The sequence below is a fragment of the Salvelinus namaycush genome, chromosome 25 (genome assembly GCF_016432855.1).
Source record: "Salvelinus namaycush isolate Seneca chromosome 25, SaNama_1.0, whole genome shotgun sequence".
Classification (NCBI taxonomy): Eukaryota; Metazoa; Chordata; class Actinopteri; order Salmoniformes; family Salmonidae; genus Salvelinus; species Salvelinus namaycush.
This window is the reverse complement of record NC_052331.1, coordinates 11,113,436-11,185,524: the sequence shown is the minus strand read 5'-3', so window position 1 is coordinate 11,185,524 and position 72,089 is coordinate 11,113,436. Positions and strand designations below refer to the sequence as shown.

Below are 72,089 nucleotides of genomic sequence, written 5' to 3'. Positions count from 1 at the left end.
TGTTTTCACCAGGCCTGCGGCAGCCTAATTCAAGTTTTAACTATGTTTTGAAGCTATACCGTGTTTGTTTACATTTGCAATGTTTACAAACATTGGAGTAAAACAAGTTTATATTTTGGGTTCTGACTGGGTGTGACAGTTGAACTAACCTCATGAGGCATTTAGAAAACATGTTCTTCAAGAATCAATGGGTATATCATTCATTTTCAAAAATGGATGTAGAATATAAGGGGCGGCGGGTAATCTAGTGGTTAAGAGTGTTGGGCCAGTAACCCAAAAGTTGCTGGTTCGAATCCCTGAGCTGACAATTCTGTCAATGTGCTCCTGAGCCAGACACTTACTCCTAATTGTTCCTGTAAGTCACTCTGGATAAGAGCGTCTAGTAAATGTAAAACATTGTTGTAATAGTTTGTGAGTAAGTTTTTTTGTCCAGAATTGGGGTGAGCTGTTTTAACTTCTCAAGGGTTATGTTCTGCTCTGTGTTGGACTGTGATATTATGTATTTCATAGACTCCTGTTATCTCTGCACCCTAACACAAGGCCATTGTGTTCTGGAACTGTTGCTTGTATAAAATAACTGTTGTGTAAACAATATGATTGTATTATCACCTCCCACTATGTAAGGGACATTGAAGGGGTTAAACCAAGGCCTTATACCTTTTAAAGGGTTAATAAATTGTGTTATGATAAACTGTAAGGTCTCCTCTTTAGGAGACCTCTGTGTGTGTGTGTGTGTGTGTGTGTGTGTGTGTGTGTGTGTGTGTGTGTGTGTGTGTGTGTGTGTGTGTGTGTGTGTGTGTGTGTGTGTGTGTGTGTGCTCACGTCCACCGTTTGTTAAACACATCCACCCTGAGTCTTCCCGTCACTCTGTCTGCACCATAAACCCTCAAACTTTACATAGTCAGTTAGCCACACACCTGCCACCCTCTGCCAGAGAGCCACTGCTGTCAGGAGCCTGAAGGGAAAAGGTGAGATCCTTGGCCCTGTGAGGAGACCACACTCAGGCACTGGCTACAGCCAGGCCTTGGAGACGGCTTGTGGTGTTCCGTGAAACCATCAGTGCTTTCAGGGGTGAAAAGAGTCTTTGACCACCATGACAGTGCTAAGCTCGGAAGACTTTCGGAAAATAATTGTGGAACCTTCAACCAACAGGTTCCCGTGACAGTTGGGAATCTCCATAGAGATCCATTTATCCATCCCGGCCCAGTTGTTCTCAAACTTGTCACAGGCAGCACACCCACAATCAGCTAATGATATTGAGCTGGGATGCAAAACCATACCGATTGACAGAAAATATCCCTGTATAAAAATATAACCAATTAGCTAACAGAGCATATTTCTGTCTGGAGTCTGGACTGAGCAACTCCTCCACTAAGACATACAGATTTTAGATTCATAGTCATCCAGTGAGAGCTGGGAAGTTTAATTTAAAGGCAGCTGGCTGGAGGAGTTTGCCTCTCACTCAAATAACTTTAAAATGTGGTATGATATTTCAGTGAGACGTGAAACACAGGAGCCTTTGCCAAGGCTCAATTACATTTATTTTAACAGCACACAAGAGCAAATCCAAGCACAGAAAACGTATCCAAGGACAACAAATAAAAGAGAGCCTTGAGCCATGAAAAGAGCGTTACTCGTCTCTTCAAGCCAAGTTTCGGCTGCCGTTTAGAAGGTATTTAGTCTATTAGACGTCTATTAGCTGTCCTTCAAGGCATATCAGTTGTCAGCAAGAGCTTCCCACAGTCCCTATACTTAAACAGATATATTATGTTTGTTTTCTCAACAGCCAGAGCATGGCATGCAATTGTAGATGATGATAGATACAACAACACATTTTCATATATTATTTAAACAAAATGTTATTCCCCAAACCATGAAACCCGGAGAACATAAATAGTTTAAACAGAAGTTTGATCTTGATTCAGTTGGGCAGACAGCTTTGTCACTTGGCAGTGGCCTATGTGTCAGCTTGCTCCTAATGTGACTCCTTACTGTGTGACATAATAAGAATCACATTTGGGGCTTGATGCCTGTATGTCTGTCTGGCCCCTGGTAATAGAGCCAATACTGCCCTCCTGCTTATTGCTCAGCTGTTTTTATGGCCTAGCTAAGTCCAAACAGCTGAAGTAATGGTCATGAAGAATGTATAAACAGTACTCTACCGATAATATTTTCCCTGAAGCCAGTGGCCCCTCCTTGTGGCAAAACTAGTTACTTGCCTTCTTCAAAAACATTACATAGGCCTACATCAGATAGGCTACTGAGCAAATGGTACTAAATCCCAATGAATAAATAATTCAGCATTCTATTATCGAATGCAAATAAAACGACAATCTGTAATGTTGTAGGACAGGAAATGATTTGTGTATCCCACCTGCTTTGAAGTGAAGTTGCCATTGGATGACGTTTGACTTCTGCTGACCTATTACTAAGCGGTAAGACAGCTCGTGGTGGATCTACTCCTGCCACTGTATCAACACTCAACAGTCATTTGATTATCAGTATATACTTTGTAACTGAATTCTACTTCTGTCAACAGACGGGAAATGAACAGAATATTCATGTGCATATCCAAGACAAAAGACACTCTTGCAATTAAAAACGGTGAGTGAGTTATTACCCCCACCAAAATCAATGACGTATTACCATACTGTCCCTGTCAATAGTACATTAGCAAGCGCCTTGCTTTTGTCCGCTTTGTTAAAGACATCTGTAGGATTAGAATGTGATTTAGAAAGGAATATAAATGCGCCTTGTCTGTTGTGGTTAATGTCACAGATCCTATGGCACCCACTCTGTCACTGTGTGACTATGAATGATGCACACGTTGTTATGCCTTGAGTAAAAAGTCAATCTGAGGTGACCGTACAGCATTTACTGCGATGCAGTCTCCGCAGACGTCAGGGCTTTCATAGTTCTTGCGCTCAGTGGGGCAGAGCCGAGATATTGTGAAGGAAGTTGTCAAGGAAGTGAGATTGTGTTTATACAGGATGTACTGCCCCAACCTACCGTCAACGAATCATGTCAATGCGGAACTACGGGGCTCTGCATTGTTACAAAATCTGAGAGGTGCGCGGTGATGCTGTACAGAGCTCGATTTGGCCTCTGCATGCATCCAGAGGCTCCACAGCATATAGCAGCATATAGCACCACGTTCGATTATGCATCAAGAATTCAGCATAGCAAGTTTGTATGAAGGTCTGGTTATTAAATGGGTAAATAGTTTAATCCATTCTCTGTTTAATTAATTTATACACAGGTAAGTAGTAAAACGCTCTAAACCACTCTGGTGACAAATAAACTTTGTTGCCCTGTCTCCAATCATCCACATGGCTGGGATAACCTTTTATTATTATTATTATTTTTAATTAGGGGATAGATCAGCTTAATAGGTCATATAGATTGTAGATTCCATCAACGTAATTGTCTGCATAATTTCCAATCCCCCATATATATTTTTGTATATATATACAGTTGAAGTCAGAAGTTTACATGCACTTACATACACTTAAAACTTGTTTTCGCTATATCCTTCCTGTTTGGCCCTATCCGGGGGTATCATCGGATGGGGCCACAGTGTCTCGTGACCCCTCCTGTCTCAGCCTCCAGTATTTATGCTGCAGTAGTTTGTGTCGGGGGGCTAGGGTCAGTCTGTTATATCTGGAGTACTTCTCCTGTCTTATCCGGTGTCCTGTGTGAATTTAAGTATGCTCTCTCTAATTCTCTCTTTCTCTCTTTCTTTATCTCTCTCGGAGGACCTGAGCCCTAGGACCATGCCTCAGGACTACCTGGCATGATGACTCCTTGCTGTCCACCTTCCCGTGCTGCTGCTCCAGTTTCAACTGTTCTGCCTGCGGCTATGGAACCCTGACCTGTTCACCGGACGTGCTACCTGTCGCAGACCTGCTGTTTTCAACTCTCTAGAGACAGCTGGAGCGGTAGAGATACTCTTAATGATCGGCTATGAAAAGCCAACTGACATTTACTCCTGAGGTGCTGACTTGCTGCACCCTCGACAACTACTGTGATTATTATTCTTTGACCATGCTGGTCATTTATGAACATTTGAACATCTTGGCCATGTTCTGTTATAATCTCCACCCGGCACAGCCAGAAGAGGACTGGCCACCCCTCATAGCCTGGTTCCTCTAGGTTTCTTCATAGGTTTTGGCCTTTCTATGGAGTTTTTCCTAGCCACCGTGCTTCTACACCTGCATTGCTTGCTGTTTGGGGTTTTAGGCTGGGTTTCTGTACAGCACTTTGAGATATCAGTTGATGTAAGAAGGGCTATATAAATAAATTTGATTTGACTAGGTGAGGCCACACACAGATTCCTGTTGAACACTGTCTCTTTAACTACCGTATTTTCTCAATAACAGTCTCCCTCACTTCTTCCCTCTCCCCCCTTCTCCCTAAATCCTCTAGGTTATATCAGCTGTGTCAATGAACCGCTTCTGAACTGCCTGAAATGGAGTGCACAGCATGATCAGAGGTGAGAGGTCACTTGGTCGGGTCAACAGGAAGTATTATTAAAGAGATGCTTTACATTGAAATGTAGATGTAGTAGTCCCAGAGTTAATGATCCAAGGTCAGTTTTGTATTTCACCCCCTGATGACTATGATGACTGACATAGTGTTAGAATTAAAAAGGCACAAGGTTTAATCATGCCATCTCTCTCGTCTGCAGGTATGTTTTGATGTGAGAGAGGATGCCAACCCCCAGTACCGCCATCGCCCCCTCGAAGATAACCCTCGGCCCAATTTAGGACCCAAGGCTGGTTAGAAGACATGGCTAGGGACACTATATAATTGTGATGACCTGAGAGAAGGGTTGATCCCAATTAGTTGATTGGTTGGTCGTTAGACAATCTCGGTCGACCAACAGTCTAAGTCGAGCAGAAACAAAAGTGTGTGTATATATATATATATATAATCAGTCAAAAGTTTAGACACACCTGCTCATTTTCTTTATTTTTACAATTTTCTATATTGTAGAATAATAGTAGAGACATCAAAACTATGAAATAACACAAATGGAATCATGTAGTTCCCACATATGCTGAGCACTTGTTGGCTGCTTTTCCTTCACTCTGCGGTCCAACTCATCCCAAACCATCTCAATTGGGTTGAGGTCAGGTGATTGTGGAGGCCAGGTCATCTGATGTAGCACTCCATCACTCTCCTTCTTGGACAAATAGCCATTATACAGCCTGGAGGTGAGTTGTGTCATTGTCCTGTTGAAAAACAAATGATAGTCCCATGTATTAAGCGCAAACCAGATGGGATGGCATATCGCTGCAGAACGCTGTGGTAGCCATGCCGGTTAAGTGTGCCTTGAATTCTAAATAAATCCCAGACCGTGTCACCAGCAAATTACCATTACACCACCTCCTCCATGCTTCATGGTGGGAACCACACATGCAGAGATCAACCGTTCAACTACTCTGCGTCTCACAAAGACACGGCGGATGGATCCAAAAATCTCACATTTGGACTCAGACCAAAGGACAGATTTCCACCGGTCTAATGTCCATTGCTCGTGTTTCTTGGCCCAAGCAAGTCTCTTCTTTATTATTGGTGTCCTTTAGTGGTTTCTTTGCAGCAATTTGACCATGAAGACCTGATTCACACAGTCTCCTCTGAACAGTTGATGTTGAGATATGTCTGTTACTTGAACTCTGCGAAGCATTTATTTGGGCTGCAATTTCTGAGGCTGGTAACTAATGAACTTATCCTCTGCAGCAGAGGTAACTCTGGGTCTTCCATTCCTGAGAGCCAGTTTCATCATAGCGCTTGATACCACCCCTACCACTTTCAAAGTTCTTGACATTTTCCGCATTGACTTACCTTTAAGTAATGATGGACTGTTTCTCTTTGCTTATTTGAGATGTTCTTGCCATAATATGGACTTGGTCTTTTACCAAATAGCAGTATCTTCTGTATACCACCCCTACCCCTACCACCCCCACCCCTACCACCCCTGTATACCACCCCTACCTGTATACCACCCCTACCGTCTGAAGTTTGCCAATGACCATCTGGATGATCCAGAGGAGGAATGGGAGAAGGTCATGTGGTCTGATGAGACAAAAATAGAGCTTTTTGGTCTAAACTCCACTCGCCGTGTTTGGAGGAAGAAGAAGGATGAGTACAACCCCAAGAACACCATCCCAACCGTGATATCCATATAGGTGTATTATTTCATCAAATGAGACTTAATGTTTTTTCAATATAGTTTTATTAGATTTTAGAAATTTATTCGGGACGTTAGGCGTGTTGCGTTGTGTGCCTTTGTTCAGGAAGGAGAGCTTCGCGCCACTTGGCTAGTGCGCTTGCTAATTCAAGAGGGAAAAAGGACGTTCTAAATCCAAACAAAGATTGTTCTTGACAAAGGACCTCTTGTACAACATTCTGATGAAAGACCAGCAAAAGTAGGACCCATTTTATGATGCTATTTCATATATCTGTCGAACTGTGTACTATTAGTTTTGCGCCCAGGTTTTGGGCACTCGGTCGCCATAACGTAAGCCTTATGTCGTAATGAAGTTATTTTTAGAATTCTAACACGGCGATTGCATTAAGAACTAGTGTATCTATCATTTCCTATACAACATGTCTTTTTTAGTTATGTTTATGAATAGCTATTTGGTCAGAATATGTGTGTCAGAAAAAGTGTCAGAAAAATATCCGGACGTTGTGGGAAAAAGTAGCTACGTTAGCACAATGTATAACCACTGATTTCAGCTCTAAATATGCACATTTTCGAACAAAACATAAGTGTATGTATAACCTGATGTTATAGGACTGTCATCTGATGAAGCATATCAAGGTTAGTCAAAAATTATATATCTTTTACTGGTTTGTTACGATCGCTAACTTTTGCTGCTGGGAAATGGCTTGTGTTTCTGGCTATTGTGGTAAGCTAATATAACGCTATATTGTGTTTTCGCTGTAAAACACTTAAGAAATCAGAAATATTGTCTGGAATCACAAGATGCCTGTCTTTCATTTGCTGTACACTATGTATTTTTCAGAAATGTTTTATGATGAGTATTTAGGTATTTGGCGTTGGTGTCTGTAATTATTCTGCTTTCGGTGCAATTTCTGATTGTAGCTGCAATGTAAACTATGATTTATACCTGAAATATGCACATTTTTCGAACAAAACATAGATTTATTGAATAACATGTTATAAGACTGTCATCTGATGAAGTTGTTTCTTGGTTAGTTTGGTTGGTTCTTGGTTAGTTAGGTTGGCTTTGTGCATGCTACCTGTGCTGTGAAAAATGTCTGTCCTTTTTTTGTATTTGGTGGTGAGCTAACATAAATATACGTGCTGTTTTCGCTATAAAACATTTTAAAAATCGGACATGTTGGCTGGATTCACAAGATGTGTACCTTTCATTTGCTGTATTGGACTTGTTAATGTGTGAAAGTTAAATATTTCTAAAAAATATATTTTGAATTTCGCGCCCTGCACTTGAAGTGGCTGTTGTCATATTGATCCCGACTTAGGGCTTGCAGCCAGAAGAAGTTTTAAAGTTATATTATATTCTACTTAATCCAGAGCCTTCATTGATGCCATATAAAGTGTCTTGAAGTCAATACAACCGGCTATGATAGCTGAGGTTCATAGCTAGGATCAAAGCTAGCTAGCTAATATTGACATTGTTATGTAATTTTCTGCAATTTCTTGGGGATTCATGATTAACTGGTGCAAATAATTAAAACCACTGCTCTGAACTAATATTCATACCAAACGCTTCAAACGGTCCATATACAGATCGTCTACATAGCTAGCTACACATCCATAGGCATACAAGGATTTTTATCCTCCACTACATAATAAGCAAGAAGAGTTAGATAGCTAAGTTACTTCAGCTGCATTGCATGGCAAATATCGGCAAGGTAAGCTTACAAAACTGTACATTCAAATTTGCAGTAAATGCTTTAGCTAGCTAGATTCGTTAAAACTAATGTTTCACAAGATGACAGCCTGGTTTGATGGTTTTCTCAGGAATCCCTAAAATATTAAACACACTAATTAAAATGTCAAACTCATGTCAAAACGCCCATAAAGCTACTCAGCTAGCTTGCTAAATTAACTTTATGACAAAAAGTCACTCCGCTCCTCACCTCGTTCCTTACATTGAAAATGAATGGGAAGCAGTGTGTCACCGCGCGATGCCGCCCGCTAATGTACATTGCTTACCAGTTGTACAAGTTTTGTGTCATCAATAAAGGAAAACGTTTATTCCAGGCTGCCTGCGCATAAAATGCTCATGTCCCTGCTGCAATGAAATTACACATACCAAGTGTGCATTCATGTCAAATGAGGTTGCATCAGCTGCAATGTCATGCACTGCAGAACCAAAGCCAGCTGTGTGTCTGACTGCAGGCTGAGGAGTCCTGTCTCGTGGCCCTGTCGGAAGCTTTGTCTGGCCCAGGTGTGTCACAGCCTGGACTCCTTCTGCAGCATGCAACCAGATGTGTCCCGGAGGCTCAGCTGGGCCCCACCGCTCCCACAGGAGATGGCTGATCAGATACTGCACAAGATGGATGCCCAGGGTGAGTAGGAGGGAGGGAGGGAGGGAGGGCGCCAGAGAACGTTCAACAGACACACACAAATGGAATTAAATAAATGTAATGGTTAACAAACATTCTATGGGTTTAAAAAATCTAATTTCTATTCAATAGGTTGCTTTTAGGTCATTTTTAGAAATAGATCTTGCTGCTTAAAGCTAGGTCTGCATCCTGGTCATCACCGTTCTCATCCACATTTCAGCTTTACCTTACAACGACCGAATGGTCTGCCACTTCCGCAGCTGTGAACAACTCCGTCTGCGCCGAGGGTGTATCCACTCCAACCCCCTCTTTCAGGTGGCCTTCTGCCTGGCCCTCTGCCCTCACCGGCAGCAGGAGCTGTACGCTTCCTGGGTCCCTGGGGTCCTCATTGGTGCCCACATCCTATCAGGCCTGGCCTCCAAATCGGAGTGCAGAGTCAGCCTGCAGAGGCTCACTCTGGGTGGGGACCAGATGGGCTGGGAGTCCCTGGAGGTTTAGGAAGGGGCCCAGTTGGGCTTCAGCTCTCTGCTGGGCCTGAGGACACTAAACCTGGCATACACAGACCTCACAGACCCCTTCCTGGAGGACCTCTGTACTCTCCCACAGCCACAGTTCTGGGATTCTCCCACTGCTTGTGTCTCTGGATGTTTCTGGAAGGAAGAGGGTGACTGAAGGGGCAGCCAAGGTCTTCGAGGAGGAGTGGGCTGGTGTTTTTGGGGCTGCTGGCTACTGTTGTTGGCTCCTGTAACGTTCTGTCTGGGAAGGACAACTTAAAGGTGAGGTGACTTATTATATATTACAAAACATTGTCTCATCCTTTCTGCTGTCATTGATTGCCTTGGTGGATCTGAGACATCTGTGACGATGTAAAGCAGTAGCTCCACCTGGTTTCAGCCATATTGCTTACACCAATGACCTATCCAGTCCTATCAGATCTGTTCAGAGGAGTGAGTGAGGGATAATGTTCTTGTGTTCCAGGTAACCGGCGAGGCCAATAAGAGGCAGATATGTGAGTTTCTGAGGAGGTACAGAGAGGTACAGAGAGGTACAGAGAGGTACAGAGAGAGAGAGAGAGAGAGAGAGAGAGAGAGAGAGAGAGAGAGAGAGAGAGAGAGAGAGAGAGAGAGAGAGACAGAGAGAGAGAGAGAGAGAGAGAGAGAGAGAGAGAGAGAGAGAGAGAGAGAGAGAGAGAGAGAGAGAATGCCCACCCCAAATCACACCCTGACCAAACCAAATAGAGACCTAAAAAGGCTCACTAAGGTCAGGGCGTGACAGTACCCCCCCCCCCCCCCGAAGGTGCGGACTCCGGCCGCAAAACCTGAACCTATAGGGGAGGGTCTGGGTGGGCATCTATTCCGCGGTGGCGGCTCAGGTGCGGGACGTAGACCCCGCTCCACCACTGGCTCACCCCACTTTGGTGGCACCTCTGATTTGATCTAAAGAAAAACGATTTAAATAATTATAATATCTAAAATGTATTTGTTAAGGGACAGGTAATATTAAAACATTCTAAACCAACACATTTCTGCAGCATTGAAGTTCCCCAAGAACACAGTGGCCTATATCATTCTTAAACGGAAGAAGTTTGGAACCACCAAGACTCTTCCTAGAGCTGGCCGCCCAGCGAAACTGAGCAATCGGGGGAGAAGGGCATTGGTCAGGGAGTTGACCAAGAACCCGATGGTCACTCTGACAGAGCTCCGACGTTCCTCTGTGGAGATGGGAGAACCTTCCAGAAGGACAACCGTCTCTGCAGCATTCCACCAATCAGGCCTTTATGGCAGAGTGGCCAGACAGAAGCCACTCCTCAGTTAATGTGTTGTGAAATCTGTTTTGATTGTATTGTAATGTTTTTAAAATTATATAACTACCTTAATTTTGCTGGACCCCAGGCAGAGTAACTGCTGCATTGGCAGCATCTAATGGGGATCCGTAATAAATACACAAATACAAATAAACACATGATAGCCAGCTTTGAGTTTGCCAAAGGGCACCTAAAGAACTCTCACACCATGAGAAACAAGATTCTCTGGTCTGATGAAACCAAGGTTGAATTCTTTGGTCTGAATGCCAATCGTCACGTCTGGAGGAAACCTGGCACCATCCCTACGGTGAAGCATGCTAGTGGCAGCATCATGCTGTGGGGATTTTTATTTTCAGCAGCAGGGACTGGGAGACTAGTCAGCATCGAGGGAAAGATGAACAGAGCAAAGTACAGAGAGATCCTTGATGAAAACCTTCTCCAGAGCACTCAGGACCTCAGACTGGGGCAAAGGTTCACCTTCCAACAGGACAATGACCCTAAGCACACAGCCAAGACAACGCAGGAGTGGCTTCGGGATAAGTCTCTGAATGTCCTTGAGTGGCCCAGCCAGAGCCCGGACTTAAACCCGATCGAACATCTCTGGAGAGACCTGAAAATAGCTGTGCAGCGACACTCGCCATCCAACCTGACAGAGCTTGGGAGGATCTGCAGAGAAGAATGTAAGATACTCTCCAAATACAGGTGTGCTAAGCTTGTAGCGTCATATCCAAGAAGACTCATGGCTGTAATCAATGCCAAAGGTGCTTCAACAAAGTACTGAGTAAATGGTCTGAATACTTATGTAAATGTAATATTTCCATTGTTATATTTAATAAATGTGTAGAAAATTCAAAAACCTGTTTTCGCTTTGTCATTATTGGGCATTGTTTGTATATTAATAAAGAAAATGTATTTTTTTTAAAAATCCATTTTAGAATATGGCTGTAATGTGGGGTCCGAATAGCCATCCTACTCAACCATTGCTGTATACAGTATATACTATTTTATCCTACGAATTCTACAGACAAACTAAATATTATATCCACTTACTCTCTATAATGTCTATACATCCCATCACATATATATATATATATATACAGTGGGGAGAACAAGTATTTGATACACTGCCGATTTTGCAGTTTTCCTACTTACAAAGCATGTAGAGGTCTGTAATTTTTTATCATAGGTACATTTCAACTGTGAGAGACGGAATCTAAAAAAATCCAGAAGATCACATTGTATGATTTTTAAGTAATTAATTTGCATTTTATTGCATAACATAAGTATTTGATCACCTACCAACCAGTAAGAATTCCGGCTCTCACAGACCTGTTAGTTTTTCTTTAAGAAGCCCTCCTGGTTCTCCACTCATTACCTGTATTAACTGCACCTGTTTGAACTCGTTACCTGTATAAAAGACACCTGTCCACACACTCAATCAAACAGACTCCAACCTCTCCACAATGGCCAAGACCAGAGAGCTGTGTAAGGACATCAGGGATAAAATTGTAGACCTGCACAAGGCTGGGATGGGCTACAGGACAATAGGCAAGCAGCTTGGTGAGAAGGCAACAACTGTTGGCGCAATTATTAGAAAATGGAAGAAGTTCAAGATGACGGTCAATCACCCTCGGTCTGGGGCTCCATGCAAGATCTCACCTCGTGGAGCATCAATGATCATGAGGAAGGTGAGGGATCAGCCCATAACTACACGGCAGGACCTGGTCAATGACCTGAAGAGAGCTGGGACCACAGTCTCAAAGAAAACCATTAGTAACACACTCCGCCGTCATGGATTAAAATCCTGCAGCGCACGCAAGGTCCCCCTGCTCAAGCCAGCACATGTCCAGGCCCGTCTGAAGTTTGCCAATGACCATCTGGATGATCCAGAGGAGGAATGGGAGAAGGTCATGTGGTCTGATGAGACAAAAATAGAGCTTTTTGGTCTAAACTCCACTCGCCGTGTTTGGAGGAAGAAGAAGGATGAGTACAACCCCAAGAACACCATCCCAACCGTGAAGCATGGAAGTGGAAACATCATTCTTTGGGGATGCTTTTCTGCAAAGGGGACAGGACGACTGCACCGTATTGAGGGGGGATGGATGGGGCCATGTATCGCGAGATCTTGGCCAACAACCTCCTTCCCTCAGTAAGAGCATTGAAGATGGGTCGTGGCTGGGTCTTCCACCATGACAACGACCCGAAACACACAGCCAGGGCAACTAAGGAGTGGCTCCGTAAGAAGCAGCTCAAGGTCCTGGAGTGGCTTAGCCAGTCTCCAGACCTGAACACAATAGGAAAATCTTTGGAGGGAGCTGAAAGTCCGTATTGCCCAGCGACAGCCCCGAAACCTGAAGGATCTGGAGAAGGTCTGTATGGAGGAGTGGGCCAAAATCCCTGCTGCAGTGTGTGCAAACCTGGTCAAGAACTACAGGAAACGTATGATCTCTGTAATTGCAAACAAAGGTTTCTGTACCAAATATTAAGTTCTGCTTTTCTGATGTATCAAATACTTATGTCATGCAATAAAATGCAAATTAATTACTTAAAAATCATACAATGTGATTTTCTGGATTTTTGTTTTAGATTCCGTCTCTCACAGTTGAAGTGTACCTATGATAAAATATTACAGACCTCTACATGCTTTGTAAGTAGGAAAACCTGCAAAATCGGCAGTGTATCAAATACTTCTTCTCCCCACTGTATATATATATTTGTGCTCCGGACTCCGACATTTCTCGTCCTAATATTTATAGATTTCTTAATTCCATAATTTTTATTTTAGATCTGTGTGTATTGTTGTGAATTGTTAGATACTACTGCACTGATGGAGCTAGGAACACAAGCATTTCGCTACACCCGCATTAACATCTGCTAAATATGTGTATGCGATCAATAAAATTTGATTTTTGTTTGAAAATCTGTTCTCTACGAGTAGAACAGAGACTGTGCGCAACGTTGAGAATCACGCACATGCGTGGAAGCTTCAGGACCTTTAGCTGTCAGAAAGAGGGTCCAGAAAAGTCTGATTCGCAGCCACTTCATTTGTTGAAACGGTTTGTCTCTCTGCAGCTGTCCACAGAGCAGACCACACAGCTGGGGGCTGATATCTTTATTATGAAGGTAGGATATCCATATCCCTCCATTTTCTTATCACTCTCTCTCTCTCTTCATTCCTCCTTACACTCTACACTCTATTCTTCTGTTCCTCTCTATCACTCCATCCCTAACCTCACCTCTATCTCTCCTCATCTCTCCCTCTCACCCTCCTCCTCTCCCTCTCACCTCTCTTCTATCTCCTCCTCTCTCTCTCTCTCCCCTCACCTCATATCTCCCTCTTCACCCCCCCACCTCATCTCTCTATTCCTCTCTCCTCCCTTTCACCTCCCTCTCAACCCTATCCTCTCCTCCCTCACCTCACCTTTCCTCTCTCCCCCCTAACAAAAGCTGCTGGGTATAATGCAGCAGAAGGCAATGGCAGGAGTAGTGGACTTCACTCTGAAGTTTGCCCTGAGTGCTCTGTGGAACCTGACTCATGAGACACCCACTGCCCTGCGTAACTTCCTCCAGTGTCAGGGCATGCAGCTGTACGAGGAAGTGCTGGAGGTAGGAGAAGAAACACACACTTATAGTTCATGCCTGTCCATACTATAACCCCACCGCCATCATGGGGCACTCTCTTTACAATGTTGACATCAGCAATCCACTTGCCCACACGACGCCATACACATGGTATGCGGTTGTGAGGCCACTTGGACGTACAGACAATTCTCTGAAATGACATTGGAACCAGCTTATGGTAGAGAAATTAGCATTCAAATCTCTGGCATGAGCTCTGGTGGACATTCCTGCAGTCAGCATACCAAGTCCATGCTCCCTCAAAATTTGAGACATCTGTGGCATTGTATTGTGTTACAAAACTGCACATTTTAGAGTGACCTTTTATTGTCCCCAGCACAAGGTACACCTGTGTAATGGTCATGCTGTTTAATCAGCTTCTTGATATGCCACACCTATCAGGTGGATGGATTATCTTGGCAAAGGAGAAATGCTCACTAACAGGGATGCAAACAAATTTGTTTTTATTTCAGCTCATGAAACATGGGACAAACACTTTTACATGTTGCGTTTATATTTTTGTTCAGTGTAGTTGAACCATTCAATGAATCTTTTATACAGCAGAAACTTCTAAGTCTTCTGCTGGGTCTTTCTGTTTCAACATGTTGTAGATGTGAGTGTGTTCTTTGTTTGAGCCAGTAAACATAAACCTGGGCAATATTCAATTGAACATGTGTACACAACCACAACCATAAATCATCAATTTATCGATTGATGATGCATGGTGTTCTGTGGTCTGAGGAGGCGTTCTCTTACTAGTTAATTGTGTGTATATTATTGAGGTGTTTTATGTTTTGTAAATCAAGGGTGATTCTATTTGATCTCACGTGTGCAGTACTGCCGTATACTCCAGGAGGAGGGGGCAGTGGACCTCCTGAAGACCTTGACCTCTGACCTTGACAACCACAGCGACGTCAGGGGGATGGCAGAGAGCATCCTGGGTATGTTGGAGCGCCAACAGACCACAAGCGACCCATAAAAACACACCCAGAACAGGGGCATCATGGGAGGTCATGATGGATCTGTGACCCTTGACCACTTAGTCACAGGTGGGAGGAGGATTATTCAAAAATTAAATAAATGTTGTTTTAGAAAACGGTGTGTTTAAATATAAAGAGGATTTTCATTTATATTAGTTTTGTTGGTGGGACTTAGGTTAATAAATAAATACATGTTTCAAAATATATTTCATTATTGCACAGAAATACTTTTTTTTTAACGTCAGACTTATCAATACCTAGCTGTAGAAATCACACAGGGTACAGACGTCAATTCAATGTCTATTCCACGTTGATTCAACGTAATTTCATTGAAATGACATGGAAACAACATTGATTCAACCAGTGTGTGCCCAGTGGGATTCCAGAAATAAGTGACCTAGATAACACAGTTGCTGCTGTTAAAAAGAAAAGCAGATATAGTTTTAGCTGAGGCAATGAAAACAATTTTCAAAGAGACTAGGATAATGAGCATTCCTAATTCAAAAGGAATGCAACAACAAACATTCTACTGTGTGTCTGGGGATTAAATCCAAACATCATCACCAGAGGGCTCTGAGGTGCTGCATCTATACCAGTCTCCACTCAGAATTGTATTTATTTAACCTTTATTTAAGTAGGCAAGTCAGTTAAGAACAAATTCTTATTTACAATGACAGCCTACCTCAGCCAAACCCAGACGACGCTGGGCCAATTGTGCGCCACGTTATGGGACTCCCAATCACAGCCGGTTGTGATACAGCCTTGAATCGAACCAGGGTCTGTAGTGACACGTGTCGTGTCTTTGCTATCATTAAATTGAAGACTTAGTTTTTATCAAAGATTCCTGTAATTAGGGATTACGCGATCAACTGATTAATAACGTAACTAATTAACTATGAATTTGGGGCACCAGGGAAAGTGTTCAGATTACAAAGTTATAATTTCCCAATATAACCTTTCAGATATTTTCATATCTGATCAATAGTCTTCTGATTAATGATTTATTTATTTTTACCTCACGTTAGTCTCATTCCAAACGTCGTAAATTGTTGGTTATCTGCACGAACCCAGTCTTCACTATGAGTCATCCATACATCAATTGTCTTAAATCATTTATTTATTACTAACTAAGTAATTCACAGAAATGCATAAACAAACAAACAAACTTAAAATGGTTACATGAAATGATAGGAGAAATATGCCCTAGTGGGCTGAACCGGCGTGGCGGCTTGTTAGACAAAGGGAAAATTGGGGGTCGACTAAGAAGTCACTACAGAGTTCATAATTATAACAATTGACATGCTAATCCTTTACACATGAACGCTCACTCATTCGGGAACAATTGCAATCAATATATATATATTTACGCTCAGTGTGTCGTCTTGATCGCTGGTGAAAAGTTAGTTTCTGTTGGAGAGTTTCGTCCGTCTTTCTCTGTCTTGGTTATTGTGGATCGTTCAGAGTGACATTCGTTATAGAATGGATGTTTCGGCGGTTGTCGTTCTTCGCGTTCAATGATACCGAATTCCTAGCTGCAGACTAGTAGTCAATATCAAAGACTTGTTCTTATTCGTCTAAGAGTTTAACCACGTGGTATGGTTAACAGATTCAGCAATGGTACACAACCTTCGTTCTCCTCCTAATGGAGAAAAAACATGGTCTAGTGATAATTTCTCAGAGTTGGGTTTTTATTAGGATTGCAGAAAGGGGCTGTCCCAGGATGTCTGACCCAACTGGGCTCAGGGGCGGGTCCTCGGATTTAGTTCAAATCAAAAGGAATTGTATTTTTCTTAATTAAACAGTCCAACATCATATTACACAATTATACAAACAGTATCATACTCACTCATTCATTTTATACAACAATTAGATGTAAACCTCATATCTGAGGCTATTATATAAACAGTGGTATGGTAATATAGCCACACAGTCTCCCATGAGTTTCCCAAGTTGTGACAAACGGACCAGTTAATAGCTGGAATCTTCACCGATCTTTTATACTTTTTCCGGAACATGAAATCTGTTCGTACCTCAAGTTCTGTGAGGTGGAAGAAATCCCTTTGTCCTGAAAGTTTACCCTCTCTCTAATACTGTTTGGCCATGAGGAGATTCTCAGGAATTTACGACGTCTCTCTGTGACCACAGCATGGGTTGAAGGAGGAAAGGGGGAGGCAGGGAGTGGCAGGGAGAGGGGGATGGGGCTTGATGTACCCAAACAGGCAACGTCATGACACACATCTAGCACTGAGATGCAGTGCCTTAGACCGCTGCGCCACTCAGGAGCCTTACTTAAATTTGTTATATGGAACTTTGACAAGCTAAGCAGGTAATTTGTTATATCCCAGTTCATACTTGCATTATATATAAGCTAAATTACTTTCTTACCTCATTAAGCCACAAAATCTTTCCTTGAATATACTCATGTACTGTACCACACACACACTCTTCCTTCAATTAGGAAAGCTACATTGTAAATGTATTCCGGCTTTACATAGCCCAACCTGCAAGAGAGACTGCCGTTTATTCCAAGATGGTCTATTAATAATTCATTGAGTAAAAAGTAGATTAAAATAGATCACATTAATATTGGAAATGTCTCGCTGGGTTCAGAACTAAAAGTTTAAATTCCCTTGATGCCGCTTAGTGGAAAAAAATGGATCGGAATATACAGTACCTTGAAATGTGACCTTCTGGAGTAGTGTAGTATAGAGTTAACGTGCCAAGAGGTCATCGGGACCCTGGTGTGACAGTCTTGTGGGGTCAAAGGTCATGTTCCCAGGGAGGGAGAGAGAAAAACAGAAGGGCGGTAAAGAGGAGGACAGTAAGTGAGGGAACTTACTGATAGACGTGGGAGCAAGATACACAAGGACATATGGTGAGAGAGCAAGAGAGAGAGACATAAAAAGTAAGGAGGGAAAGTGACAGGTGAAAAAGCGGTGTCGGTGGCCCCGAGCCAGAAAAATCACAAAAAGAGAAAGGAGTAAAGAGAGTGAGAACGATAAAGGAGAGAGACAGATTGGAGATAAACTGGGACAGACAGAACAGACAAAGTGCGGAAAAAGAGTTGAAAGACTACGCAAATATGTTTCAGGCCCTCGACCAGCCATAACACACAGAAATACCACAGAGCAATTTGCAGATTGCCTGTCTGTTCGAGTCTGCAATATCATTGTCCTGCTCGCTCCTCTGTGGGAGCTTAGCATCTCGTTATCTCACTCTCCCAGACAACACTATTGGATTAACATAATTGTGGATCAGTCTGGACACCCAGAATACTCTATCCAATATTCCATAATACACTGACAGAGAGGGATAGAGAGTGTGTATATGTGTGTTTGTGTGCATGCGTATGTGTATGTGTATACCCTGGGTCAAAGATGTGTGTAAGTTATTTAGATGTTAATGAAGCTGCCAGTGTCCCTCTACAGAGGACAGTCAGAGAGACAGATACAGTGGGAGTTACAGAAAGAAGACAGAGGACACACAAGACAAAGCAGGACGCCTCTCCGGGCTGTTCTGTGATGCACAAAAGGACACCACAACTCCTCTCGGATCCAATGACCTTTTATTGCTTTGGAAGGGTACAGAGTTGGCAAGCCCTCTCAGGCTGTTGTGCAGTTAAACCACACAGAGGAGCCAACCAATCAGTCATACTGTACATAAGTCATTCATTTAATTTGATTCATCAACCTGTGCTTCTCAGATTCCCATTGTTTTGTGCTGTCAGAATAAATAGGTTAGTTAGCAACGACAAAAACAACTTCAGAAAGGTACAAAACAGGTACAGAACACTCAATATATACCGTCGTATATGTTTACAATTGTAGAAAAAAAAAAAAAGCACTAGAGATGTTCACTTAATATAAGCTACAGTAGTTTTCTTATGTCTCGACCCCAGTTTACGGTAAAACTATAGTAAAGTGTGACTTAATTCTATCCAAGGACTTGGTACGATGAAATGATTGTATAGTAAGTACCCAATACTTAGTTGGTTAGTCTGTATGGGTGTCTGTGTGTGTGTGGTGGGGGGGGGGGGGGGGCAGTGTAAAGGTGACTCTTGGACCTTGCTGGCCCCATATAAGAACACAAACACGTGCGTTTGTGTCATACCGCCTGTCATACCGTCGCAGCCCATGTGACTAGCTAGCTCAGAGAGACAGCTGTGACTGTGTCTAACTAACCCAGGTCAGCCTGCTCCTTCCTGGATCACATGCTGCCCAACTCCTCACCCACCCAATCAATGAAGTCACAAACAGGACCCATCTTTAATGTGAGAGCAATATTCAGAGCCAACATAAACTTACCTCGAAGCTATCTTGGAAGAGTCACAAATACCTGTCCAATGAATGGTAAAGATAGTATGTAGCTGGATTGGGGTCGGAGAGTGTGTGTGGGTGTTTGTGTGCGTGTTAAAGGGAAAGTGGTTAAAAGGGGAGCGGGGTCGTTCCCGTGGTTCATTAAGACAGGGACAGACATGTGGTCATTCCTTGACATTCCTGCTGGGTCGCCGTGGAGACATGAGTTAGGGTTAGAGAAAGGTATCCTGTTGCAGCACCCCGCCCTACCCTTCCCCTCTCCAGAGCACCTCGTGCCTAGGCGCCCTATTGCCTAACCAGATACCTTACCAGAATGTGATGTACTCATACTGTGGTGAGTATCTGGGATATACTGACTGGTATGTGGTTTAACCTGTTTGGGGTGCAGCCCGACACCGGTACACTTATGACAACATCCAGCTCAAGTGCAGGGCGCGAAATTCTAAAGATATTTTTTTTAAATATTTAACTTTCACACATTAACAAGTCCAATACAGCACATGAAAGGTACACATCTTGTGAATCAAGCCAACATGTCCGATTTTTAAAATGTTTTACAGGGAAGACAAAATATGTAAATCTATTAGCTAACCACGTTAGCAAAAGACACCACTTTTCTTACTCCATCAGTTTTTTACTCCATCAGTAGCTATCACAAATTCGACCAAATAAAGATATAAATAGCCACTAACCAAGAAACAACTTCATCAGATGACAGTCTGATAACATATTTATTGTATAGCATATGTTTTGTTCGAAAAATTTGCATATTTCAGGTATAAATCATAGTTTACATTTCAGCTACAATCAGAAATTGCACCGAAAGCAGCCATAATATTTACAGACACCAACGTCAAATACCTAATTACTCATCATAAAACATTTCTGAAAAATACATAGTGTACAGCAATTGAAAGACAGGCATCTTGTGATTCCAGACAATATTTCCGATTTATTAAATGTTTTACAGCGAAAACAAAATGTAGCGTTATATTAGCGTAGCCACAATAGCCAGAAACACTTGGGCGCCCACGACCAGTTCACATGCACGACAGATATTAGAAATAGCATCATAAAATGTTTCTTACTTTTGGTGATCTTCCGTCAGAATGTTGGACAAGGTGTCCTTTGTCCAGAACAGTCGTTGTTTGGATCTGGAACGGCAAATTTCCCTCTTCATTTAGCATGGGCACTTGCCAAGTGCTACGGATCTCTCCAACGTCAACAAAGTCAGAGAACGGAACACGGCAAAACTCCCGAAAAAATTTAAATAATCTGATTAAACTATATTGAAAAAACATACTTTACGATGATATGGTCACATGTATCAAATAAAATCTAAGACGGAGATGTTAGTCGTCCATAACGAGAGCAAAACAGAAGGCAAATCCATGTCCTCTTTCGCGCGCTCCAGAAACAGGAAGTGGACGGTCACGTCAAACAAAGAGCTTTAATTCCACCTCAGACCAAGATAAACACGAAATTTTTTCTCTCACCGCCTCTTGACAACCAGGGGAAGGTGTATGAAGTGTATGTAGACTCTTACGTATCATGCCCATGTATAGGCAGGAAGTTGAACAGAGCATCGATTTCTGACATTCCACTTCCTGGTCAGGAAGTGTGCTGCAGAATGACTTCTGTTTCACTCAGAGAAATAATTCAAACAGTTTTAGAAACTAGAGAGTGTTTTCTATCCAATAGTAATAATAATATGCATATTGTACGAGCAAGAATTGAGTACGAGGCCGTTTGAAATGGGCACGATTTAACTGGCTACTCAATACTGCCCCTTGCAGCCATAACAGGTTATTAAGGTTCATACACAGACCTTAGACTGAACATGCATAGTGACTGTATATCATATACACTGTACTGTAGGGACCATGCAGATAGGTACTGTAACCACATACTATGGCTGTTGTATGACATGCAAGTATAATAGCAAACAGCAACCTGTGGTTGAAAATGTGCATTGAGACATCCAAGCATAGCAGGGTAGAGTATGTATTGTATGTACATGAGCAACCTCCAACCTAGACAGACTGACACTATTCTGTAGTCTGTTGGCATACAGACCCTGTGTGGGTGATTATTCAATGAAGGCCAGGCGCCACACAGGCTAAAATGTCATTTTTTGGGTATTGGTCCCTTTAATATTTTCAAAAAGTATCATATCATATTACCGTCATCAAAATGTCCCGAATTGTAACCGCTTTAAATGGACATACATCCATAATTTCAAAGCTCACCACATTGAATCACACATAATTTAAGTGCCCATTTTATAGAGAATGTTACAAACTGGACTATATTGGGACATTGACACATTTTGTGTTGTTTTGGCTCTGTGCTCCAGCACTTTGGATTTGAAATGATACAATGAATACCAGGTTAACGTGCAGACTGTCAGCTTTAATTTGAGGGTATTCTCATACCCTCATGGCAGGTAGCCTAGTGGTTAGAGCGTTGGACTTGTAACTGAGAAGGTTGCAAGATCAAATCCCTGAGCTGACAAGGTAAAAATCTGTTGTTCTGCCCCTGAACAAGGCAGTTAACCCACTGTTCCTAGGCAGTCATTGAAAGTAAGAATTTGTTCTTAACTGACTTCCCTAGTTAAATAAAGGTAAAAAAATCCATATCAGGTGAACTGTTTTGAAATTACAGCCTTTTTTATATATAGTCCCCCAATTTGAGGGGACCAAAAGTATTGGGACGAGTCCACTTATATGTGTATTAAAGTTGTCAAAAGTGTAGTATTTGGTCACATATTCCTAGCACGCAATGATTACGTCAAGCATGTGACTCTACAAACTTGTTGGATGTATCTCCTGTTTGTTTTGGTTTGTTTCAGATAATTTTGTGCCCAATAGAAAATAATGGTAAATAACGAATTATGTCAGATGTTTATATATATATGGAGATTGCATGGCTGTGTGCTTGGTTGTATACACCTGTCAGCAATGGGTATGGCTGATCTAGCCGAATCCACTCATTTGAAGGGGTGTCCACATACTTTTGCAGTGTATCTCTTGGCTCAGACTTGCCTGGTGCTGACTTGAAACAGAGTGTCATAGACAGTGTCACTATAAAAGTAATTTAACTGTAATAACATCTCTGCTTTGATCAGCACACCAGCCCAACAGTCAACGCTACCTCTCCTATTCCTAGAGAACATGCTCCCAGTCGGTTAGATACATCAGAACAGAAGTTATGACATAAATACTGGCTGTACATTAATGTAGTGCATTAACCTTGGGGGCACCTTGGACCCTAGTCTATCTCTGTAACACCCATGTGCATCACCTCCTAGTGTGTGTGTGTGTGTGTGTGTGTGGTAGGGGTGACAAACTGACTTAGGTGCACCAAGTATGTCTCATATTGGCTTCTCTGTCAGTCATATAACTTTATTCCCTCTCACACCCCCACTCCAGCCGATCAATCCTTTGTGTAATGGATATGTCCTCTGACAGCCCCTCAGAGCCAGTGTAATCCAGCCGCAGCCTTTCCTTAGGGCAGCTGTTGTTGTTGGGATGAATGGGGAGACTCACCTAAGTTTATAACAGTCAAGAGTCAGGATCACCGTCAGAGTGAAGCCGGAAGACCGACAGGACAGATAGGGAGTGCAGTGAGTGTTGATCCATGTGATCTGAATTTAGCTTTAAAAAGAAGCCAGTGAATGATAGATGGTCAGTAGTATTCTGAGGGGTTTGGATTAGATTAAAGCTACTGTGCCAAAGTAGGCCTAGTGCTGTGCTTCATAATAATCATTCTGATTCACAGTAGTGTTTTGTGCTATTGCTGTAGAAATAGTTCCGTACTTCAATAAGGCTTTTGGTGCAGTCAGTGCATGTGGAGACAGTTAGGGTGGATGGGACTCTGTGCATTGTACTAACCAGGGACAGCAGGAACACTGGGAATCAATTATCACATTCTGTGTTTACCTGGCCCCACTGAGAGGCCAGCCAGAAAAGCTCCAACAGCATGCTGGGTTAAAGCCAAGTCCATCAGCAGACAGGGCTCTACTTGGGTAATAGTAAAGGGTCAAACTCCCAACACACACACACTCACACTCACACGGGACCAGAGAGGAACAGGGGCCTCATGTATCAATCGTGAGTTAATGTCTCACTAAATAAATCAAAGGCATACAACACTGTATATTTGTATTCTTGTGAACGAGCGTTACAACCCTGCCTAGAAAACGCCCTCCATTCACCTTTTATGATAACAAAAATGCCTTTGCTGTATGATTTGGAGATGTTGGAACTGGGCCATGATAGTTTCTAAAAGAAAGTGCAATGGCAAATGTAATCACATTTCTGTAGAGGTGTGGGAAGAATGTATTAATCTTTTGCAGTGACTTTTTCAAACTAAAATTGCATGCGCCTATAGCGAGTGCCAAACACTGGCCGCGCATTTTGTAAGACTGAATGTCTATTCGAACAATTTAAAAGTAAATGCTACAGCCCACACTTTTATGCAAAAGACGATTTGTTGTTCAATATTTTGTTCATCAATACATGATTCTGTTTCTATCTCCTGCTTTGGCAAAGGCTCTCAGATGAAATAGGCTGTGATGTCGCACTCCTGATAAATGGTATTTGTTGTGTAGCTAATATTTGTTGTGTAGCGGTCATAAACCAGTCATGACATAAACCAGTCATGACATAAACCAGTCATGACATAAACCAGTCATGTCAGAAAAGGAGAGATGTCCTGCAATATGATTATGATTAGGCCTATATAATAAAACAATTAGGAACACCTACTCTTTCCATGACACAGACTGACCAGGTGAATCCAGGTGAAAGCTATGATCCCTTATTGATGTCACTTGTTAAATCCACTTCGATCAGTGTAGATGAAGGGGAGGAGACAGGTTAAAGAAGGATTTTTAAGACTTGAACCAATGAGACGGATTGTGTATGTGTGCCATTCAGAGCTTGAATGGCAAACTTACACATGGCACACATACACATTAAGTGCCTTTGAACGGGGTATGGTAGTAGGTGCCAGGTGCACCGGTTTGTGTCAAGAACTGCAACGCTGCTGGGTTTTTCACGCTCAACAGTTTCCCGTGTGTATCAATAATGGTCCACCACCCAAAGGACATCCAGGCAACTTGACACAACTGTGGAAAGCATTGGAGTCAACACGGGCCAGCATCACTGTGGAACGCTTTCGACACCTTGTAGAGTCCATGTCCCGACGAACTGAGGCTGTTCTGAGGGCCAAAGGGGGTGCAACTCAATATCAGGAAGGTGTTCCTAATGTTTTGTACATTCAGTGTATATGACTATGACCATTCAACTCTCAATCTCAATGACAGTCAGGCACATCTCTGTGTTGTCTCTCGTTTGTCTTTTACAAGGGAGTCAATAGAAATCCCAGTGTGCTCTACTTTGAAGTTTCTTCTTAATCTCTGCCATCCTATGACATCACAGGTTTTGTAGTTCTGTGGGTTCCGAGGCACAGCCGGAAGGGGAGGGGGGGGGGGGGCTACAGGGAGGAGTCAAACCACCATGTGACCAGTGTTTTTCAAACCTCCATTGCCATGTGGATTTGCATCGTGACGACCCCCACTCCCCGTGCCAGGTCCTGCGCCCTGCTCCACCTCGTCCTCGGGGTCCATCTGCTCGCTCTTCTTCTTGACGTAGCGTTCGTACAGCACCATGACCACCCCGATGGCCCACGCAGACACCGTGCCCGCCGCGAAGATGATGAAGCCGATGGCGACGAAGAACAGGTAGTCCCACGATCCCAGGCCCTGGTGGCACCGCGACCGCAGCTGCAGCCCCAGCTCACCCAGACGCTGCCCCCGCAGGTCAGAAGGACCCCCGCACACCGTCTGGCCCTCGTCTGGAAAAGAGAACACAGCACAGGTGGGGGTTAATGACATTACTTACGTAAGTCATACTAGAACTTGCATTGGTGATACAGCAGTAAAAGCCTTTCACTAGCTGTAATGATTAGAGGTTTTCTTCAGCATGTCACGTGACCAGTAAAAACTCTGGGTCCTAGTTATAGGCTACACTAGTGCAGACTGTTTTTCCTGGTCAGGTCACATGACCAGGAAAGAGTGCGGGCCCTAGTAGTCATTGCAATTAGTACTGAGCCTATACAGTATTACCAGAACAAGAACAACTAACTGACACCATTATTATGATCAATTCCCTAACCCTAACTTGAGCATTACTCTTAGGACTAGGCCTGCTAAGGTTAAGACAACAGTAGTAGTTTGTTTTTCTCTATAAAAGCTGATGTGGGAAATATTCTAAGTCAGATGCATTAGTCAGCACACTGTGTACACATAATAATGTTGGAAATGTTCTTTGAAGTGTTGCCAGTGTTGGGGAGCGCGTAGGTTACCCACCCATGGAAGGAGATATCAATATTATATTTCATCAAATAGAGATCTCTGGCCTGTTGAATAATTCATACACATTACATTATATAGTTTTACATAACCTTCATGAGAGATGGATAACACACACACACACACTCCCGACTGAAATATCTTTCCATTTGCAGCTATAATAAAAACGACCATGTAAGAAAACAGTACCTGCTAAATCATTTTTTATTGCTAGATATTGCTCCACTGTTGGACATAGAAGCATAAGCATTTCGCTGCCCCTGCGATAGCATCTGCAAAACTGTGTATGCGACCAATAAATGTTGATTTGTTTCCCTTATCAGAAAATAACCGAATAGGAGTGACAGCCTGCTATTGGTGTGCTGTTACGTTGATATTACATTACACCAAGTTCAAGGCTTTTGAATAATTCAAGACGATTTCAGCCCCTCTGGATTTCACTGGGTAACTCTGTCTTTTGTGTCTGACTGGTACGGTACAGTTAGCATGGCTTTTCATCTTCTAAGCTGCCTGGCTCCAACAGGCTCCTAGTTGGATCATAACTAAGCCCCTCACTCACTCAGAATTCGTGAATCTCAATAGAAAAGGTGATGTTTGTTTTGAATGTCAGAACAGGGAACTGCTGTTCTGTAGCTTCAAACACCTGACTGACAGGTGACACCTACTGTGCGGGGGAAGAGGAAATGTGTTTTGGGATGCAAATAGTTTGATTTAGTACGTTGGTCTAATAACAGATGCTATCGATCTAATGATGCTAATACTGTGTGTGTGGCTGCCTGGGTATCATGTAAAAGACCCCGTTTGTTAGGGGTAATATTTCAGAAGAAGAAAAAAGCCTGGAATGTGCTTGCAATACCCGTCGTGTTGGAGAATTTCAAAGGACACGCTTTAATTTGCTTTTGTTTTCGCAGCTTTTTGTGTTGGGGGGGGGATCTCTCTCGGGATGAGATCAAGCGACTTTAGCTTTTTATGCCTGGCTGCCTGGCTGCCTGGCTGGCTGACTGACCGGCTGGCTCTGCTCTGTTCTGTATTCTGTGTTTCATGCCAGCAGACTTTGCTCTGGCTTATTTTGCCCAACAGAACCTGTGCAGGCAGGCTTTGTCCATACATTGTGCATGTATGGACTTTTTGAGGAAATGGAGACATACAGTATGTTGTGCTAGTTTCACTTTAGAGACATTTCAAATCCTTAAGTACAAATCTGAATGGAGCTACTGTAATGGCAGATTTCCTCCTCTTCGTCTGAAGAGGAGGTGTAGCAGGGATCGGACCAAAGCGCAGCGTGGTTAGTGTTCATCATGACTTTAATTAAGACAATAAACGTGAACACTACAAAATACGAAAACAACAAATGTGAAAAACCGAAACAGTCCTATCTGGTGCATAGACACAAAGACAGAAGACAACCACCCACAAACCCCAACACAAAACAGGCTACCTAAATATGGTTCCCAATCAGAGACAACGCAAAACACCTGCCTCTGATTGAGAACCATATCAGGCCAATATGATAAACCTAAACATAGAAACACAGAACATAGACTATACCCACCCAGCTCACGTCTTGACCAACTAAATAAAGACTAAACAAAGGAAAATAAGGTCAGGAACGTGACAGCTACAGACAATGATATGTACTGAAACAGAATAGCACAAGGGAAGGTCCATAATATATCCGATTTACATCAAATGAATACTTAGTGTTCCATTGTAGAAATCCACACCATATATTCTTGATTTGTCTTAGCCTACATCACAACTGACCCTTTGCTCTCCGTCTTTGATTATTTAATTAAAGGCAGGGCAGATGCATAACCGAGTATATAAGGGGGTACATAACTACTAATGGAGTTAGGGATAAGGGATAACAACAGAGACAGGCCTAGATTTCCTGTTGCCTCCAAAGACATTCCATTTTGTCTTCAAATGCCATGAGAGTTTAGAAACGAATTTAGCAGCACAGATGTGTGACACACACAGCACTACACTTGGAACTGTCCTCTGACCTAGCTAGCCTCAGACCTCCTGGCACCACTACAGTAGCACTCATTTCAATAATACAACACGCTACCCTCCTCTTCCCAGTGAACATGAAGTACTCCTTCCACTTCCTCTACTTAGCTAGAGTTCATTCTCTCCCCAAGGCATGGAAGCCCCCGGGCCACCCTCTCACCCCCCTTTGTGGCCGACATCAAAGGAGAGGCTTCCTCTCCCCGTCCCGTCCACACACCACGCTATTCCTAGCGTCTCTCCGTATATAACTACTAATTACAGGCAGTATGCTAATCTTCAGGAGGCGAGACAGCAGTGGAGAATCTGTTAGTTCCTTCTGTGAGTTTTTCTTCCCTTCTTCCTTCTATCAATGCATTATTTCTAAGCTGCTGAGAGAACGACAGGCGGTGCCTCTCCGAACAGGTGAGATCCAGACGGCTGATGGTGACGATCAAAAACACGGCTTCTCTATACACCTTCTGTCCTTCTGCTTTATACAGTACCCCCCCCCCCCCCCGGAGCGAGTCCCCCGTGTGCGTGCATGTGTGTGTTCTCCCTTTCTGGAAGCTGTGACTGGAAGGGACTCCGCTCCAAATGAAAGCAGACAAAGGCAGTAAGCAGCAGGAAGTAGAAGAGCTCTTACAGGACTAGTTTAGGATTCTGCCTGAGCTGCAGAGGAGAGGATGACGAGCTGGTCTGTGTGCGCGTTTGATGGGGGATGCCTGTTAGTAAGTGTATCATGGTGTGACAGGCTCTTGCTCAGCGAGATGCACTATAAATACAGTTGAAGTCGGAGGTTTACATACACTTAAAACTCGTTTTTCAACCACTCCACAAATTTCTTGTTAAGAAACTATAGTTTTGGGAAGTCGGTTTTGACATCTACTTTGTGCATGACAAGCCATTTTTCCAACAATTGTTTACAGACAGATTATTTCACTTATAATTCACTGTATCACAATTCCAGTGGGTCAGAAGTTTACATACGCTAAGTTGACTGTGCCTTTAAACAGCTTGATAAATTCCAGAAAATGATTTAGAAGTTTAGAAGTTTCTGATAGGCTAATTGACATAATTTGAGTCAATTGGAGGTGTACCTGTGGATGTATTTCAAGGCCTACCTTCAATTTCAGTGCCTCTTTGCTTGACATCAAGGGAAAATCCAAAAGAAATCAGCCAAGACCTCAGAAAAATAATTGTAGACCTCCACAAGTCTGGGTCATCTTTGGGAGCAATTTCCAAACGCTTGAAGGTACCAAGTTCATCTGTACAAACAATAGTACGCAAGTATAAAAACCATGGGACCACGCAGCCGTCATACCGCTCAGGAAGGTGACGCGTTCTGTCTCCTAGAGATGAACGTACTTTGGTGCGAAAAGTGCAAATCAATCCCAGAACCACAGCAAAGGACCTTGTGAAGATGCGGTAGGAAACAGGTACAAAAGTATCTATATCCACAGTAAAACGAGTCCTTTATCGACATAACCTGAAAGGCCACTCAGCAAGGAAGAAGCCACTGCTCCAAAACCGCCATAAAAAAAAGCCAGACTACGGTTTGCAACTGCACATTGGGACAAAGATCGTACTTTTTGGAGAAATGTCCTCTGGTCTGATGATACAAAAATAGAACTGTTTGGTCATGCTGACCATCGTTATGTTTGGAGGAAAAAGGGGGAGGCTTGCAAGCCGAAGAACACCATACCAACCGTAAAGCCCGGGGGTGGCAGCATCATGTTGTGGGGGTGCTTTGCTGCAGGAGGGACTGGTGCAGTTCACAAAATAGATGGCATCATGAGGCAGGAAAATGATGTGGATATATTGAAGCAACATCTAAAGACATCAGTCAGGAAGTTAAAGCTTGGTTGCAAATGGGTCTTCCAAATGGACAATGACCCCAAGCATACTTCCAAAGTTGTGGCAAAATGGCTTAAGAACAACAAAGTCTAGGTATTGGAGTGGCCATCACAAAGCCTTGACCTCAATCCTATAGAAAATGTGTGGGCAGAACTGAAAAAGCGTGTGCGAGCAAGGAGGCCTACAAACCTGACTCAGTTACACCAGCTCTGTCAGGAGGAATGAGTCTAAATACACCCAACTTATTGTGAGAAGCTTGTGGAAGGCTACCCGAAACGGTTGACCCAAGTTAAACAATTTAATGGCAATGCTACCAAATACTATTGTGTATGTAAACTTCTGACCCACTGGGAATGTGATGAAAGAAATAAAAGCTGAAATAAATAATTCTCTCTACTATTATTCTGACATTTCACATTCTTAAAATAAAGTGGTGATCCTAACTGACCTAAGACAGAGCATTTTTACTTGGACTAAATGTCAGGAATTGTGAAAAACTGAGTTTAAATGTATTTGGCTAAGGTGTATATAAACTTCCGACTTCAACTGTAGCTACCCTTTTGTGTATTGACACATCCCAAAAAAGCAGGGAATACCACTCCAAACTGAACAAAGCCAAAAGCGGTTGTACAGTACATTAATCTGTCAAGATACAAGAATACAACAGAAAAAGAATCAATCCTTATTCAAAAGAAATGTTGTTGCATAGGTAACCGACTGGATTTGAACCCAAGTCTATCGCGCACAACAAGACTGTTAGGCCACTGAGCTAAAGGCCTAAGGCACTAACTGAGGTGTTCAAGTCTAAGGCAAGGTTACTGATCACATGAGCGTGGTTCCCTGAGGCACGTTCGTTACATATAGGCATATACACTGAGTATACCAAACATTAAGAACACTTCATAATATTGAGTTGCACCTCCCGCCCCCCTTTTGCCCTCAGAACAGCCTCAACTGGACGGGGCATGGACTCTACAAGGTGTCGAAAGCGTTCCACAGGGATGCTGGCCCGTGTTGACTCCAATGCTTTCCACAGTTGTGTCAAGTTGGCTGGATGTCATTTGGGTGGTGGACCATTCTTGATACACACAGGAAACTGTTGAGTGTGGAAAAACCCAGCAGCATTGCAGTTCTTGACACAAACCGGTGCGCCTGGCACCTACTACCATAACCCGTTCAAAGGCACTTATATTTTTTGGCTTAACCATTCACCCGCTGAATGGCACACACACACAATCCATGTCTCAATTGTCTCAAGGCTTAAAAATCCTTCTTTAACCTGTATCATCCCCTTCATCTACACTGATTGAAGTGGATTGAACAAGTGACATCAATAAGGGATCGTAGCTTTCTCCTGGATTCATCTGGTCAGTCTATGTCATGGAAAGAGCAGGTGTTCATGTTTTGTATACTCCGTGTAGTTTGTTGATTGAAGTGTTTCCGGTTGGTGGGGCATGTGCAGGTGGACACAGGTGGAGATTCACTGGTCATTTCACGTCTAGACACTGTGGGTTTTTGGATTAGGCCTTAATTGCATGCGTGAATGAAGGAATAAGAGAAAGGTTCCTCAGTACGTCTCTCATTTCGGTCGTGTGTTATTTGATCGTCGACAATTGCTGTTAGGTTTAGCCTCCACTATCACCTGTTTCAAAACTTATCCTAGGCCCCATGATGCAGGCAACCGCGCATGAAATGTATGCAGTAAAGAAATACATGTAACTGTCAAAATAAAGGAAACACCCAGATAAAGTGTCTTAATAGGGTGTTGGTCCACCACGAGCCAGAACAGCTTCCATGTGCCTTGGCATAGATTCTACAAGTGTCTGCAAACTCTACTGAAGGGATGCAACACCATTCTTCCCCAAGAAATTCCATCATTTGGTGTTTTGTTGATGGTGGTGGAAAATGCTGTCTCAGGCACCACTCCAAAATCTCCCACAAGTGTTAAATTGGGTTGAGATCTGGTGACTGAGACACACACACACTTTAAAACCCCCCTATGCTCATTTGAGACCCCTCTTTCAAACTCACTGAAGAACCTGAGCTTTTTCCATAAATCAGCAGCTTATTTTCTAAACTGCTGAGACAACGACAGATGGTGCCTCTCAAAACAGATGAGATCCAGACGGCTGATAGTGACGATCAAAGGGACTGAGCTCATAGCTTACAACACAGCGTGTGGTTGTGAAAGTGAAATGCTTTCAGTGAGCACTTCAGGAGTGTGAACACCCTAAAATAAGTAAATAAGTCAATCAAATCAATGATGAGAGAATAGTCAGATTAACTGATAACTGACACAGGCATGGGGGTGTAGCAGGAAGATTGGCTTGCTGTGAACTAAGAGGTTGTGAGTTCAAATCCCAGGAAAGGACAAGTTGAAAAATAATTACTGTATAAATGAACATGCACAATGTCAATGTTGGTCAAATATGTAACCACAAAGAACAGATAAAATGTTATAGTTCCATATTCTATCTGGATGTGTATTTCTCTCTGAAAGTGCATACAGTTTTACCTTGAAACTTGAATCCCTCAATGTGGATCCAAAGACAGAGGTCTTCATTGTCGCAGTCGCAGCTCCAAGGGTTCCCGCTGAGGCCGACAGAGCGCAGGGTGGGCAGCCCGATGAGAGAGCTGATGTTGAGCACCGTCAGGTTGTTTCTACTCACGTCCAGCACCTGCAGCGCCGAGGTCTCCGCGAAACCGTCTGGGTGAATGTCCGACAGGCCGGGGTTGTCCGTCATCCTCAGCATCACGAGGCTGGACAGCGGCCCGAACGTCCTGTCCTCTATCCGCGTCAAGGTGTTGAAGGACAAATCCAGGTAAGCAAGTTTCCGCAGGTTACCGAATGTGGACTCCGAAATCTCCGTCAGTGAATTGTTGCTACAGTCCAAATACACCAAGTCCGACAGGTAGTTGAGCTGAAGCGGTGGTAGCTCAATGATGCGGTTGTTGGAGATGATGAGCTGCCGCGTGGAGAGCGGCATTTCGGTGGGGAAGGTGGTGAGGTGCTGCCCGGCGCACTGGACCACCAGCTGGTCATCGCACACGCAGCGGGCCGGGCATCCCGCCGTCAGAGCCGGGGACGGGGCCACCCCCATGACGAGGATCAGCAGAATGATGAGCCGCAAGGATTGCGCACTGGGCTGCAGGGCAAGACGCATGACACCGCCAAGGGCTTCATCAATTCCGTTTGTACAAACCACCCACTGGGGACAGACGTCAGTTCAACGTCTAGTTTTTACATTTGTTTGGTAATTGAATCCACAAAAATGTCACCATGTCATTCGATTAAGGTTAAAAGTTGGATGAAAAAAATACGAAATCCCCTTATGTTGATGACTTTTGGCAAATCCAATAAGTTTTCCACGTTGATTCAAAGTCATCACATATAATTTGATGGTTGAAATGACATGGAAACAACGTTGATTCAACCAGTTTTTGCCCAGTGGGCACGCCGTCGCATTCTTCATTGATAGCATATGTCCTCTGACAGTTATCAGTTAATGTTAATGCTATTAACCAGGCCTATTTAAAATTATCCAATTATAGTTACCTTATATTGAGGTTTGTTGTTGGCCACTTGTCCTCGCAAGTTGTCATTGTAGTTCATTCTGAGAGTCGCCTCGCGTTTGGGTTTTCGCGCGTATTCATTATAGTGGTTATGCAGGACTCAAGACGCCCGAGCTCTCCTCTCAGTTCCAATTCTCTGGTATTCGATTTGGTCGATTAGAACATTTTTCCTCCAGTATCAATCATTTTTGCGTAACAAACTGCCATTTGAACTCACTGTGCAGGAGAGTTCATTGGTGCGTCGTAGCCAAGTGTTATACTGGTATTTTGGTATCCTGCAAGCGTGGTGGATGGAGTGACTGCCTTCTCTGAAACTGAGCCACGAATGAGAAGGTGGTCGGTTTGGTGTGCTCACTGCTCACGCGTTGCATTGAGTGTGTGGGGAGAGAGAGGAGCTCAAGAAAGCATAAACAACTGGAGTCAAGCTGTCACACAAACTAGAAGAGGTTACCTAATTCTACCAATGTACACAAAGCTTTCTAGAAATAAAATGCCCAAGTTGTAGCCAATTGTGACAATTGTGACCTATAATGACCCAACATAATACTCTATTTATCTCAGTGTAATAATAATAATAATTCATTACATTTGTAAAGCGCTTTTCTCAGAGCCAAAGCGCAAAAAAATAAATAGGTTTCTGGGGGTAACTAGCCCTTCTAAGCGCAATGTCTAATTGCTGACACAAAAAAGCAACATTTGGGAAAAATTGGTATGTGGATGAAGGTCATTCTCAGGTGAATAAACTATAAAGGGGAATAAATGGCTACAGTTGACACTTTAGTTATTTCATGAAATGTTGTTTTTAGAAACGGGGCGTTTTTTAAAGTACTGGGGTAACTATAACCCCCCGTGGGGTAAATGGCATAGGGTTTAAGATTATGGCATAGGGTTCAAATCCATTTCATCTGTTTTATTTAGAAATTCTTTAGTAAGTCATACTTAAAAGCTAAGTCTATTTGTCTTGTTTTAATTATTTAAATAAAATATGGGGGGAAATGGTGTTGCACATGTCACCATTAATTTCTGCACTATGAGGAGATTTGATGTAAAGTCCCTCTTTTTAACTCACCTGCACATTCCTTTTCTTTGTTGTTCCTTTTCTATACAATCAATTATGTACAATTGCACTAAATATTATTTGAGTAATGCAAGATTTTAAATCCCAGCGGTCTTTAAAATAACATTCAGAAGCAAAAGGTTTTCAATAGTTGTTTATAATTGGGCTCCTGAGTGGCACAGCTTTCTAAGGCACTGCACCTCAGTGCTAGAGGCGTCCCTACAGACACCCTGGTTCGAATCCAGGCTGTATAACAACTGGCCGTGATGGAGAGTCCCATAGGGAGGTGCACAATTGTCCCAACGTCGTCCGGTATAGGCCGTCATTGTAAATAAGAATTTGTTCTTAACTGACTTGCCTAGTTAAATAAAGAAAGAAAAAAAACTATTCATTGGAATGGAATATAACATTTAATAACAATGACTTAACTAATTAATTCAGTGTAACATTGATGTGGCAACTCCATCCCCAGTAAAATTGGTGCCCACCTCAACTGCTCACACCTAATCTAGTCCCCACCTGAGAGAAGCCAATTGAAAAGCTCTTTCCTAAAAACGTAGCTAGCGATCTAGCTATATGACATAAAATGCTGTGTAAAATAGCTAAAAGGCTATAAATTAACATTAACTGTAAAGCTATCAGTCACTAGTGGAAACATTTACAACTGCAATTAAGTTATGTTATCTTTTTAATGTATTTTACCTCAGACAATCTGGTAATAAGGTTGCTAGCTAGCCCTCCTAGCAGCTTATGCTAACTAGCTAGCTGGCTAGCATTTACTGCTAGTGAAGTTGCTAGCTAGCAAGTAAGCATTAACTAGCGCTAACGGTGCCAGTCATTGTCTAAATGACAAATAGAAACACATTCATAACCATAAAGGGGCAACTAGCCCCCAGGGGCCTAGTAGGGGGGCGAGTTGCCCACAAAACACATATTGCTACTTTACTCAAAAAGTATCTAAATTTTTCTGTCTAAACAAGTGGATTATTTATCTTAAAGGCTTTCCTACTTGTATATTTTAAAAATATATACAGATCTAACTTCATTGGAATATATCTACAACTTCTTTTTTTAAATAATAAAATACATCAATTTACCACAAAATCGTTTTGTTGAAAGTTGTGCTAACATAATTGCAAAAGGGTTTTCTAATGATCAATTAGCCTTTTAAAATGATAAACTTGGATTAGCTAACACAACGTGCCATTGGAACACAGGAGTGATGGTTGCTGATAATGGGCCTCTGTATGCCTATGTAGATATTCCATTAGAAATCAGCCGTTTACAGCTACAATAGTCATTTACAACATTAACAATGTCTACACTGTATTTCTGATCAATTTGATGTGATTTTAATGGACATAAAAAATTGCTTTTCTTTCAAAAACAAGGACATTTCTAAGTGACCCCAAACTTTTCAACGGTAGTGTATGTCCCTGCTTCAAAAAGAACAAAGAGGCATCAAAAATATTTGTGCATTTATTCACACTTCTCATAAGGGGATAGTCACAATCCTTTCTTTGAGACCAGTCTCAAAGCTTCTGCCATTCAGAAAGTGTACTTTGGCTGCTGTTTACTGAGAATATAGTGCCATCTAGTGTGGTAGTATTGTTAAATCACTACCTCTTGTAAAACAGGATTCCATTTCCTTTGATCAACAGATAGAATGCACATTGAATGTATGCATTCAGTTGTTTACATTTTATATTGAGAATAATTAAGTATAAAATGAGGAATTAGAATACTAAAATGGACATGAAACGTCTTATCACAGTATAACATGTCAGCATTTTGGTCAGAGAGTTGGTCATCCATGGTCACCCAGTGGTGTGATGAGATATTGTGTAAAACAAAGAATTTTAAGATGATCTGCACAGTAGGCTATGTTGATTAGCTAGATAGGTAGCCAGTTTAAGTGGAAAGATTCCAATAATTTTTCAAATTAAATGCCAATATGCCAACATTCCATATAAACAATGCAGACAATCAGTACCAGTCAGAAGTTTGGACACACCTACTCATTCAAGGGTTTTCTTTATTTGTACTATTTTCTTCATTGTATAAAATGAAATAACACATATAGAATCATGTAGTAACCAAAAAAGTGTTAAACAAATTAATGACAGCTTTGCACACTCTTGGCATTCTCTCAACCAGCTTCATGAGGAATGCTTTTCCAACAGTCTTGAATGAGTTCCCACATATGCTGAGAACTTGTTGGCTGCTTTTCCTTCACTCCGCGGTCCAACTCATCCCAAACCATCTCAATTGGGTTGAGGTCGGGTGATTGTGGAGGCCAGGTCATCTGAGGCAGCACTCCATCACTCTTTCTTGGTAGCCCTTACATAGCCCTTACACAGCCTGGGGGTGTTGGATCATTGTCCTGTTGAAAAACAAATGATTGTCCCACTAAGCGCAAACCAGATGGGATGGCATATCGCTGCAGAATGCTGTGGAAGCCATGCTGGTTAAGTGTGCCTTGAATTCTAAATAAATCACAGACAGTGTCCCCAGCAAAGCACCCCCACACCATCACACCTCCTCCTCCATGCTTCACAGTGGGAACCACACATGCAGAGATCATGCGTTAACCTACTCTGCATCTCAAAAAGACAGTGATTAGAACCAAAAATCTCAAATTTGGACTGACCAAAGGACACATTTCCACCGGTCTAATGTCCATTGCTCGTGTTTCTTGGCCCAAGTAAGTCTCTTCTTCTTATTGGTGTCCTTTAGTAGTGGTTTCTTTGCAGCAATTCGACCATGAAGGCCTGATTCACGCAGTCTCCTCTGAACAGTTGATATTGAAATGTGTCTGTTACTTGAACACTGTGAAGCATTTATTTGGGCTGCAGTTTCTGAGGCTGGTAACTCTAATGAACGTATCTTCTGCAGCAGAGGTAACACTGGGTCTTCCATTCCTGTGGTGGTCCTCATGAGAGCCAGTTTCATCATAGCGCTTGATGGTTTTTGCGACTGCACTTGAAGAAACTTTCAAAGTTCTTGAAATTTTCCAGACTGACTGACCTTCATGTTTTAAAGTAATGATGGACTGTCATTTGTGTTTGCTTATTTGATCTGTTCTTGCCATAGTGGACATTTTCCAAATAGGGCTATCTTCTGTATACCACCCCTACCTTGTCACAACACACCTGATGGCTCAAACACATTAAGAAGGAAATAAACTCCACAAATTTACTTTTAACAAGGCACACCTGTTAATTGAAATGCATTCCAGGTGACTACCTCATGAAGCTGGTTGAGAGAATGCCAAGAGTGTGCTTACTTTGAAGAATATAAAATATAAAATGTATTTAGATTTTTTTAACACTTGTTTAAATGATTCCATATGTGTTATTTCATAGTTTTGATGTCCAATATTATTCTACAATGTAGAAAATAGTAAAAAAATAAAGAAAAACCCTTGAATGAGTAGGTGTGTCCAAACTTTTGACTGGTACTGCATATTTATACAGAACTTGTGAATAAAACATGTATAAACTGTATTCATAATTATATGACAATGTTGTAGGTTAAAATTCTATTACACAATTTCTGATATATCACATTCCTTACTTAAAAGCAGTAAATTCATCACCTATGCCTCTACTAACATTTAGACTGGTTTGGATTTCTCCCTTACCACAAAGGCTGCCCTTTTCATACTATTCTGGAACGTTGAGGGTTTATGCCAGCCTCTCTAGTATTTTAATAGGATCTCTATGGTTGTGAGTGAAATATAGCCCTGTTTAAACTCATTAGGAAGTTTCACACTCCCCCACCTATATTATGGTATGGTCCATGAACTCTACCCCACTAAGTGAAAGCACCACGCCTCTCCTGTGTGTTAATATGTGACTCATCTATGCAGGAGCAGAAGAGACAGGATTACTGACAGGAATAATACTTGCGAGCATTATTCAGATCATCATTTACAGGTAAATACAATTTATTTAACAAGTAGTATTCAAAATGATGTGTTGTTGCTGGATATAATGCTAAGTAGTATTCAAAATGATGTGTTGTTGCTGGATATAATGCTAAGTAGTATTCAAAATGATGTGTTGTTGCTGGATATAATGCTAAGTAGTATTCAAAATGATGTGTTGTTGCTGGATATAATGCTAAGTAGTATTCAAAATGATGTGTTGTTGCTGGATATAATGCTGAGTAGTATTCAAAATGATGTGTTGTTGCTGGATATAATGCTGAGTAGTATTCAAAATGATGTGTTGTTGCTGGATATAATGCTGAGTAGTATTCAAAATGATGTGTTGTTGCTGGATATAATGCTAAGTAGTATTCAAAATGATGTGTTGTTGCTGGATATAATGCTGAGTAGTATTCAAAATGATGTGTTGTTGCTGGATATAATGCTGCACTCCTAGTTCTCCATTGGCTTGACCTTATTTTGGGAGATTTTAGCACACCGAGTTTAACTGCATTTACCCGGTTGAAAATGCGTTGTTATGCGCATTTAATGTTTTCCCTGGTAACTTTTATGTACTACACATACATCGATGATATTTCGAATCAAGCAGCCTGGTCTCATATACTACGTAACATGGTAAACGTAAATCTGGGACTCTCAAATAGTATGATATGTTATGTTTGGTATAGTTACTTAAGGCAAAAAGTTGGGTGGTTAATCTGTTTTATGAATGTATGTTTACTATGTCTACCCCTGCGTCCAGGTTGAATCAAGGGGTAAAACTTTGGTATGGGTAAAGGGTTTTTAGTAGCCTAGTTACGCCGTAAACTAGGCTACAAATATACAGAATAAGTACATTTCATATTTGCATAGAAGCCTATGCTCCATGGCAGTGTAATAGCTTTCATGTAATGTCCTTTAAAACATAGGGCCTACTAACTAATCTGTTACCTGATTGGATTGAACTTTCAACCAGTATCTTATCTACAGTGAAAGTGGGATAGACCAACTCACCTATGTATTTTCCTCTTGCAGATCAGTGCCAGGATGGTTGTGCTGTCTAAAGAATATGGGTTTGTCGTTCTCACTGGGGTTGCCAGCATAGTCATGATCGGCCACCTCGCCGTGAAAGTTGGCAAAGCCCGCAAGAAGTACATGATCAAAGTGAGTGGCCCAGGACAGCTAAATGGATACGGCTTACCATGTGACTTCCTCTGACCAGGAAACAATTTGGGCTCAGCCTTAAAGAAGGACCCAGTTATCCTAACCTCACTAGTAGGCCTACTGTGTGTTTGCTAAGAAAACCTCTCTGGATGGTTTACCTAATCTTCTCTTCTCTGTTGGACAGTACCCTCAGATGTACAGCGATGACCCAGAAACCGGAAATATCTTCAATTGCATCCAGCGGGCCCATCAGAACACGTATGTAGTAATACTATAGTATTGTAACGACCCCGGGTTTATAAGCGCGGAAATCGACTCTGCCGCACGAGCATGCTTTTGCGGCACAGTCGATAACGCGCCGGACCTCGGGCTAGAAGGTCGAGGGTTCGAGACCTGCTCCCTGCCTGTTTCATTACATTGGTGTCAGAAGTGATCGGAACTTGCATCCACGACAGTGCGTGTGCTTGGCCGGTGAGCGCGTTCCTGTAAGACGTAGAGTCGCAAGCTAGCGTGAGGACGTGCTCTTTGAAAGGAGGGAGTAGTGTAACGACCCTGGGTTTATAAGCGCGGAAATCGACTGCCGCACGAGCATGCTTTTGCGACACAGTCGGTAGCGCGCCGGACCTCGGGGTCGAGGGTTTGAGACCTGCTCCCTGCTGTTTCATTACAGTATGTACATGTAGTAAGTAGCTGACAGAGTCAGCAGAGAGAACACGAGATGTTTTCACACACAAAGTTAACATTTCTTGTTGTGATATTAACTAATAGTTATTATTTCTTTACAGCCTGGAGATCTACCCTGCCTTCCTCTTCTGTCTCACCATCGGTGGCCTGCATAGTCCTGTAATTTGACTTCCATTTATTAATTTACTCTATGTTAGATTCACATACCGTGCATGCCAGACTGTACAGCTGATTAGTCAAAGTATATTCGGAAGCACACTCATCTGTGTCTTTGCAAAATTTGATTCCCATTCATTAATCCTTAAGACTCTAAAGTGGGGTTTTCCGATGGTCATACCAAGGGTCATTTAGCTATTTGATTTGGAATTTTAGGACCCCTTTAGGTATAAAATAGAACATAAAATACGATTATCTGATGAAACATTGAATTTGGCCTTACTGCTATTAGCCCATAGAAACACATTGAATACAAATTCATACATGTAAAAACAAGTAGTAAAAAAGTAATCAAAAAGAAGTTAGTTTTAAAGTGTCTGTCCTATATCTGAGCGATATAAGAAAGATCAGAAAATGATGTGAAAATGTTTTCACCTATATTTAACACTTTTTTAGCCAAACCTCGGGGCGCTACAGATGTTTTTGTGAGAAGACCGATTTTTGGGATGTTTCATGGACTGACAAACAAACACCGCTGTAGCTCCCACCACAGATGTGGAAGACCACCATTGGCGAATGCGCTGGATTGAGATACAGCCCATGCTTAAACAGACACATTTTGATGGAGATTTTTATTATTATACTAACTAGATTTCCTCGGGGTCGCGGACATCGACTTGAGGGGATTTTAAGGCATTAAGAGTCTTCTGTAGTATACTAACAGGGAGCCTTGTGTGTTACAGCGCCTAGTCAGTGGTCTTGGAATGACATGGGTTATAAGCAGGGAGATCTACGCATACGGATACTCCACTGGAGGTAAGACAACTGATAGATATGCTTATAATACAATAGTTGATTAAAACAAAACAATATGGCAGCCATTACTCAAGGGTTTTGTTCTATGTTATCCTTCCAGATCCTAAGAAAAGGATGCGCGGGGCGTTCGGGAACATTGCTCTGCTGGGCATGATGCTGATCGTAGCCAACTTTGGCAGAACCCTGTTGGGCTGTGGTGACTGGGTGTGGTCTGGGATGAGACCGGGGATGAGGTTCTCAGCTCCCCTTCCTGCTACCATTCCCCAGTAAGGTACTGCAACCCCATCTGACCCCAATCTAATAGTAGTAGAATGTCCGTTGTGGGCATCCATACATGTGTATGGCATATGTAGAAAGACAGAGTTCAGTAAACGTGGAAACAGACAACCACTGCTGTTTGTGCCTCATTCCATAACTACACCACCTCAACTGACCCCTGACCCACTGCTGAACACTGACAGGCCCAGAGAACCTTCTGCAACAAACGACAGAGGCGGCACATGCTTCACCACGCTGATTAACCTATTCTTTGTGAGCGTGATGTTTTAATACATATATTTGCCAAAACTGTATCCTTAATGAAATAATAATGAATAAAATGACCATGGGAAATATTAAATATTTTTATTTGGTTCTATCGTGGACTTAAATGCTGGTATCCATGGCCATGTGTGAAATGTGTGTTTTAATGCTGGTATCTATGGGCGTGTGTGAGATGTGTGTAGGTGTATTAGAAAAAGGTTGCCAAGAGGTTAATGTGTGAGGGATGTGTTTGTCCTCATTGTTCTGAGCTGCAAAGTTGTCCAAAGTTCACACACCACCTCTAAGTCTACATGCAGGCACAAAAAACACACTATTATTACCTTAGCCATTAGGCAATTTCTGTCCTTGATTTGTTGAATAGCTTTGGATTAAGGCTGGGGACTGTACTAAGTAACAATACAATAACTCTCTGAACTTGTGAATCACTCATCTGCTGAAGAGTCGAAAGCACACAGCTAAAAGGGTTTCAGTTTTATTATCAAACAATGGAACAAGTCCTTAAAACATATTTCTTACAGTTAACTCTGCAACTGTATATCATCCTATATCACTTTAGGCACTTACAGGTAAATCACAAGTGAAACAGTGTAAATATGATTTGTTGCAGTGCAAGACAAAACATGTCATTTTCAATCTAGATGTCATTTAAAACCTCATAGTTCTTAGACATACATTGCTCTGTTTCTGCATTTTAGTATTTCCAATTTGCAAATCTAAAGGATCATTTTGTGAGACATAACTATCAACTGAATAGTTAATAAATATGTAAGTGTACATTTTGCATTCACATTTTGATAATACTAACATTTTTCATCATTTGTGTTTCACAAAGTTCCTTAACCAATCACTTTCACATGAAAGCACCATTGTGTGACCACTGTTGGTGAACCCAACATTTCACCTCAAAGTAAAGTCTTGAAATTGGATCAAACCTTGTAGATATGTTTTATCTTTAGATATTTTTACCCCAATTTCGGGAGAAGGTTGAGTCATGCGTCCTCCGAAACATGACCTGCCAAACCGCGCTTCTTAACACCCGCCTGCTTTACTCAAAAGCCAGCCACACCAACGTGTCAGACGAAACACCATTCAACTGATGACGAAGTCTACCGGCAGGCGACCAGCCTGCTACAAGGAGCCAAGTAAAGCTCCCCCTGGCCAAACCCTCCCCCAACCCAGACAACGGTGGGCCAATTGTGCACTGCCCTATGGGACTCCTGATTACAGCTGGTTGAGATCCAGCCTGGGATCGAACCCAGGTCTGTAGTGATGCCTCTAGCACTGTGATGCAGTGCATTAAACCGCTGCCCCACCCAGGAGGCCTAGATATGATTTTTAATCAAGTCACCCTTATTGGAGGGGACCCCCTTTCTGTCACTACCCCCTAAAAAATTTACTTCTTTCTGTACATTGGTTAAATGTTTTTTTATTTTACCTTTATTTAACTAGGCAAGTCAGTTAAGAACAAATTCTTATTTTCAATGATGGCCTTGGAACAGTGGGTTAACTGCCTTGATCAGGGGTAGACCGACAGATTTTTACCTCAATCTTGCAACCTTTCGGTTACTAGTCCAACGCTCTAACCACTAGACTACCCTGCCTTTTTGGGGTTACAATTACAGAATCTTTACCGGCTCTCATGCAAGTAAGACCAAGGATGGGTGTTTTTCAAGAAACTCAATCCCTTGTTAAGACAACCCACTAGGCATTCTGGTTTGAAAGAATACTTCACTCATGGGGCGGCAGGTAGCCTAGTGGTTAGAGCGTTGGGCCAGTAACCGAAAGGTTGCTGGAGCTAATTCCTTTTCTGACAAGGTAAAAATCTGTCGTTCTGCCCCTGAACAAGGCAGTTAACCCACTGTTCCTAGGCCGTCATTGTAAATAAGAATTTGTTCTTAACTGACTTGCCTAGATAAATTTAAAAAAATGTTTTGCCAGTTCATGGATTAGAATAGTCCCATAACATGGAGACTGGTGAACATTTAAATCACCTAAGGTCCCTCTACAGTAAGCATCTTTCACTCCCTGTCTATTTTCCCTCTATCATGGTCCTTGGCAACAACATCAAATGTGGCATTGTATTTTCTTTATACATTACCAATTCATTGGGAACTCCACTTCCACTGATATCCCCTAGAGGGCACTGTGACTGTTTCTAATACACAATAAAGTGGTCTGTGCTGTGTATGACCTGTATAAGGAGGGGAGGGGGGGTACATTACAAAGAACAAAACAGACCTCTGTGCAGATGAAACGTCTGAAAGCTTCAAAGGGAATAATGATGGTGTTGGCCAAATGTCGAAACGGAGCCTCTGATGTCCTAATACTGCAACCCCTGATTGGGTATTGAATGCCTTCTAATTGTTAACATAATACAATCAAATTGGAAACTGCTCAGCAGGGGGAATCATAGTGAGACAACATGGGCGCTGGCCGAGGGCCTCCAGTCCAGTCAAAAGCTTTGCCAGGATCCTAAACGGTGGCCGATTGGGTGTGCTGTGTAGCTGGGCTAGAAGTAAAGTTGACTGTTGATGATGAGAGGTTTCCGTCATCAGTAGGTGTAAGTGTATCTGGAAAGTGGTGTGCCTTCCATCAAGTCATCCTGGACAGGAAGACAAGACTAGGACGAGTTAATGTTTAAAAACACTATATCACTTCAAATTCATCGAAATCATATATCCCACATCAAATGACATGCCATAGAAGACCTGACTCTAACATGTCCAGTAGAGGATGCTCACCATGGGCAGATCCTGCAGCCGGTGGAAGTCAGGGTGGTCGGTCCGTTGGCGGAATTTGAGGAAGAGGACAACAGAGACTATGGCTGTGGTGATGATAAATATAGAGACCAGGCTAGCCAGCAAAGGATCCAGAGAAGAGTGGATGTGTGGCCCTTTGTCTGAAACAAAATGTCAAATGCTTTGATTGATTCATTGGCTAATTTGTTGTGTCATTTGCTATCTGGATAATCAGTGAATTAGTTGATCGGTTAATTGGTCAATTATCACCTTACCCTCATCTCCAACGGTGAGCTCTGATGGAACCTCCTGGTGAGGCGGGCCGGCAGGGACATGTACTGGGGCGGAGGTCTTGGGGTGCTCCGTGGTGAGGGTTTGGGTTGGGGCAGGGGTCAGTGCTGGGGTGCTGGGTTGGACAGAGGACTGGATTGGTGTTAAAACATGGGATGGAGGTGGGGTGGTATCTAAAACAGGAGGAGTAGAGGTGGTGAGGTGGCCTCCAGCAGGGACAGGGTAGGTTGTGTCCCCTAGGGTGGAGGGCAGTCCTGCAGGGGAGGTGCTCTTTACAGGGGACGAGGAGGAGGAACTGTCTGAGAGAAAGTCCCAGAGAAATAGAATTACAACAGTATTATACATTGAGTGTACTAAACATGAAGAACACCTGCTCTTTGCAAGACATAGACTGACCAGGTGAATACAGGTGAAAGCTAAGATCACTTATTGATGACACTTGTTAAATCCACGTCAATCGGTGTAGATGAAGGAAGAGGAGACAGGTTAAGGAGGATTTGTAAGCCTTGAGACAATTGTGATATGGATTGTGTATGTGTGCCATTCAGAGGTTGAATGGGCAAGACAAAAGATTTAAGGACCTTTGAACGGGAAATGGTAGTAGGTGCCAGGTGCACCGGTTTGTGTCAAGAACAGCAACGTTGCTGGGTTTTTCACGCTCAACAGTTTCCGGTGTGTATCAAGAATGGTCTACCACCAAAAGGACATCCAGCCAACTTGACAAAACTGTGTGAAGCATTGGAGTCAACAAGGGCCAGCATCCCTGTGGAACGCTTTCGACATCTTGTAGAGTCCATGCCTCTACGAATTGAGGCTGTTCTGATGGCAAAAGCAGGTGGGTCGGAACCCAATATTAGGAAGCTGTTCTTAATGTTTTGTACACTATGTATATAAACTGTATTACATAGTGTACACATACAGCATCTCTAAGGAAGATACAGAGAAAGGTTCTGCAATGCCAAGCCTTTTTTCATGTACCATCATTCCTGATTCTCCTAAATGAGGCTCGACTTATTATTTGAAATCAAAAGGAGAGGAATTAGACAAAGAAAGCAAGTATGTGAGCAAGAGAGAGAGAGTGGGATAGAGCGAGACTGAAATGTGGATGCTGTTATGTAACATTGTGTGTTTTTTCAGTGTCAGGCAGAAGAGGTGTCAGACACAGAAGACACGCTCAGCATCGACAGAGAGAGTTATATTTGTCCGTCCAGTAAAACGATAGTTCCTACATCACGTTGCCACATCCCACTCTACACCCCTCAACTTTCTATACCACTGGTATGCTGCCTGGCGGTGGGTTGGAGCCTGAGGCAAGCTTCTGTGTTTGCAAACAAGCAGCTTTAGCAGAATGCGGCTCTCTATTTTCAGACTGTACACAGTCCACTGGTACGAGCTACCTCTGGGTAACCATGGGGAATATAGGCAGGCTTAATGTCTCTGATAGAAGTCAAATATCCTTTGGGTTACTGTACCTGCGAGAGTGGCGTTGTCTTGGGTGGCGGTAATGGTGTTGACTGTGTATGCAGGTGCAGGCAGAGATGTGGTCATCTGATTGGTCACAGCCATGTCATCCCAGTCACCAGCATCTGTAACAAACTCTGATTGAAGCAGCCTGTCGCCGTCAATAAAAGCTGATTTGGTTGGGGCTCCATTCGCTTGGTCTGGAGAGGTCTGTTTGGCAGGACTTGGCTCTGGCTCCTCCTCATCTTCATTGACCAATGGGAGGACTGGGGATGCAGTGGACACGCCCTCATGCTGGAGGGCGCCTGGGGTGACAACATGGGGCAAAGAAATGCTCTGACCTGCAAGAAAAGAATGATGATGTCACTGTAGGAATAGAATGTTCTGGTGTTTCATTTTGTTGTGAATAGATGAAGAAGCTAATAGACATTACAAAAACATGACTGGGAAATAAGTAGGAAAATCATATCATTAGGCCTACAGCATGTGTTTCCAGGGTAACTGTGTGACACATGCAGCTGATGAACAGAAGTGAAAGTTGTTCTGTAATTAATGTCAACAACACAATTTGGGATGAGTGACCTCTGGTCACACATTATGTTCTACACATAATGCTTGATTATATGTTTGAGAAATTCTAAGAGTATTCCTACAGGCCCATTATATCAATAGAAACTTCCTTCACTATAATAAACTGATAATAACCCGCACTGACATGCAGTCCTAGTGTATAACCAATCAATAAACACTGCCAAATAAAATAGGTAACATTAGGCTACATCTAAATGTAACCTACATTATACAGATTGTCCTACTGTCATCAGAACATACTGCGATGACAAGGTAGACTGAATGTGGAGCACAAAATATTGCTCTGCTCAGCGGGCTGTCTACTCTAAACACATTAGACACACTGTTGACACCTAGGCCTACCCTTTATCTCCGATGAACTGGTAAAGATCACCAACGCGCAAAGCAGTAGATTATTTTCAATATTCATTTCACTTGATGCTTTCCGTGGACTAAACGTTCAACGGCCTTAACGCCAGTTATCTTCTTCTTTGCTGGAGCGTGTTCTTTTCTGTTCTTTCCGTTAGATTAGTTGACAGTGAACATCACTGCTAAAAATACATACAGGGGTCTGGCATTGGAGAGAAGGGGTGTGGTTGATATGTGAAGCGCGTCGCGCAATGTCAGTCTCAAATGTTTTGCCCAGCTCCGTCAGGACGACGTCTGTCGATGGAACTCAAAGCTCACAGTGTGTTCTGAATGTGTCACCGTCTCACCGCCATGCCCGTGGCCCCCCTTAACGTTGAGGGGGCGTGCCACCCCCCAGCTGTCACTGCTGCACCGCGTGCCCTCTGCTCCGTGCACGCGGGGTAAAACACTCATTTCTGGGCACTCCTTAATCAGAAATACTGATAGGCCCTACACAGGTAGAGTTATAGATCTGTTGTAAAGATTCACTATGTTTAAATGCTTGTAAGAAAATGATATAGATCTGACACAGAAGGTTGGTGGCACTTTAGTTGGGGTTGATGGGCTTGTGGTAATGCCTGGAGCGGAATTAGTGGAATGGTATCAAACACATCAAACAGGTGTTTGATGCCATTCCATTTGCTCCTTTACGGCTGTTATTATGAGCCGTCCTCCTCTCAGCAGCCTCCTGTGATAGACTGTTGGATAGACCAGCATTTCCTCTTAAACATTTAACGTTCGCCTAATCTACCAACAGAGGTCAGTGTTTCAACATGATCCTGTCATGCGCTGCTGGACCTGTTGGTTTGTGGTCAGTACCATGGTCAGCACGTGTAAATCACAACAGGACAATGAATGCTGAAAACCTTTCCCGACAACTCACTTTTGACCTTGACCTGGAGTAGGCTAGCCTATTGGCAGGGGCCACCTCTGTGTCATCAACAGCATTGACTGATAGAGGGAGACTTTTTAAAGCCCACTGTGGGCCCACCGTGGAGAACGTTGAGAGGGTAAGTTGTCAAACTCATAGTGCACAACAGAGAAGTGGTTTGATGCAGTACCAAAACACAGCTCTCATTCAGTCTGAAAGCAACTTGTTCATCTCAGTCTGTGCAGCTGTAGAACAAATATTTGTGTCTCTCCCAGGCTTTCTAAATATCTCAGCAACATTGTGGTTATATGCTATGTGACAATGATATTATTTACCAAATAGCCTAATTACACAAATGAAAGCCTATTGGTTTACAGTTGGAAAATGTACAGACTAATTGCAATGGAATTTTGACCTTTGACCAAATACAGAATAGCCTGTTTGAATAAAATTTTCACAGGCAATGGGCAGTTCGTATGCAGTAAACTAGTTCAATGGGGTATAGAAAGAAGGAAGCTATATTTTTTATTGCAAAAATATGTGCAATTTTTTCATTGTATGCATGCCATGTGGTCTCCTGTTCTTCACCACATGAGGAGCAGTGGACATATTGAGCCAAAAAACTAAACCTGTCACACTCAACCCTGTTCGTTGTTTGATCATAACAGGGTTGTGAGACTGACAGGGTTGAGTTTGTCACTTAGTTTTATTTATTTATATATTTTATATTTGGGGGGGTATATCAGCTTTTATATTGCAGATGGATGGTGGCTTCCATCAATGTAATTGTCTGCGTAATTTCCAATCCCACATATTTTTTTGTAAATATACAGTGCATTCAGGAAGTATTCAGACACCTTGATTTTTTCCACATTTTGTTACGTTACAGCCTTATTCTAAAATGGGATTTCTTTTTAAAGTCCTCAATCTACACACACATGACCCTATACTGACAAAGTGAAAACAGGTTTAGACATTTCTGCAAATGTATTAAAAATAAAAACAAAAATACCTTATTTACATAAGTATGCAGACCCTTTGCATAATGAAAACAAAAATACCTTATTTACATAAGTATTCAGACCCTTTGCTATGAGACTCAAAATGAGCTCTGGTTTATCCTGTTTCCATTGATCATCCTTGAGATGTTTTTACGACTTGATTGGAGTCCAGCAGTGGTAAATTCAATTGATTGGACATGATTTGGAGGTCCCACAGCTGACAGTGCATGTCAGAGCAAAAACCAAGCTATGAGGTCGAAGGAATTGTCCGTAGAGCTCCGAGACAGAATTGTGTCGAGGCACAGATCTGGGGAACGGTACCCGAAAAAATTCTGCAGCATTGAAGTTCCCCAAGAACACAGTGGCCTCCATCATTCTTAAATAGAATAAGTTTGGAACCACCAAGACTCTAACCTAGAGCTGGCCGCCCGGCCAAACTGAGCAATCGGGGAAGATGGGCCTTGGTCAGGGAGGTGACCAAGAACCCGATGGTCAAGCTTCAAAGTTCCTCTGTGGAGATGGGAGAACCTTCCAGAAGGACAACCATCTCTGCATCACTCCACCAATCAGGCCTTTATGGTACAGTGGTCAGACGGAAGCCATTCCTCAGTAAAAGGCACATGACATCCCGCTTGGAGTTTGCCAAAAGACAACTAAAGACTCTCAGACCATGAGAAACAAGATTCTCTGGTCTGATGAAACCAAGATTGAACTCTTTGGCCTGAATGCCAAGTGTCACGTCTGGAGGACACCTGGCACCATCCCTACAGTGAAGTATGATGGTTGCAGCATCTCTGAATGTCCTTGAGTGGCCCAGCCAGAGCCCGGACTTGAACCCGATCGAACATCTCTGGGGAGACCTAAAAATAGCTGTGCATCGACGCTCCCCATCCAACCTGACAGAGCTTGAGAGGATCTGCATAGAAGAATGGGAGAAACTCCCCAAATACAGGTGTGCCAAGCTTGTAGCATCATACCCAAGAAGACTCTAGGCTGTAATTGCTGCCAAAGGTGCTTCAACAAAGTACTGAGTAAAGGGTTTGAAGACAAATCAAATCAGATGTTATTGGTCACATACACATGGTTAGCAGATGTTATTGCGAGTGTAGCGAAATGCTTATGTAAATGTGATATCAGTTTTTTATTTTTAATACATTTACAAAAATGTCTAATAACCAGTTTTTGCTTTGTCATTATGGGGTATTGTTTGTAGATTCATGAGGGGGAAAACTATTTAATCAATTTTAGAATAAGGCTGTAACATAACAAAATGTGTAAAAAGTCAAGGGGTCTGAATACTTTCTGAATGCTCTGTATATTTAAATTATTTTCCTTCATTATTTCCCCTAACCCTACCATCCCTCCCCTAATTGGAGTGAACTAATGGACAACAACACTTAGGCTTCTACTTCCAGCTTATACATACTATATACATTTTATGGACACAGTATATTTTACAATAATTATCTTATGTTTGTTTTTAGTCCCATCCTTCATCTCCACACAACCCTTCCCATCTACCTCTGAACACCATCCAGTTTTGATTTCTATTTGCAATATATTTTTACACTGTGCTGTGATGTTTCAAAAAACGTCTGAACTTTTCTATTCTGATAGGCTAATTAAAGATATATATTTTTTGCTGTTGAGTATTATTATATTATTGATCGATTGACTGTTACTTTTTAAATCATCCAGCAGTGCTATTTGCCGAGTTAACTCACTTTGTTTGTCAAGTTATCCAATTATTGAAATTATACATGTTTTACTTCATTCTTCTAACCATATGCATATGTTGACTGTAATGTTGTCCATGTTAAGAATATGTACAGTAGTCCAGTGTATAAGCCTATTAGTGACGTCACTGGAGAGAGCATTCCATTCTTGTTAATCAACATTTCTGCTTAGATCTTCACATCTCAGTCTGAAGTAAATTGCAATGGAAATCTTTATATATGTGGATATTCCATCTGATATACAGTATCGTGATGTCAGCTGCATGTGCTCAACAAAGAAGCTACTCGACTGCAAGTGATTCAACACACAGCATTTCAGTTTCAGCAAGGTGCCAACTGCTGGGCCACAGCCAGCCAGTGAAGGAAAGCCACAACTACAGCCAGTGAAGGAAATCCAGTGGGAAGTGGTGAAGGGGTGCTTGGGAAGTGGTGTATGCTGAGATACGATGAAGATCTACTATATGTCCAGGCATCATCCTGAAAACAGGTGAAAAGCATGTCCAGGTAAAGTGGATGGATCGCGTTGGATCAAACAGATTCTTCTGCCCTGCTCGTGATGACATTCACTGGTACTCGTTTATTGATGTCCTTGAAACCATTCCACCCCCACAGTCTGTGACATCCCGCCACGTAAAGATCTTGAAAGGGGTGTGGGTGGGCCAGCCTTTCAGGATGAACGGCATGAAGCAAGAGGCATGCGCACACCCACCCAAAGTATCTATCTACCTGTGAGACATGCTCCATGGTTCCCCTGAGTGTCTCCATGTCCGCACACACAAAAGCACAGTTTACCGTTAGTGTAGCTGTGCCGTTCGTAGTGAGATTTACCTTCTCTTATAAAAATAGCGTCAGTGACTCATGCATGAGTATTAACAACATACGCGACACTGTGACATCATTCTGCGAGACCAATCATTGAGTACGACCATTTGTGACCCCACCCACCGGCTTACTTGGTTCGAGGTCAGTACCAAATATCAAATGAGGCTGAATATCCCGCTTGGTTCCAAATAATCAAGCGGGCCATGGGCAAATGGAAATTAAATAGGAACCGTGATATTCACGGCCCTTCATGGTCCTGCAGTGAAAATGTGCCATAAGATGACCTGTTCTGATGACCTATTCAATGTTATTGTCTGCTATGTTTTCGTTTTTTACTGGAGTTGGGTTAGTTAAACTCAGTTTAATTCAAATAGATATCTATTGTCCTCATTTTCATAGTTATATCTATGAAATACAATGTTTATAGTAAATCTTGGAGTGAATATGAGAGTAAACAAAACCAATTTATATGGAAGCCGTATTTGTTTCTTCAACCCTGTTACCCTAGTCTCAAAACTGTTACATGACCATTTTGTGATAAAATGTTGGAAAGGAAATTAAATATGAATTTAATGTTTGTTGAGCTGTCTGAAATGTTTAGAGCATTAATGAGAATATAGATTTTAGTTCAAATTCTGAAGTGAAACCATACTTTGCAAAAAATGAATAAGGCCACTGACACACAAAGTATCCATTTCCGGCTTTAGTATAGCAAGAGTGTGATTTTATATATATTTTATATTTGCAATTCTTTAATTCATTTGAGGGACATATGATTAATAGGGAAATTTTTATTTTATTACAAGTATCATTTATAATCATATTCAGACAACTTACATAGTGTCCATAATGGGGTTGAAGACAAATGGTGTCCATATAAGAAGAAAATTGGTCGATAATAATAGAGCTTTAATGCCTGAGAAAATATGTTTTCTTGGAAGTTAAATATGTCCTTCATTACTTAGGGTGTTCAGATTATTCTAATTTCTTGGATAAAAAATAATCGAAAAATGGCAAAGTCCAAGTTGTACCCATTTGGTGGAATAACCCTTATATCAGTAACATACTAATTATAACCACCACCACGTGTTTGGGATTAGTTGCCATCAGCAACAACACTCAGACTCATGCAGTTGGCCATCCTGTGTGCACTATAGGCTGCTACACCTGCTTACATGTTTTATCAGTGCATTGTCATTTTTACATTTCCATCCCGATTGAAAATGTAATCATTTGAATTGAAAATGCCCTCTTCCCTAGGCCCTCCACCATCTGTACTATGACCCAGACATTGAGCATAAGAACATTGGCCCAGAAGTGGCTGACTCAGGCCCAGATCTCCCCTCAGGCCTGGCAGTTCTGCTGGCCTCTGCTCAGCCCAGATAAGGTCCACTCCAGCAACATCCTACAACCTCCCCTGTACTTTCTGTAGTATCATTCCTTTCCTGATTGTATTGCACTCCATAACCCCATTCATAACCCTGTATAAACCTGTAATCTTCTCATTATCACACCATTGTCAAAACAACTTCCCGAAATCCAGTTCTTTGGTGCCAGCATCCTCAACAGCAAGATCTCCCTCAACTAGGCTGCTCTCCCCACAGACCAGCACCACATCCACATCTCCCACTTTTCACCAGGGTCCAAGATGGTGCTGACCAGGCTGTGTATGTCCCTGGCCCTCAACACCATGCCTCAGGCCTGGCCCAAGGCTGTGGCTGACATGGTCAGGGTCTTCCATCCAGAGAAGGCTGGGGATCAGGGTGGGGCTGGGGTTATAGGTGGAGGAGGTGAGACGGAAGAGGAAGCGAACACCCACGCGCACTGCCTGGCCCTGCTGGAGCTCCTTACTGTGCTTCCAGAGGAGTTCCTGCCGGCTGCCAACGGCCAGTGGTGTCCAGCTGAGGGAGGCCCTGGCTGGGGAATGGACAGCTGTGTGTCCCCTGCTGCACCAGTTGCTCCAGAGGCAGGAGGCCCCCAGCCAGGTGAAGGAGCGGGCCCTGTGCTGCCTGTGGGACTGGATGTTCCCCTGCATGGGTAGAGGGAGGGTTGTTGAAGGACTGTTTCGCTGCTCTGTCCAACCCAGAGCTCTTCAACATGGCCGGGGAGATATACAGTGGGGAGAAGAAGTATTTGATGCACTGCCAATTTTGCAGGTTTTCCTACTTACAAAGCATGTAGAGGTCTGTAATTTTTATCATAGGTACACTTCAACTGTGAGAGACGGAATCTAAAACAAAAATCCAGAAAATCACATTGTATGATTTTTAAGTAATTAATTTGCATTGTATTGCATGACATAAGTATTTGATACATCAGAAAAGCAGAACTTAATATTTGGTACAGAAACCTTTGTTTGCAATTTACAGAGATCATACGTTTCCTGTAGTTCTTGACCAGGTTTGCACACACTGCAGCAGGGATTTTGGCCCACTCCTCCATACAGACCTTCTCCAGATCCTTCAGGTTTCGGGGCTGTCGCTGGCCAATACGGACTTTCAGCTCCCTCCAAAGGTGTTCTATTGAGTTCAGGTCTGGAGACTGGCTAGGCCACTCCAGGACCTTGAGATGCTTCTTACGGAGCCACTCCTTAGTTGCCCTGGCTATGTGTTTCGGGTCGTTGTCATGCTGGAAGACCCAGCCACGACTCATCTTCAATGCTCTTACTGAGGGAAGGAGGTTGTTGGCCAAGATCTCGCGATACATGGCCCCATCCATCCTCCCCTCAATAAGGTGCAGTTATCCTGTCCCCTTTGCAGAAAAGCATCCCCATAGAATGATGTTTCCACCTCCATGCTTCATGGTTGGGATGGGGTTCTTGGGGTTGTACTCATCCTTCTTCTTCCTCCAAACACGGCGAGTGGAGTTTAGACCCAAAAGCTCTATTTTTGTCTCATCAGACCACATGACCTTCTCCCATTCCTCCTCTGGATCATCCAGATGGTCATTGGCAAACTTCAGACGGGCCTGGACATGTGCTGGCTTGAGCAGGGGGACCTTGCGTGTGCTGCAGGATTTCAATCCATGACGGCGTAGTGTGTTACTAATGGTTTTCTTTGAGACTGTGGTCCCAGCTCTCTTCAGGTCATTGACCAGGTCCTGCCGTGTAGTTCTGGGCTGATCCCTCACCTTCCTCATGATCATTGATGCCCCACGAGGTGAGATCTTGCATGGAGCCCCAGACCGAGGGTGATTGACCGTCATCTTGAACTTCTTCCATTTTCTAATAATTGCGCAGTTGTTGCCTTCTCACCAAGCTGCTTGCCTATTGTCCTGTAGCCCATCCCAGCCTTGTGCAGGTCTACAATTTTATCCCTGATGTCCTTACACAGCTCTCTGGTCTTGGTCATTGTGGAGAGGTTGGAGTCTGTTTGATTGAGTGTGTGGACAGGTGTCTTTTATACAGGTAACGAGAAAATAGCCTTGCCGAAATCCTCATCCCCCTTCTAATTTCCTTAATTTTAGTAGCTTGGAGTCAAGTACTTTCTGTGGCACACATTAGAGTCAAATACTTTCTATAGAACAAACTTCGCATCAGGATAGGCAACCGAAATGAATAATTAATGTATGTGTGTTATATTAAACATAGGAGGGAGGAAAATGTAGGCAAGCAATAAACATTTCAGAACAACTACTAGTCGAATAAGACATGGGAGAGATGACGAATTTTGGCAAAGAGATTTATTTATAGACTAATACACTTGAAACAAATAGCCAACCCGAAAACTGCAGACATTACTAGTGCCTCCCCGCGATCAAACCGACATAAAATCTCAAATGAAACGCAGCCTAACTGAACAGAAATCTCAACTGGCATGCATGTCGCAGAGATGAAGAATTGACTGCGTACGCGTTTCCGCGAAGGGGGTGAATTCTGGCAGGGGGGAGCTTTTCGGCACAGCACCGGCAGGGATGTCCTTCTCCCATTGCGCACAAGTGACTCCACAAGTGACTCCTCGGGCCGGGCGCATTGCACGCTGACACGGTCTCTAGGTGCACGGTGTTTCCTCTGACACATTGGTGCAGTTGGCACCGGGTTTTAAGCGGGCATTGTGTCAAGAAGCAGGGCGGCTTGGTTGGGTTGTGTTTCGGAGGACGCACGGCTCTAGATCTTCGCCTCTCCCGAGTTCGTTCGGGAGTAGCAGCGATGACACAAGACTGTAACTACCAATTGGATACCACGAAAAGGGGGTAATTTTTAAAAACAAAAATACTGCTTGATCTTGCGACACGGCTACAGTACACTCATTTAAATACAACAATACAAACTTGGTTTCAATGTGCTTCCAACCTGAGGGTTGAACACTTCCTATCTCGCGCCATTGTCACAACTCCCTTTTGTGCAGATGATGCTAGCTATTTAATAGGGAATTAAAGGGGAAGCGCCCCATCCGTAGGAGAAGCACTGAGACGGTTCAGACAAATTCAGGGCCGTCACACTATGTTGTCTTCCTGTTTCATTCTCTCTACTCTCTAGCAATTTTCTTGTCTTTCTCAAGGCCACTGAGTCTGTGTCCAGCTTGTTCACTCTGAAGAGGATTTGTAGAGAGAGTGTCCTCGCGACCACTCAACCTACGCCCATGACATCATGAACGTTTCACAGGTCTCCATGACGACAAGATTCACAACGCATGTGATGATAGATGCAGTGTACTGTAGCTCAAAATGTGTTTTGCTGTAACTGTGCTATCAGTTCGAATGTTGCTTTGGTTCTTATTTGACACTCATGTCAAGGGCTCTCTTCCTTTCACAGGACCAGTGGCGACCTTAAAAAAAAGCAGGGCTTGCCTGTTTTACATGTTATTTTAGCATTAATACATGTCACATATCAGTTTGCAAACAATGTAAAAAAATATATAAATATATAATTGAGTTAATAAAGCCGCATACACACATGGTCTCTTTTTTGTTTTCTCGAGTAAGGCAGCTCCAAAATGCAGATGTTTCTGCCCAGCTCAATGCTTTCTGTGGTGGTGGGGCGAGCCAGCAAAAAACAAGAGCATTGCGCCGTGATTGGCTCAGTGTTCTGTCACTCATGCGGACAGTACGTCATCGCCAAGTTTAAGTCCTTAGTAAGGATAGACATCCAACATTTCAGGCCTTTGGTTCCTGCCATAGAGTTATATTACAAGTGCCCTTCCAGGAAGGCACAAGGTCATTGGCCACAGATAAAATGATGCCAAATCACGTTATATGTACAGTGGCTTTTGATTGGACTTGGAGTCTTACCTAGCAGTCATCATCATGAATCAAGTCGACAATCTACTGGTACATCCTTTTTTAATCCTTGTCATATGAAGATAAATAATTAAGAGAAATTATAGATAAAACGTATCGGTGCTCATCGGCTATTGGACATAAAGATTACACAACAAGTTGGAAATCGAAAATTCAACAATGAGTCGTTTGGAAGAAATCAGTGGCTAACTGCAAGCATTGCAAAGCAACCAGTAGCCTGCTATTCAATGGTGTGGCTGTGTATTCCCCCCCCCCCCCCCCCCCCCGAGTTCCCACCATAAATCCATAGAATGCCAGACTTTGATGAAAAAGTTTGATGACAAAATTTGCCCACAAAGGACCGCCGCGCCACCATCATGTTTAAGTGAGCACATCACAAGCCAATGTGAGTCCAAAAATGTCTTGTATGCTGTTGCATAAATTATGTAATATGCAAGGGAGATATGTATACTGTAGCTAAGAAAGTAATACTAAGTGAATGTTGTGTTGTAAGCTATTACTAGCCCATGTGCCTTACCCAAATAATTTGGTCTATTTTCACCTCTTAATTTCACCTAACGTTACTGTTCTGAATCGGTGGTGCTGCACATGTTGCCTATAACCTGTTTTTGAGAAATGTCATCATCTAATATTGTAAGTGGTTTCATTGTCTGATTATATGCCCCCTTTATTTATCCTATGGTTCTGACTTAGTCTATAGGGAAAATACTGTAAGAGCAGCCCATGTTCTGCATTCTGTCGCTGTACATTTCAAAGTGCTGAACACAGTTATATTGACTACGTCCGTATTACTGTAGCTCGCTCATTAATGTCTTAATCGAAATTACGGAATGCCTCTTATCCGCTCATCGTTCCCTTATGCCATAGTTTGTGCATCTCAATTGTCAGTAGAAACCACATTTGTTGAAGCAAGTCAGCCATATCAGCTGTTTTCTTTTAAAGGCAGTAAATGAGGCTGAATGAACTGTTTCCCTGCCAGACAAGGCTCTGCTGATAGCCAGGTGTAGCAGTGGTAAGGATTCACTACATGGTGCTGAAAATAAAGCTCTGCTGTTGGGACAGCTTTATGTAGGCCCTAACAGGTTGTGGGCACAGCTTGTCGCCGTTATAGTGCAATTAATGTATTGTTTAGTGCTGTGTTGTGTAGTGTCGCCACTGCACAGGACGTACTGGTCGAACAAATCCACAAGGCCAGTATAAATTCCTTGTCTTGAAAATAATCAAGTTAGACTGTTGCTGGTGATTGACTGTTTATTTACTGTGTAGGGATGGAATTTATGACAATTTGTGTGTCCGTGTGTGTGTGCAGATGCGGGGCCTGCACTTCCTCTTCTCTGTCCTCTCAGTAGAGGAGATCCTGACCAGCCTGACCTCCCTCATCAACCCTCACGTCCAGAGACTGGACACACTGGCACATCAGGAGGTAAGAACAAAGAAACGGTGCTCATACAGTGCCCTTTTTCCATACAACCACATAAAATATGTGTTGGACACAGACTTACAATACAGTAAAATGCAATGTAAATAGGTTGCATACTGTGTCTCTTCCCTGCCTGTTTTATCCTTCCACCCACTCTTACTGTAACCTTTTCTCCCACTGTATCGCTATATTCATTTTGTCGTGATCTACAACTCTCCTTTGCCCTTTCTGTAGCCCAGCCCCACTACTAAGCTATGTATCATCCACATCCTGGGCATGCTGTCCAGTCTGTTCACTACGCTGGACATCAGCAGGCAGGACCAGGGGTCAGACGGCACCACCCCAGCCCAGGCCAGACCCAACTCTGTGAGTCTCCTCCCAACTCTGTCTTCCTCACTTTCTTTTGCCCTCTCTCTTACACTCTCCCACTTTCTCCCATTCTCTGTCTCGGAACCGCTCTCACTACCTAGAACTATTGTCATCTTGTTGACTCTGTCTGTACTCTGTCAGGTGGTGTTGGTCTTACAGCCGGTGTTCACATTGTCTGAGACCATCCTCAGTAAGTGGCTCAGTGACTCAGAAGTGGTGAAAGTAAGTACTTTACACACTATGTGCATGAGAATGTTACAAAACCTACTGCAGCTGTCATCCTCCACATACAACACCCGTCCTGCCAGTAACATTCTGTTGAAGGTCCCCAAAGCACACTAATCCCTGGGTCACTCCTCTTTTCAGTTCGCTGTAGCTAGCGATTGGAACGAGCTGCAAAAAACACTCAAACTGGACCGTTTTATCTCCATCTCTTCATTCAAAGACTCAATCATGGACACGCTTACTGACAGTCGTGGCTGCTTCGCGTGATATATCATTGTCTCTACCTTCTTGCCCTTTGTGCTGTTATCTGTGCCCAATAATGTTTGTACCATGTTTTTTGCTGCTACCATGTTGTGCTGCTGCCATGTTGTGTTGCTACCATGTTGTTGTCATGTTGTGTTGCCACCATGCTGTGTTTTCATGTGTTGCTGCCATGCTATGTTGTTGTCTTAGGTTTCTCTTTATGTAGTGTTGTCTCTTGTCGTGATGTGTGTTTTGTCCTATATTATTATTTTTAATCCCAACCCCCGCAGGAGGCCTTTTGTCTTTTGGTAGGCCGTCATTGTAAATAAGAATTTGTTCTTAACTGACTTGCCTAGTTAAATAAAGGTTAAATACAAATTACAAATAAATAAACAAATGTAAATGCGTTTGTATTTCCATTGGAATATGTACTGTACATCATAGCCACAGGAAGTAGGGGTGGGTGCTGCAGCACCCCCTGAAAAATATGAAAAATATATATATACAATGTCAAGTATGAAAAAATTCTCATAATAATTCACTAGTCCTGTGTTAGCGGACCGATATAGCCGTCTGTAGCGCAGTCAGTGCTCACCCTTGGGATTCTTGTATGTTTACGTCTTCCTGTCCCTTTGTGTGTGTCATCACCAGGCAGTTTGAGGCCAGTCTCCCCCCTGTCTGACGGAGCACTTCTCTAACGCCCCTGCTACGCTATAGCCATCGGGCGGCCGGCCTTGCCATCAGCCATTGAGAAAATGCTTCCTCTGAAATCAATGAAAGCTGCTTCACTGACCATGTTGCGCTCACGTTGTGTCACGTCCAATGGCAGTATCCAAGCTCAAGAATCACTGAGGTTCAATTCTTGATGGTTGACGTGTGTGTTCATTCTATCTTGTGAGTTGAAATAACGAGTAATAAAGTTGATTTGGGTTGCATATGGCCTCCACTAGACACCACTGGTTGTTTTACTAAGATTTATGAAGTCAATAAGCTACGAGCTAGCACAACTCTAGCTAACTAGTTACATTGACTATTTTCACAATGTAAACAAAAGCAACTTGTGTATGAGTAAGGGCAAAAATCATGACAAGTTTGCAAGCGGAGTTTGAATAAGACATCCGATTAACACTTTGCATTTATAACAGTTGGTTTAACTATATCTAATAAGTAACCAAATCATTGATGGATCAATAGATAAAATGAATGCATGGGTCTCATCTGCCTCTGAAAGCTGGTCGGCAACCACTCCCTCATCTCATTGGTAGTTTCCCATAAACAGTAAACCGGCATCACACTCATCACACTCCCTCATCTAATTGGTTGAGTAGATGGGCCTTCGGACATTGTGGCTGTGCGAGGACCGCTAGTGATGACCGCTGGACTGCGATAGACGCAGAGTTAAAGGCCCCCACCAGAGGCCAATGTCGCCCCTATTTCGACTTAATTCCTGTCCTATAGCAGAAGTTGTCCTTTAGGTTCCACTAGAGGTCTTCACGGGTCCAAAAAGTTGGACCTTTTCCGAAATGGATCCATGGCTTTCCCACCCGACCCCGATATGCATAAATTATCATTCTTATAACGGAGACCCGTTCCGAATGGACCAGAGGACAGTCAGACCCTTTCCAAAAAGGAAAAACAGACCCAAACAGACCCATGCTGGTTTGGATACGAGAGACACGTTCAGAGCGATATTGGCTAAATGATCCACTGTTAGGTGTCCTTAAAAACTGCCGATAATTTTTTTAAATTATAATAATGTGTTTCGATGTGCAGCATATTCAAAGGTTTATAGCCTATTGTTTTATTGGTTTTTACTTTCCTAAAACAATAATTGTCCACCTCACAGATCAGTTGTCAGAGATTTGAGCGCTAAATGCATCAGGGCATTGCATACGCCTATATGCCCAGGCATCCACTGTATGATATTCATATTTTAAAAAATGTAAAGGTAGAGAAGCTTAGGCCAGCCTAGAGAGAGCGAGAGAATGATAGCGATATTTTTATTTTTATTTATTTATTTAACTAGGCAAGTCAGTTAAGAACAAATTCTTATTTTCAATGACAGCCTAGGAACAGTGGGTTAACTGCCTTGTTCAGGGGCAGACCAACAGATTTTGACCTTGTCAGCTCGGGGATTCGATCTTGCAACCTTCCGGTTACTAGTCCAACGCTCGCGCCATGTTCCCAACACCGACATGCATATCTTTGTAGGTGTCAGATAGGCCACTACTGCTATACAGATATTGATGTACAGAAGGAGGCTAATTCGTGAATTTTCGATCCCAATATTTAAGCATTATGTTGTTAGATTAAAGGAGTAACTCTGGCAGGCCTAAAACACTCTTCCTCAACTCAAGTTCAGCTGGCGCTAGTGCACACTGCCTTCATAGGTGTAACGGAATTCCTCCTCCTCTTTATACGAAGAGGAGGAGTAGTGATTCGACCAAAATGCAGCGTGGTTATATGACATAATGATTTATTAAACAAGACGAAGACGAAACGAAATACACTTGATAAACTACAAAACAAATAAACGATGTAGACAGACCTGGACACGAACTTACATATAACGTGAAGAACGCATGAACAGGAAACAGACTACATACAAAACGAACGAACGAACGATACTGAAACAGTCCCGTGTGGCGCAACAAACACAGACACAGGAGACAACCACCCACAAACAAACAATGTGACACCACCTACCTTAATATGATTCTCAATCAGAGGAGATGAAAACCACCTGCCTCTAATTGAGAACCATATCAGGTACCCATTAAACCAACATAGAAACACAAAACATAGACTTCCCACCCAAACTCACGTCCTGACCAACTAACACATACAAAACTAACAGAAAACAGGTCAGGAACGTGACATAACCCCCCCCTCAAGGTGCGAACTCCGGGCGCACCAGCACAAAGTCTAGGGGAGGGTCTGGGTGGGCATCTGACCACGGTGGTGGCTCAGGCTCTGGGCGAGGTCCCCACCCCACCATAGTCAATCCCAGCTTACGTCTCCCCCTCAGAATGACCACCCTCTTACTCCACCCACCTAATTTAAGGGGCAACACCAAGATAAAGGACAGCTCCGGGACAAGGTAGCTCAGGACAGAGGGATAGCTCAGGATAGAGAGGTAGCTCAGGATAGAGAGGTAGCTCAGGATAGAGGGGCAACTCCGGACTGAAGGGCAGCTCCGGACAGAGAGACAGCTCTGGACTGAGGGGCAGTTCTGGATAAATGGCAGCTCTAAGCTAAGGGGCAGATCATGGCTGGCTGACGGCTCTGGACGCTCATGGCTGGCTGACGGCTCTGGACGCTCATGGCTGGCTGACGGCTCTGGACGCTCATGGCTGGCTGACGGCTCTGGACGCTCATGGCTGGCTGACGGCTCTGGACGCTCATGGCTCGCTGACGGCTCTGGACGCTCATGGCTCGCTGACGGCTCTGGACGCTCATGGCTCGCTGACGGCTCTGGCTGCTCATGGCTCGCTGACGGCTCTGGCTGCTCATGGCTCGCTGACGGCTCTGGCTGCTCATGGCTCGCTGACGGCTCTGGCAGATCCTGGCTCACTGGCAGATCCTGTCTGGTTGGCGGCTCTGGCAGATCCTGTCTGGTTGGCGGCTCTGGCAGATCCTGTCTGGTTGGCGGCTCTGGCAGATCCTGTCTGGTTGGCGGCTCTGGCAGATCCTGTCTGGTTGGCGGCTCTGGCAGATCCTGTCTGGTTGGCGGCTCTGGCAGATCTTGACTGACGAATGGCTCTAGCGGCTCCTGACTGACAAACGGCTCTGACGGCTCGGGACAGACGGGCGGCTCTAATGGCTCGGGACAGACGGATGGCTCAGACGGCACTGGGCAGACGGATGGCTCAGATGGCGCTGGGGAGACGGATGGCTCAGATGGCGCTGGGGAGACGGATGGCTCAGATGGCGCTGGGGAGACGGATGGCTCAGATGGCGCTGGGGAGACGGATGGCTCAGATGGCGCTGGGGAGACGGATGGCTCAGACGGCGTTGGGCAGACTACAGACTCTAGCCGACTGAGGCGCACTGTAGGCTTGGTGCGTGGTGCCGGAACTGGAGGCACCGGACTGGAGACACGCACTTCAAGGCTAGTGCGGGGAGCAGGGACAGGGCACACTGACCTCTCGAAGCGCACTATAGGCCTGGTGCGTGGTACCGGCACTGGTGGCACCGGGCTGAGGGCACGCACATCAGGACGAGTACGGGGAGAAGGAACAGTGCGTACAGGGCTCTGGAGACGCACAGGAGGCTTAGTGCGTGGTGCCGGAACTGGAGGCACTGAGCTAAAGACACGCACCTTCAGGCTAGTGCGGGGAGAAGGAACAGGACTCTGGAAACGCACTGGAAGCCTGGTGCGTGGTGTAGGCACTGGTGGTACTGGGCTGGGGCGGGAAGGTGGCGCCGGAAATACCGGACCGTGCAGGCGTACTGGCTCCCTTGAGCATTGAGCCTGCCCAACCTTACCTGGTTGAATGCTCCCCGTTGCCCGACCAGTGCGGGGAGGTGGAATAACCCGCACCGGGCTATGTAGGCGAACCGGGGACACCATGCGTAAGGCTGGTGCCATGTAAGCCGGCCCGAGGAGACGTACTGGTGGCCAGATATGTAGGGCCGGCTTCATGACATCCGGCTCAATACTCAATCTAGCCCTACCAGTGCGGGGAGGTGGAATAACCCGCACCGGGCTATGAACCCGTACAGGAGACACCGTGCGCTCTACTGCGTAACACGGTGTCTGCCCGTACTCCCGCTCTCCACGGTTAGCCTGGGAAGTGGGCGCAGGTCTCCTACCTGCCCTCGGCCCACTACCTCTTAGCCCCCCCCCAATAAATTTTTGGGTAGTACTCACGGGCTTTTCGGGCTTCCGTGCTAGACGCGTCCCCTCATAACTCCGGTTCCTCTCTCCGGTTTCCTCCGCTCTCCGAGCTGCCTCCAGCTGTTCCCATGGGAGGCGATCCTTACCAGCCAGAATCTCCTCCCATGTATAGCAACCCTTGCCGTCCAAAATATCCTCCCATGTCCATTCCTCCTTCTTGCGCTGTCCCTTCCTCCCGTTACACCGCTGCTTGATCTTTTGTTGGTGGGTGGTTCTGTAACGGAATTCCTCCTCCGAGTAGTGATTCGACCAAAATGCAGCGTGGTTATATGACATAATGATTTATTAAACAAGACGAAGACGAAACGAAATACACTTGATAAACTACAAAACAAATAAACGATGTAGACAGACCTGGACACGAACTTACATATAACGTGAAGAACGCATGAACAGGAAACAGACTACATACAAAATGAACGAACGAACGATACCGAAACAGTCCCGTGTGGCGCGACAAACACAGACACAGGAGACAACCACCCACAAACAAACAATGTGACACCACCTACCTTAATATGATTCTCAATCAGAGGAGATGAAAACCACCTGACTCTAATTGAGAACCATATCAGGTACCCATTAAACCAACATAGAAACACAAAACATAGACTGCCCACCCAAACTCACGTCCTGACCAACTAACACATACAAAACTAACAGAAAACAGGTCAGGAACGTGACAATAGGCCTGCAGTAGTTAAGCCTAATAATAGCCATACCACACCAAACCTTCACAAAGTTTCTTAACTTTATTGGGATAATATCAAAAGTAAGTCAAGTCATTGTTTATAGGGAAAATACAAACAGGTTATTATATTGCGGCTTTCAATTAAGTTCTGTATATTGCCCTCTTTGGTTTTTCCTTTTCATGGTTTGAGTGCGAGTAGCCCTAGGCCTACTGGTAATTCTATTATACTGCGGCAAACACAACATTACAGTTGGAACTTAAAATGGCTCAACAGAATTAAATAAAACACTTGTTGCATATTTAAAGAACTGGTTTGTAAATGAAATACGAAGCACAAAATTAAAAAGACAGAACATAACTTAGCCAACGAAAATGTCTCAACAAAATGTGTTTTTTTTGTTGCATATTTAAAGAACTGGTTTAGATTATTAAATAGGCCTACAATAATACAAATAATGATGTAAAATTATAATAATAATGATAAAATAAATGATAACAGATACAAAATAAATAAATAAAAGTTTCAAAATTGCATCAAACCTCGGGTTGGATTTCAGGTCTGTTGGACCTGTGAAGACCTCTAGGTTCCACCTCCGAAGAATGATGCAGGCTGCTAGTAAATATTCATGAATTGGGGGTTGGAATGTTGTGGGTGATTTCCAGCTGTCAGTGTAGCTAGCTAGCATGCTAACATTAACTAGCTAACTAATGTTATCTGTTGTTGCTACACCTTATGTAAAAGATTAGCCAGCTAGGCTATGGCTGGTTCTGGAGCTGGATTTGTCATAAGCATATAGGGAAAACTTTGCCACAGATGGATAGGGGAAACCAGTATCTTTGACTTTGCCATCTATTGTTATCTCCAAATTTTGGCATCTTCCACAAATTGTGGACTTCAATCCGCCATGGAAATAGAAAGAATAACATGAAGCTTCTGTAATATGGATAGCAGGGTTCTCACAGCTAGGGGAAGTAAAATGATAGGCTACAATGACTTTGCTCATGATGCACGCTGCAAATTATATGTAACAACACCCTGACCTCATCGGACACGAAATGAAACCTCAATACTTGATGTAACAGCACAAAATAGATAAACAAGTTAGTGGAATTTTCTTTCGCAGGTGCCTTTTCATTATGGTAGAGATACTAGTGATTTCTAGCTGTACCAATCAAAGCAGTGGAGAGTGGTCAAAGCCTGAGACGGATGAGAAAGCGAGACACCCCACTCGCTTTATTTTTTCTGGTTCAATGAAAGTCATTGAACAAAGTAGACCTGACCCAGCTGCTATTGCATTTGTGTCTATGGGAGACCACCCTGAGTGGCGCAGCGGTCTAGGCTCTGCATCTCAGTGCTAGAGGCGTCACTACAGACCCCCTGGTTTGAATCCCGGCTGTATCAAAACTGCCTGTGATTGGAAGTATCATAGGGCAGAGCACAATTGGCCCAACGTCGTCAGGGTTTGGCCGGGGTAGGCCGTCATTGTAAATAAGAATTTGTTCTTAACTGACTTGCCTAGTTACATAAAAAGTAGACTGAACCAAGATTTTTTTCCAATGGTAAACGGCCTGAGTGAACTATCTTCATTTATCCATCATCTTTGCTGTAGCCAAATATTATCTATAATATTGCTCAGCTTTTACCTTTGCAGGTGTTTCTGATTAATAAACCGTGCCATGCTGGTGGGTGGTACCATTCAAATAAACCCAGCCCTAAATGAAATATAGCAAAAAAAACACATCATTTGCACAAATTTGCATGAAGCGGGAAGTTCGGTTTTGTCACTTCAAGCCCAAATATATCATACTTTGACTAAAACGATGACTTATTGACTTACATCATTGTGCAACATCATGGGTAAGCTCTGGCCATCGTCTTTCAGCTTGAAAATTGGATTTCTACTGGTGTGGGCGTTTAATAAAGACGGGTTTTAAAACCAAAGAGTACAGTTTAGAAGGTGGCGTATGTCATGAGCAATCGTTCCTGAGAAGAAAAATGGGAATGCAGCCACAGTTTAACTTTAGGCTATTGCACAAAATAACCATCATAATGATAGGAGTAGTAGTAGGAGTAGTAGGCTTTATCGGTTTCTCGCAGTCATAGATTGAATTGTACACCAATTTACAACATCAATTATATATAATTATCAAATAGTAAAATCCTAAACTAGCAAAACACTTAATATAATACCATGTTAAAATATGCAATACAAAACAACAATACTACAACACCAAGGTTTGTGTGGCAGCTTTAGAAAATACATCTATAGAGTTCTTAGAAGGCATTCTCGGGCCCCTGGGCTATATGGTGTGTGCATTGATCAGTTTAGTGAAGTATGGAATGAGAGAGTTCTTATAGCGGTCTGTGTGTATCATGTGAGTGTTCAGTTTGTGGCTGTTGCGAGTTTCCTGTCCCAGTCTCCAGACTGGGAGTTCTGCAGGAATTTAGCAAATGTCAGGCAGATATTCTCCAGTCTCCTCTCCAAGTACATGCTAAAGGTTTCGAGGGCTTTCCGGTAGCTGTTGTACAACCATAATTATTCTGCATGCTCTCTAGCCCCCAGCAAGGTTATTAAAGCTTTGTGATTCAATATTTGTTTATTTGAAATTCAGTTTAGTTTCTGTTCGTTTTCAGATTTTATTTACTAGTTTTTATTTTGTTTCAGCTTTAGAGTTAGGGACAGAATGTACCTTACCTGTGGGAGGCTTGGAGCCACTTATGTGTTGTAGGCCTATAGTGTCACGCCCTGACCATAGACAGCCTTTGTTTCTCTATGGTATAGTAGGTCAGGGTGTGACTGGGGGGGTATTCTAGTTTATATTTTCTATGTGGGGTTCTAGTTTAGTATTTCTATGTTGGTGATTTGTATGATGTGGGGTGTATCACTTCTTGCCACTGGGGGCCAGTAATACATAAGGTGATGGGCCAGGACCATAGACTTGGATAGACATAACATCTCTGTATCTGTGTCATGATGGCGTCTGTGATAGGATGTGCAGCGCCATTGAGGCCATCTCCATCTTCAAATAGTACATTTTCTTCTTCACAAGTAAAATTCATTGTCTGATCCCTCCTGATGATCCGGCTGTCACGACTCCAACCGGGTCATCATCGGGAGGGATCAGCCAATGAAGTAAGGAAGTCCCGCCCAGGTGACTAAATCAAAATGGTGAAAGTCCTCAATGGTGCTGCCCATGCTAACACAGGCCTTTGGCCACTAGAGGACTCCATACAACTCCATGGCCAGGACATACTGTAGGTTTGGTTAGGTTCAAATTATAAATGAATGTGACTTGGATTTAAAAGGATAAGCACCTAGACTGGTGCAAGAAATATGGTGGAAGGAAATTGTTTACGCCAATCCAATGCTTTTTTAACTACAGTAGGAGGTGTAAGAAGAATCAAGTTCCTTTACCTTTATCTGACGGAAGGGGAAATAAACAAATGAAGTCATGGCACATTTGACATGTTATGTTTATGTAACATTAAACATGTATCACTGACTAACCCCTTCAAATAGGGTTAATAAAAACAGCTGCAACAACAGCAAAAAGAAGCAATACAACACTTCTTCACAAATCTATCAGTTTACAGCCAATTTAACTTGTCCCATGCTTCATAAACAACAGGTGTAGACCAACAGTGAAATGCTTACTTGTAGGTCCTTGCCAACAATGCAGAGAAAAAAGGTGAAATAATAGAAAAATAATAACACAAGGAATAAATACACAATAAGCAACGATAACTTAGCTGTATACACAGGATACCAGTACCAAGTCGATGTGCATGGGGTACAAGGTAATGGGGTACAAGGTAATTGTACCCCTTTTGTACAAAAGTTGATCTATTCTGTTGGTCAACTTGTTATTCTGTGCAAGACAAAATATTGCAAACATAGTCTGGGACAGGTGTGGGACGCGATAGATTCAAATTAATACAACCTCTAGCATCAAAAAAAACTTTTAAAAGCAATGAGGCTGATTGAACAGAGAATGTTTAGCTTAAAATATTAGGCTATTTCTTCACATTATAAGCCCAGCAATGCATACATGGCAGTAAGTGCAAATGTTTCAAAATGCAATCAATTAGTGGGAAAAAACAATTTTTAAAAGTGACCACAAATGCGATTATGCATGTAATGCTTTATTATAAAGGTGCATTTTTATGATGAAAATCTTCTCCCACCCTGAAACTCATGCGCAGCCTATTTATGCCAGTTGGCTCTACATCGGATGAAAAGCGGATTCATGTGCTTAATTTAAAGATTTTTTTTGGGACACTTTTCCCGTGGTTCATTTTCATGCCAGCCAGGTAGGCTATACTCTTGTTGTAAAGAGAAGCAATGTGCTTAATATTAGGAAAGTTGAGAAAAAAATATAGTCGGCCTAGCCTATAGAAAGCTGATGGGAGCCTCCTCTTTTTTATTAGAGGCCATAAAACCTTTTTTTCTCGCTCTATTGCATAGCCTGTACAAATGTTGCGCAACATGACCTCATGGGCTCTAATGAAGTGTTTCAATATATTTTCGATGACATTTGCATTGATGTCAGAGTGATTAGAAGGACAATAGAGTGTTGAGTACCAGGCAGTTAGCAAGTTTGGTAGGCTACTAATGACCATCAGCAGCATCGGCGCTTGGAGAAGCTTAGTTACCGTGACTAAATGGTCATGTGGAATTTGACTGCTGTCATGACTCGTGACCGCCGGTGTGGCAGTAATACAGTCACCTTAACAGCCCAGGTTCAGAGCCAACATGGCCTACACCGCTTGTAGTCATCTGATTAGCCAAATTATAATGATCACAAAAATATTCAATAGGAGTCTGATGGAACCAGACACTCATGTCAATGTCAACCCCCCCCCCCCCCCCTTGTGTGTAGCCCCGCCCACACTGCCTGATGTATCCAAACCAACACCACCCTTATGACCATCACAGAAGGGTATGGTCAAGATGTATTGACAAGATGGTTGATCTATTGTATATCTATTGTAGATTTATTGTATTGACAAGATGGTTGAGTTACCAGGTGGAACCATTCTAGCCAATGAGAGGGCAGAACAAAAGGCACAACTCTGATATAAAGATGAGGGGTGTTAAATATGTGATGTCGTCAACCGCCTGAATTCAATGGCGAAAGTATTTCAAATTCATCGACCTCATGAATATGCATAACCCGCCTTGAACTTCAACGTGGACAACTCCAATATAAAGTGTTTTTTCTCAAAGTTGCCGGGATGTCACGTGCATCACGCTTATATCAGCACCATCGTAACAACCTATGCATTAAGAAACTTCAGTTAGATGAAATTGACTAAATTTGACAGTCTCTCATTGCCCCCCTTACAAAAACTCTTCACATGCTTAATAATTAATGATCTTCTTGTGGACAGATTTTTGGCAAAGATATGGTTCTCGCTTCGCCTCCCTCTCTCTGGTATGTTTGAGTTCAGTCTACAACTGAATTCCCTGCAAACAGGGGACGTCCTAAGGACATTGAGTGACGTTCCCATTAGGTTCCTTCAAGGGTTTCAGTGAGACGTTATCCCAGTCTAGGAAGATTAAAACATGAAGTTAACTTCAGGACCATCAAAGGACGTTCAGTACACGTCTGGTCGAGGTATAATGTTAGGATAAGGTCTTTTTTATGTCCATCATTTTTTTTATTTAACCTTTATTTAACTCTGCAAATCAGTTATGAACAAATTCTTATTTACAATGACGGCCTACCCCGGCCAAACCCTAACCACGCTGGGCCAATTGTGCACCGCCCTATGGGACTCCCAATCACAGCCAGTTGTGATACAGCCTGGAATCGAACTAGGGTCTGTAGTGACACCCCTAACACTGAGATGCAGTGCCTTAGACCGCTGCGCCACGCATTATGGAAAATTATGAATAGTTTTCTTTTTCATTCTGATAGGACGTTATCCATAGCACATTCAATGACCACAAGGGGACGTTTCATGATGGTCAATGTGACGTCGCATGACTTGCCTAGTTAAATAAAGGTTAAAAAAAATATTAAAAAATGGTCCCAAGGGAACGTTCTCTAGGGCAGCTTTGTCTAGTTCCCTGTAAGTTACCAGGACGTTACTGAGGACCATGTCAGAACCATGTCATGATCTTTGGAGGACGTTCTCAGAACTTTAATTTTACTAGACATTAGGATGTTGGGTGATAGTCCCAAGGGAACGTCCTTGCAAATAAAAATGTGTCGTTAGTACCACAGGAGGTTGGCGGCACCTTAATTGGAAAGGACGTGCTCGTGGTAATGGCTCCACTGGTTAGGTCGCCCCCGGACATCATGCGTTGGAGTGTCAGTGTGCGTGAGTGTGTAGACTCCTGTGAATGTGTATAGAGAATAAATAAAGTACAAGGGTCAACTCAGATAGCCAATGTAACCATTTTGTTAGCTCTTTAGCAATCTTATGGCATTGGGATAGAAGCTGTTCAGGAACCTTTTGATGTCAGACCGGTGCTGCTTGCTGTTACCGCTTGCCGTGAGGAAGCAGAGAGAACAGTCTATGGCTTGGGTGGCTGGAGTCTTTAAAGATTTTCCGGGCCTTCCTTTCACACCGTCTTATATAGATGGCAGGGATCTCATCCGCAGTGATGTACTGTCCGCACCACCATCTGCAGGGCCATGGGGTCGAGGGCGGTGCTGTTGCTATAACAAGCAGTGATGTAGCCAGTCAAGATGCTCTCAATGGTGCAGCTGTAGAACTTTTTGAGGATTTGAGGGCCCATTCCAAAGCTTTTCAACCTCCTAAGGGGGAAGGTGCTGTTGTGCCTTCTTCACGACTGTGCTCGTGTGTGTGGACCATTTTAAATCCTTAGTGATTTGGAGTCTGAGGAACTTGAAGTCACTGACCTCCCTGTAGGCTGTGATTAGGCCTACCACCGTCGTGTCCTCAGCAGACTTGATGATGATGTGGCCACACAGTCGTGGGGATAACTTGTGTCAATCGAACTGAAAGTCTTGATATTACTGCTAAAGTCAGGTTTAGAGGTAGGATTCAGGAATGAGGTTTGATTTGTAGTCACCTATTACTGAAGCAAAAGAGAGTGAATATTACACAGAGGACCATGTTAGCCTCCTGGAACCTAGCTGCAGGCTCCTCTTGTGCCCTGGGGGAACATACACTACCAATGAATGGAGGATGTACACAGGTGATACACACATCCTACATTATTTTATTAAAAAATACTGATAATTAAGAGAGAAGACTCTATTGATTGAGGTATAAAAAAATTATATTGTGTACTTTTTGAAATTCCTCTAGGTCAAATCCCTTGGCTCAGATGGGTCTTCCTGGAAGAAACTTCATCAGCCTGGGAAATATGTCATAGAGCTGGGAACAGAAAATAACAACTAAATACAGAAAAATGCTGTTGTGTTATTTGTGTGAGTAGTAAATACTTATGTCTTTAAGTGTTTATTGTATATTTAAATTCTCTTGCAAATCCCCATATAGTTCATAGTAAGTTAAGAGCATCCTTTGGAGAAGAGTTTATATAAAACTATAGTAAATATATTCACTTGTCACCAAATAACTGATTAAAACAAAATGTTTTGCGATGAAGGTCTACAGTAGCCTCAACAGCATCCTCTAGGTTAGCACAATGGAGGACAGCTATTTTTCATCCTCCTATGGGTACATTGACTTCAGTACT

General features: G+C 43.0%; 3 protein-coding genes across 3 annotated transcripts; 1 reads left to right on the top strand and 2 right to left on the bottom strand.

The window, feature by feature from the left end:
• Positions 1–24,795: 24,795 nt before the first annotated feature.
• Positions 24,796–32,669, bottom strand: LOC120020643 (leucine-rich repeat-containing protein 52-like). The gene is made up of 2 exons (XM_038964351.1): positions 32,021–32,669; positions 24,796–25,142 (listed from the first exon to the last, which is right to left on the bottom strand). Exons 1-2 carry the CDS (start codon positions 32,667–32,669, stop codon positions 24,796–24,798), a joined length of 996 nt encoding a protein of 331 aa, XP_038820279.1.
• A 5,291-nt stretch (positions 32,670–37,960) lies between these two features.
• On the top strand, positions 37,961–41,544 carry LOC120020234 (microsomal glutathione S-transferase 3-like). The gene is made up of 6 exons (XM_038963764.1): positions 37,961–38,073; positions 39,102–39,230; positions 39,415–39,488; positions 40,016–40,073; positions 40,814–40,886; positions 40,987–41,544. The coding sequence occupies exons 2-6, from the start codon at positions 39,114–39,116 to the stop codon at positions 41,154–41,156; spliced, it is 492 nt and encodes a 163-aa protein (XP_038819692.1). The 5' UTR covers positions 37,961–38,073; positions 39,102–39,113; the 3' UTR covers positions 41,157–41,544.
• Positions 41,545–43,320: 1,776 nt separating this feature from the next.
• On the bottom strand, positions 43,321–47,311 carry LOC120020642 (flocculation protein FLO11-like). The gene is made up of 5 exons (XM_038964350.1): positions 47,206–47,311; positions 45,931–46,260; positions 44,443–44,757; positions 44,171–44,328; positions 43,321–44,031 (listed from the first exon to the last, which is right to left on the bottom strand). Exons 1-5 carry the CDS (start codon positions 47,309–47,311, stop codon positions 43,981–43,983), a joined length of 960 nt encoding a protein of 319 aa, XP_038820278.1. The 3' UTR covers positions 43,321–43,980.
• Between the last annotated feature and the right edge of the window lie 24,778 nt (positions 47,312–72,089).

What these genes read in the sequence shown, in the direction of transcription:
- LOC120020643 (XM_038964351.1), bottom strand. Translation starts at nt 32,669, where the DNA reads ATGCGTCTTGCCCTGCAGCCCAGTGCGCAATCCTTGCGGCTCATCATT. An exon ending in TGAGGGATTCAAGTTTCAAG is followed by an intron (nt 25,143 to 32,020) that starts GTAAAACTGTAT and finishes TCTCTTTTCCAG; the next exon opens with ACGAGGGCCAGACGGTGTGC.
- LOC120020234 (XM_038963764.1), top strand. Translation starts at nt 39,114, where the DNA reads ATGGTTGTGCTGTCTAAAGAATATGGGTTTGTCGTTCTCACTGGGGTT. An exon ending in GCAAGAAGTACATGATCAAA is followed by an intron (nt 39,231 to 39,414) that starts GTGAGTGGCCCA and finishes TCTGTTGGACAG; the next exon opens with TACCCTCAGATGTACAGCGA. An exon ending in ATACGGATACTCCACTGGAG is followed by an intron (nt 40,887 to 40,986) that starts GTAAGACAACTG and finishes TTATCCTTCCAG; the next exon opens with ATCCTAAGAAAAGGATGCGC.
- LOC120020642 (XM_038964350.1), bottom strand. Translation starts at nt 47,311, where the DNA reads ATGAGTGTTTTACCCCGCGTGCACGGAGCAGAGGGCACGCGGTGCAGC. An exon ending in AGACAACGCCACTCTCGCAG is followed by an intron (nt 44,758 to 45,930) that starts GTACAGTAACCC and finishes ACTTTCTCTCAG; the next exon opens with ACAGTTCCTCCTCCTCGTCC. An exon ending in GCTCACCGTTGGAGATGAGG is followed by an intron (nt 44,329 to 44,442) that starts GTAAGGTGATAA and finishes ATTTTGTTTCAG; the next exon opens with ACAAAGGGCCACACATCCAC.